Source organism: Prosopis cineraria, unplaced genomic scaffold (genome assembly GCF_029017545.1).
Source record: "Prosopis cineraria cultivar Desert tree isolate PC_DT_omini unplaced genomic scaffold, ASM2901754v1 PC1, whole genome shotgun sequence".
NCBI lineage: Eukaryota > Viridiplantae > Streptophyta > Magnoliopsida > Fabales > Fabaceae > Prosopis > Prosopis cineraria.
In genome coordinates, this window is record NW_026555332.1 from 55,939,148 (window position 1) to 56,008,468 (window position 69,321).

A 69,321-nucleotide genomic window follows, 5' to 3' on the forward strand; every position below is an offset into this window, starting at 1 on the left:
CATTATTTAAAAATTAAGCAGATCTGCTTGAGAATTAAGTGTGAGGGCATACTCATGAAATGAAAGGATCCATAGGAGAATGGAAATGGAATTTACCATCAAAACTGATAAATGGGTGGGCCATACTTATAAATTTAAGTTCAAAAACTCGATTATCGTAATTTTTAAATCTGACTCTTATTGTCAAATTTAAGGTCAAGTTTGTAAGCTCTCCTTTTATTTTTAACATTTTTTTAATTTTTAAAATATTTGTTTCATATTATAATGTTACATATTCTTTCTCTAAAACATAAAATATAATGTTAAAAATTTAAAATAAATAATATAGATTACAATTTTAAAATATAAACATATAGTCTAAAATTTAAATTTAATTTAAGAATTGAAAATATGTACTTTTTTAGGGATAAAATAAAAGAAGATCTAAATAGGCTATTCGAGCTCAAGCCAGTTTTTACATGATTGGGTTCAGAAGCCCAATTATATTAAAAATTCTTAATTTTTTGTCAAATTTGGCTTGTATTTCCAGCTCAATTTACTATGTCATGAAGATGAACGAATTTTGTGGAATCTGGCTGTGATGTGGATGGAATGGAAAAAGTTCGCCTTCATCAACCAAGAGCATGCATGCATGCCACTAAGTAATTCCATTTCTTGACGGAAGGTTTATATGCCAATAACTGCGAGGATTGGTTTGTTCATTTTATCCACGACATGGAAAGTACCTTACACTATGAGCGAGCCTCCTGTCGATGAACGCAGAAACTCGCTCCACCTTAACTACCTATTCTATCTTTTCTAGGCTCCTCTTCTTAAGTTTTTTAAGAAAAGAAGTCCCCTTCCGGTCAAACAAAAAAAAAAAACAAAAGAAAAGAAGTCCCCTAGGGGGAATTCCCCTTGAACGGCTTGTTATATGTACTTGCAAGAGAGTGTCATATCACTAAATCTCTCTCTCTCTCTCTCTCTCTCTCTCTCTCTCTCTCTCTCTCGGCGGTGGGTGTGTTGAAAAGGGAAGAAAATAGCTAGGCTGGGCCAAGTGCCAACTATTATGGGAAGCTGTGGCTAATGTTATTCGCGTTAGGCCCTCCCAAAGCCTCAGATAAATTCATAAATCATGGCCTTCAGATTATTTTAGCCAACCATAATATTACGGAAAGAATAGCAATATTACAGGCCATGTCACGCAAGTAGCAGCAAAGCTAGCTAAGTGAGCAACAATTTGTCTCACCAAAATTAAAGAGGAAAAAAAAAAAGATAAGTTGCCAACATACTAACCCGGTGACTGCTAATTATTTAGCAATTAGTCGCTTCATGCGTTGGCTTCAACATGTTTTGTCGTCGTCCTTATTCCTTAACAATTTAGTTCCAAGATGCTCAGATCTCGTGATTTCATCAACCACGCCGTTGATGTCCATAACGAAGATCACCTTAAATCACCAAATGGGACTTTGAAGGGATCAGATCTCTTCAATCTGTTCATCACCATCAAACTAATCCCCGCTATAATCCTCAAGCAAAACTCGATTAACTGAAACTTTGAAGTCCAACACTGGAGGCACCAGGAAAAAAGGGGCTCTCTTTGCTCTGTTGTGGGCTTCATGCGAAGAGAAAAATGAGAGAAAATAACGGACGAAGGACAATACAGAAAGGAAGAAAGAAGAAAAATCCAAAATGTCGCAGACAGAAACTGCGGCAAAGTATTGGATTAAAGGGACCAAAGATATCGTTTTTCAAGGCGTGCGTGATTCAAATGGTGACTAGCGGAACTCATATTACTGCGTTAGGAGCAGAAGAGACAAGACTCCCGTTAAACTAGAATGAAATTACAAAGGGGGAAGGGGAAGGGAGGTTATTTACAAATCTTGAAGAAGAATGTACGGCAAGCACGAGATCAACATTCGATTTGTTCCTAAAGTTTGAGGTCGAGGCATCAACAGTGATTGAGCGAGTGAGGGAGCTGAAGAATTTCGGTATTGCAGCTAAATTTAAAAGAGAAAGAAAAGGGGCCAGACGCATCGATCGTACAAAAGGCAAATAAAGGAAGTCAGTTTCTGAGTTCTGAGGCCACACAAGATCCGAGGAGGCGGCGGCGTCATATATAGCTCGAAAGCTGAAAGCAGTGAAGATGTTTCAACTTTTGGGAGAGCAGGCGGCGAGAACAGAGGAGATTCTGGGGGCGTCGCCAGGCACCAAGTGAGCCTGCCTCAGCATCAACGACTTGTACATCTGAATGATCATCTTCTCGTCGTACTCCTTCAGAGGTCCCCTCCCGAAGCCCAAGGCGGGCGTTCCTCCGCCGAAGCCCACCACCGGGCAGCCCATGTTGAAGCTCATGGCTCGCGAGTTGGCCACTCTCATCATCATTCTCACGTAGGCGTCCCTCAGCCACAGCAGCATCTTCTTGGGCGACGGGATCCTCGTGAATCGGATCCTGGGGGCCATTTTGATCCTCCAGAAGCGCCTCCTCCGGCCGCTCCCGAGCTTCACCCTGCAAGTCCTCCTCCTCCTCCGACCCGACCCATTTAATCTCTGGTATCCTCTCCTCTTCCAGTACTCCTTCAATCCCTTCAAGACGCTCACCGAAACGCCTTCCATCCCCTCGTTTTCTTGTTGCAGGGAGAAAGAGGACGGGAAGCAGCAGAAAAAAACGGTTTAGGGTGGGTGAGGGAGTGAAGAGGGCAGATAATCAACTTAAACAATGCACTGACACGTCCACCTATATATTCCCCCGCTTTTTCTTATTCACGTCGCTATTATTATGTCAATATTGAATAGAGCAGATGATCACGAATCCACCGTTCTTATATTCACATCCAACATATATTTAAAATATATTTCGGCTGAAATCCGAATTATTTGGCCATATTAAAGTAGTAGATAATTTTCATGAAATATATTAAGTGGAAAATAAATAATGGTATAGAAAATGGGTGAGGATATTTAATGAGAGGGGAGGTGGCATGTGCCCTGTTCGTGTCCCAACTCCCAAGATTAGTTGGATTAGCATCTTGTCATGATTTTGGGGCGCTAATTTTATCAATTCGGATCGTAATCTGGTTGAGGCCAATGGGGCAGAGGAGTCCAAATCAAGAACCCCCACAGAACATTATACCAGTACAATACATTCTCTTATTATACCAAAAACAAATTAAATATACTAAACATTAGCTGCCGCATCTCGTTATGTTATACCTATCCTTCCTCTGTCTTTTTATACAATAATTATCATTTTCAAATTGATTCAACGGCTGGGCTCCAAATCTGAGCATATATATATAGAAAACATATACGGTCCTATCGTCAAGTAATCGCTGTTGTGTGATATTTGAAACAATAAGCACAATGTCTGCGTTTGGTTGCGCGCCTATTTAGGAAGGCCAGCTTCATTTCCGATCTAAGATTCCCAATTAATTCCTTGATTAATGAACATCTTCCATGATTTGACGAACCCTGGCGTTGACAACCACCGCCCTCAGTTTCATTTACTGGACGGTGGGGAAGCCTCAACAGAATTTTGAGACGTAATTAATGTCCAGAAAGAACCAAGTAAAAGGTGAATTGTATTCCTAATCTTAACTTTGATTGTTTTGAGGGGAAAAAAATTTATTAGCCCGACTTCACATGAGTTCGGAGTAATTGGAATTTAGGGGATTCATAAGTATATTGTGACGGTGAGGTAGGTGAATATGTACGACTGAGAGACAATGAACGCCTTATTATCCATTAATTTGGTTTACAAAGTTATTCTTTTCATATCCGAGATAATGAAATACCTCCCTCCCCGACCCAACAAAATATACTATTGCGTTGATGCGTGCGTATTCTTTTCTTGGATGTAGGATGAGTATATTCAAAGTCAGGGTCTTGGCAGTGTCAGCCTGTTAGGTGTCGCGTCGTAATATTTGTTATTAGACATGCTTCCACTGGAATTATAATTATAATTTATAATACAGAAAAAGACTTGAAATTATTTCACGTTGAGCGTGACGGTGTTCTGGTCAAGGATCTGAGAAACCGTAGTCGATCTTCATCCATGGGACCATGGCAACGACTGTGAATGAGAGCATATGTAACATCTGATTCTGATGCTGTTCGCGAGAACAGGTCAATGAGCAGCAAATGCATAAACAATAAAAGATTGGCCCCCTTCGTATGTTAATTCGCCAAATGCCAATATGCGATTCTATTGATTTCATCGTCCTAAAAAGGGAGGGAGCGTACAGAGTACGTAGTGTAAAAGAACGACTAGCGAGCTGTGCTTGCAGGGTCAGGTTGCAATGATAAGTGAAACTAACAAGATCAACTGAATTCCAAAGACCAAGCTCAATCGTAACAAGTGTCTTACATGTCAACTAATTGAAAATGAACCTTCTGCATTAAATGGACAACCCACAACATGTGTACAGGTTCAATTTAACAGGAATGAAAGGCCAATCTGGGAATTTCGTGGTAGAGACATATAGCAATTGATCCCAATATTCACCGGTTTTGTTGCCAACTATCAACCCCATGAATTAATTACTGCTTACGGTTACTAATCACAATGAGAAACTGCGCAATGTATGCTTGTCAAATTACTTTCAACATTTTTTTGTTGAATTTGATTGGAAAAATTAATTTTTTAGTTCTTTAATTTTTAATTCACTTATAATTTAATCTCTTAACTATAATTTGATGCGATTCAATTTCTCGACTACGACTCACTGTGACTTAATCCCTGAACTTTTAACTCATTTATAACTCAATTTTGATTTTTTATTTTTTAATTATCCCTATCAAATAAAAGGGATAAAAAAAATACTCATATCTTACTCTAAAATACCCTCATCTTATTCTTAGATGCTGGATTTGAATTAGCATGAAAAAAGAGAGCTAACAAAAGCTGAGGGACTGAGGTTTAGATGAATCTAAAGTTGAGGGACTAAATTACAAACAGGTCAAAAGTTAAAAAACTAAGTTATAAAATTACAAACAGGTCAAAAGTTAAAGAACTGAGTTATAAGTGATCTAAAAGTTAAAGGACTAAAACACTATTTTTTAAAATTGAAAAAAATCTTAAAACTTATTAGTTTTATCTAAAGCTTTACTCATAATAAATATACATAATTTTTCTCAATCTTGCCAACATTTAATGTGACAAAAAGAAAAACTTATGATAAAAATTAAATAGCATAATTTATAAATATGATTAAACAATTATTTCCTCTTCATGTCTTATAAATAGGATTCCAGGAAATATGTTTTCTTTACAAAAATGTGCCGACTCGATGCCGACTCAATGCTTGTTTTGCCCTTATTAAATTTCAAGTTTGCAATGCATTCCTTGTCTCATGGGGCAGAACAACTGAAGTAGATATTTAACCAGACCAGTATTTATTTAAGGATTTACCTTCCGAGCTGTGTTTCTTCCATAGTACCATGCAACATGGCTTCATTGAATCCTGTTTGTGTAGCAGGTAAGCTTTCATAAATATTGTTTAGTTTAACTGTTTGAAATGGTTCTTGGGGATGGAATTAAATAAGCGGCAAATCAGAAAGAAGAGTGCCCAGCATTAATAAGAGCAAGTCAGCAACCTTCATTATGGTCAATTACGAGAAACAGGAGACCAGAAGATATGAGGGCTTATTTAGTAAACTGTTTTAACTTTTAAGAATAGTATTTTATTTTGCAGAACCAAAAAAAAAGTAAAAACATCTGTTTAATAATGTGTTTTTAAAAATTATTTTAAAGAACAATAAAATTAGATATTATTTTAAAGAATAAAAAATGAAAACATATTTTAAATATTATAGGATTATTATTCTGAAAAACAAAAAGAAAAATAAAAAACACACGTTTTTCATCTCTTTTTTTTTGCTTTTGAAAACATGTTCAATAAAATATCAATTCTCAAAATAATGGAACAAAAATAATTTTAAACAAGCCCTTGAAGTTTTATAATTTTTTTTTCAAAAAAAAAAAAAACAGCAATGAATGCAAGGGGGGTTCTCCGCTTCTCTGTACTGATAAATTATAACAGAATTTGGGTCAACCTTATGCTGGAGCGGCCCACATCGCGTTAGTGAGTTCAAAGCTTACAAATGAATACGTTTGGGTAACTTATCCCCAGAAAACAAAAAAAAAAAAAAAACCCCAAGAAGACCTGTGCATAATTGAGTCAACCCAGGAGAAATAGAAGACGTCATCGAAGATCAACATAAGTTTACTACAGTCCGATCGATCAAATTCTTACTTGTCATATTCCATTAATCGGAAACACAGATCAGACTCGCGGGCGAACTATCTAGTTAAATTAACAGACTGGAAAATGTCACAACGGGACAAGCAATGAATTAGATACAACTACTATGAATCTGTGGTCGTCACTAGCCAACAATCGACCCGCACACAATGACATTACACTATATCTAATAGCATCGATATATATACTACTACAGGGAACCAAATCAAAGAAAATCTAGAGCACAACAGCGTTGCAGGATATTTAATTAGCACACTAGGCATTTGAAAATCAGTAGTGGGGCTGAAGTTACTGAACCGACCTATTTCCTAACCTTCTTCGCAGGTCTAGAAGGTTTGATGGGTATGGAAGCAGTCTTCCCCTTCAGAGGGGTAACTTTGGTCTTCTTCTTCTTCATTGCTTCGGGAGTCTTAACCTGACTTAGACGCTTCACTTTCCCGTCTTTCCCAGCCGACGAGACCATCGACTTCTTCTTAGCATCCCTGTGGGCCTTCTTGAGAGCCTCCGGCGTCTTGGCGTGACTCAGCCTCTTGGTCTTCAGCCCCTTCTCTGCGATCTTCTTGGCAGCCTTCTGCGCAGGCGTCGCACCCTTCTTGCTTGGTTTGGCAGTCTTGGTTTTCTCCGAGGAGGAGATCTTGAAGGAATTCTTCACCTTGAACAGCCTCTCCGATTTGACAAACTTCTTGAGTTGAACAGAGAGCAGGGTCCTGAAATTTGGGGGCAGCAGTGGACTGTGTTTGTCCTCGATGAACTTGGTGATTGCTTGCTGACTGGAACCCGTGCGGTCGTTCAATGTAGAAATGGCGTCCGCGATCATCTGCAAAAGAAACGAGAAACAGCGCCGGCTATTAGCAGAGAGAAGATCGTAAAGAATGTTAGCGACGAGGAAGGAAAGAAGAGACAACATGGAAATAGGGAGGGTGGTGAACGGCGGAGGTGAATTTCTCCTTAGCATTGGCTTTGGCCATGTTGGAGGATGAGCGCAAAAAATGGAAGATAACTGAAAAGTTGGTCTGACGTCACAGGGGAAGGACGTTTCGGGAAGAATGGGCAGGGGATGCATAGTAACAAAGAGAGCGTTTTGAATTTCAATTTTTTATTAATGGGTTTTGGCGGTATAACTTTTTGGCATACGTGGATAGTCTTCCTTTTCATTAGATTTTTACTCCCATGAAAAATGTAAATGTGAATTAAATTGTAAGCACTTACTCCCTTATTTCCTTTTTATTGTTAGACATGAATTTTTTTATTAGAAGTAACTTACTTGAGATTTAGTTGGATATTCAATAGAGACATATTTTTTAGTAGAGATTAACCTTTTTTATTATATCTAATCCTTATTAATTACTCCCTTCGATTTTATTCGTTATTCATGTTGTGAGAACTAATCATTTTTATTACATGTAGCTTTAATTGATTGCTCCTTCTGATTTTGTTTATAAAGTGGAGAGATAATATTTTTTTATCCTTATTTTATAAGTTATATCATTGTATTTCTATCACAATTTTTTTATTTTACTCTCTATTAAATATTAGTGAAAGAAAATATGTTATTAAAATGTGTGTATTCAATGGAAATAAAGTTGAAAAATTATTAATTTTTTGAGTTTTAAGATTTTATTGATTGTGATAAAACATGTGAGAAATGCTCTATGAAAGGGATCATAGAAATATATAAACTACTGCAACCCCTCTAATCTCCATGCTACTTAATTATATATACCATCACAAGTTCAATGCCTTTCATGTTTTTAATTTTTTTTTTTGGTCGTTAGCAAGCCTGCGCATCTTTATCCATTGTGTATATGACATAAGACTACCAAGAAGCCGTATAAATATAAACAATGCAACTCACTCAAGGCCCCACCATTCAGTCTCGATTGATGATGTTACATTCTCACAAGTTGGTTGTAAATTTATCCGGTTGAATTTCATGTTTTTTTATTTCATGCTTTAATATTAAATGACAGATAAACATGTTTCTATAAATTTTATTTTAATTTTCAGATTACGATCCGAATTGATAAAATTAGCGCCCTCGGGCCCATGCAATTCACTGTCAATCACTCAATTGACACTGGACGCGAAATGTGAATTAGAGTTGAGAAAACAGACCGAACCCGTCCGACTAACCCGTATAACAGTAGGACCGGACTTAAAAATATAAATCCAAAATGATAAATCAGGCCCGTTCAAGCCCGTTTAATCTAGAACTTAAACGGGCTGACCTTGCAGGGTTCGAGGGCCAGCTCGTTTTAAGCCTGCATATATATTTTTTTAATTAATTCTCATAATTTTTACTCTTTTTAGATTTGAAAAAAAAATTAAACTAAATCTCACTCCACATCACATATCAGCCCACATCTACTGAGGATGAAAGGCAACAAAAAAAGGAAAAATAACAATGGAGAATCATTGATAAAAAATTATATCAGTCAAGGATCACTTGTTGTCAAAATTCGAGTGGATACTTGTGAATTCGGGTTAGCCTTTATCAATAAGTATTTATTTAGGTTTTAATAACAACTCATTTTAAATTAATAATAGTTCATTGTAGTTTGTTTTTCATTCAGATTTTGACAACAACTGATTCTTAATTAATATAAATTTCATACAGAAATCCTTGGCTGCTATTTTCTTAAAAAAATATAATTTTAAATCTCTTAATTCATCTAGATCCACGATAATGATTCATTCAATTTAACACTTACTCTTCTTTCTTCAATATGCCTCTCTATTTTTTGCCGCTACAAGTTGTCTTTGCTCTTCAGCAAGTCATCACATCGTCGTCCCCGTCCCTATCATCATAACCCACAAGTCATCCTTGCTCCTATTTTTGCTCACTCTTTAGTTGTCCCTGTTGCTCACTCCGATAATGCTTCCTCCTAAGAACCAAATCTCAACAGTGCTTAACTAGTTAACGTTCATTGTCATTGATCTTCCAAGTCCTCCTATCACTTATCATGCTTATGCATTTGTGACTCATAAGTTAAGTTCCATCTAATACACATATACTACAACAGAATAAGCTAAATATGACGGATTATATTTGACGGTTATAAGTGAAAAACGACAAATAAAAAAGGCGCTAAATACTTGACAGTTGTTTTAAAAAAACCGTCAAGTATTTAGTATATGTTTGACGATTATATTGGCATAACCGTCAAATATATATGCATCCCAGATTTAATTTTTTTATAAATATATTTGACGCTTTTTTCCAAATAACCGTCAAGTATTTTGGAATACTTGACGGTTATTTGTAAAAAAGCGTCAAATATATGGTTCAAAAGGAAAAATAAAAAAATTAATTACTTGACGCTTGTTTATTAATAACCATCAAGTATGTCTGCATTTAATTTGACGGTTGTTTCATAACAAGCGTCAAGTAATAAATAATTGACGGTTATTACGAAATAACCGTCAAGTATTGTCTTTTTTATGGTTATTTGTAAAAAAGCGTCAAATATATAGTTCAAAAGAAAAAATAAAAAAATTAATTACTTGACGCTTGTTTACTAATAACCGTCAACTATGTCTGAATTTTATTTGACGGTTATTTAATAACAAGCGTCAAGTAATGAATACTTGACGGTTATTATGAAATACCCGTCAAGTATTGCCTTTTAAATTTACACTTCACAACCTTTCATTTTCACATTTCTGCAGCTTGAACATTTTTGAAAACATATCCAAAGTGCTCGAAAATCATTTTCCGTCACTAAAACTGCCCAAAAACACAGATTTAGACTCAATTCTTCTTGGGTTTTGCTTGTGGGTTTTATTTTTTGGGGTTTGTGGGTTGTTCATTCATCCAAATCTTCATTTCAGGCGTTTTGGGTTCGTTTTCCGTCTTCCATATGTAAGTTTAATTTTTTCTTTATCTATTTAATTCGTTTTTAGGTTTAGTGTTTAGGGCAAATCTAACTTCAAATTCCCCTACTTGCTTTTCAACAGTGCAAAACGCGAGTTGTCTTCTTTCCTCCTTCCCCTGCTCTTCTTCTTCGTCCTCGTGCTCTGCCTCTCTTAAGTAAGTTGGCCTATCTTTCTTCCTTGTGATATTGTTGTCAATTGATTATAATTAGGGAGTTGATTGGAATTAGAAATTGGAATATGAATTTTTTGTTCATTATAACTACAATTTATGATTGAATGTATATATGCTTTTGTTTTCAGTTCTTTGTTAGTTCTGAAATTAAATTTAAGATTATATAAAAATTAATTTACTGTTGGGCATTATATGAATTTGTTGAAAATTTGCTTCCCTTGTTGTGGTGATGATGATTAATTCTGTTATTGGATAACTTGATTAGAAATGATTGAGTTATATTGAATTTATAGGACAAAATAGATTATTGGGATAAAATTTTTATATCAATTGTTGCTGGATAACTTGATTAAGTATAATTAAATTATATGAGTTTCTTGTAGGACATTATCACCCATGCCCCTATCACATTACCTAACAAGGTATATATTAAATTTAATGATACTTAAATTATAAATTTTAACAACTTTTGTTATACAGCTATTAACTTGAATTTGTTGTAACTCTTTACATACAGTACTTTGAGGATGCCTACTGTATTCAGTATGCAGCTGCACATATAGAGGAAACCCTTGAAGAGGTAGCTCATGTCGTGTTTAACATGTGGATAGCAGCAGTGGCTATGCCTAATTAATTTTGGTATACACATTTATTTTTTTAGTTAATTTTATGTCTGAGGCCAATTAATTTTAAAATTTAGACTTGTAAAGTAGGTAAAGTTATAGATTTTTTTATGGCATCGGGTTTAGAGTATAAATAGATATAAGATAAATTAAAGATATTTAGATTGTAATTTTAATATAAATAATAATTCAATTATTTTTTATTGTTGGCTGGCTAGTATATATATTTGATTGCTTTGTATTTGCAAGGGGGCTGCTTTCCAACTTTTAAAAAAACCCATCATAAATACTTGACGGTTATTTAGAAAGAAACGTCAAATATAAGTTTAAATAACCGTCAAGTATGTATGAATACTTGACGGTTATTTCGAAATAATCGTCAAGTATTTGGCACACAAAATTTACAAAAACATATTTGACGCTTGTTATAAAATAACTGTCAAATATTACTAAATACTTGACGGTTATTTTAAATAACTGTCAAGTATATTGCTACAGTATATGCAAATGTTTAAGTGATTACTTGACGGTTATTTTAAAATAACCGTCAAGTAATCTCTAAAATATTTGACGGATATATGACGCCTCATTACTTGACGGTTAAAAACTGTCAAATAATTTCTAAAATAACCGTCAAGTAAGAGGGTATTTTGTAATAGTGATATTGTGCTCGTGCTCTTTGTTTTCCTCGATCTCCTAGTCCTATATCTTAGTCCTTCAAGGCTCAATCTCGTCTAATTTTGATTGGGTATTTGTCGGTTTAGCCAATCCATTGCTTTTTGTATTGCTATTATTTTATTTGTGTTTTTAATTCATTTAGATGTTATTTAGTTAGTTTTTTTTCTATCTTTCTTGATTGGATATTATATTAAAATGAAGTAATTTTTTGTTTGATTAAAAAAATTAAAAAAATAAAAATAGTTAAAAGAGCCAAAAGCCCATAGGGCCAACCCTGAGCCTGCTATGTTAAAGGTCAGGTTTCGTATATCAAGATTTTTAAGAAAACTTGGGTTTAAAAAGGTTGGCCCTTTTAGGCTGGAGCCCTTCAAAGGCCGGCCTTACAGGGCCGGACTGACTCCCTTTTTCCCAACTCCAGAAAATATATATATATAGACACACACGTATGTGCACATACGAACATACGCACACGTATGAGTTATTGTGGAAAGCTTGAGAGTTCTGAATCATAAATCTTATACTTTATAATTTAATTTTCATAAAAAGAAATTAAACATTAAAGGCTGTCAAGTTTTATCTGTTTTTTCCTGGCCTTTCACAGTGCACTGTGAATTTATTATTATTATATTATACTTAGACTTGGAACTGTGTGTATTTTTTTTCAACTTATGTCTCCACAATTTTGCATGAACGAGGCTTAATACATGTGAAATGGTAACATTAGGATTTAGGAGTCCTTGAAACGCCTGCGAAAAGGTCACAGAGAACATGCTTGCTCATATTTATCTATCTTCCCAGGCCAGCACGAATCATACTTACCCTCGTTAGAGGTCTTTAGACGTGTTTGGGTGATTTTTTTATTATATTTTAGGAAAGCTAAGAAATACAATGATTAACTTTAATTAATTCCTGGTATAAATATTAATTCTAAGATTCATAAAACGTTCTCTCTCTCTTTTTGACACAAAGTTCATGTCAATTGAGTTTACAGAGGTGACAGTTCAAGCCAAACTTAAATAAATATAAAAAATGTTATAATGAGACTTGAGAGTTTAAAAAGCTTTTTTTATTTTGAGTGTTGGGTTATCTACTCTTAAAAAATTAGGCTAATATATGAGCCTAATTAAGAAATAGAGTTTTATTACAATTATAAGAAATGCTTGAGTTCAATATACAATTTTTTCAAGTCCTCAAACATAATTTTCTTCCTTTTTAGTTTAAATTTTTGAATTAGAGAGGGAAAGGTTAGATACCCGCACGTTCCCATTTCGTGTTTTCATAGAGACTGCCTATTAGTGGATAGATCTCTCAGTTTTGTATTACAAACAGAAGCTTGGAACTTGTTCTCTTATTTTCTTCTATTCTCTTCTTCTTTGCGTGTTATTTGTTGTGAGTATCAAGAACCTAGTTCAGTTTCATAACTTCATTTCCATGTATGATATTCATCTGGCACATCATATAAATTATAAGGTTAGTTTTCTCCTCCAAATACTTATATTGAACTTATTCGAATCATCTGAATAAACTTAAAGAAATTCGAGTCAAACCCAAATCCGAATAAAGGTAGCTTAAATGTCCAAATTTATATTTTATTATTAATAAAGTAATATTAAAATAAAATAAAATTTAAAAATAATTTTTAAAAAATAAAAATTGAATTACATTAATAATAACAATAAAATAAAATAGATATTTAATAATTCAAGTATTTGTGCAAACCCAAAAGCTTAAAAATTTGTAGTTGGGATTGACCATGTAAGTTTTTTAATATGTTTAAATATTTTAAATTTGATTTGAATAAGCTTTCCGTGATCCAATCACTGGCGAGATTACTGGAAAGGGGTGCATAGATGAGTATAATGAATTTTGACTTCTAGATGTATTTTCTCTTGTGTAATTGTATGTTCTCGTCCTTGAAGTGGGGTGGGAGTATGATAAATGGAGGGGACGAACGAAAGGTATCCATGTTGACATAATTTAAAAATGCGTGAATAAAGTCGAAGAAGCCGAGTAAAAGCCAATTGGCCATCCCTTGCCACAAAAAGGCCTTTTCGTCGGAATCTCTCTTTGATCGGCCATTCTTCACTCGCACGCTCTACTACACGCACCCTCTAACCAGAAACAAATAATTAAGTAAATCCAAATCACTCAAAATCAGACGCGTAATGATGGCAAGGCCGAGGGCGAGAACTTGTGCGTTATTTCATATTTGCTATAAAGAATCCCCCTATCCCTTTTGTCCAGACAACGCTTGATCTATCCTCAATCCTCATGGATCATCTGTCCTCCACTTGCTACTCACCTTCAAGAATCCTGCTTTATCTCCCACGCCACAGAGAACAAAGCTATCTATTCTCTCCCCTCTCGGGCATTTAATTAATTCTCCACTTCACCTTCCAGCACGTCCTCTCATACTTTGCAACCGAATAATAACAATAACAACAACAGTAATAATGGCAATGCCAAACGGCCAGTCGAATAGTTAAACACCTGAACAAAACAACATTATTTTCTTCCAACACGAAATCATCAATGACATAATAAATGGCACAAATAAGCAAACAGTCAACAGAGTGCTACGAATTAAACAGCCAAAGGCACAGATTGTGTGCCTCTGTCATCCACTACTATGCGTGGACCTTAATTATTTTGGACTACCATAAGCTACCACCGTCGATCGCTTCTTCCTTTTTTATTTCGGTTATTGCGAGTGTCTGACAATGAAATCCACTTAGACAGAAAGAATATCACATTAATTAAGAATGCACCTAAATGACCAAGTGATAATATAGAAGGAAGAGAGAGGCCGCCGCGATCAACGACTGCAATGAGAGCCCGAATGCTGCAAAAACCTTCACCTTTCCGGCGCTGCTCTCCTCTGGTTGGTATATTGGGAATGCTATTCCGGGCGTGCAATTAGGTCCTTCCGGACACGGCAGTGGCTGTGGCCTGCAATCAGGTCCTCCCGGACATGGTGGTCGCGGCGGCGGCCGTGGACGTGGTTCACATGGACCTGGAGTACATGACGGAGCCGGAGGGGGTGGGCATTCAACGACAGCTGGAGGGGGCGGTGGCGGAGGCAATGGTGGAGAGGGCGGAGGTGGGCACTCGACAACGGGAGGTGGTGGAGGCGGCGGGCATTCAATCACCGGTGGAGGCGGTGGAGGGGGTTGGCAGGGATTTTCACACTCGGTGCACATGGTGCAGGATACTTGATCTTTAGCGACGGCGGAGACGGATGAAACAGTAGCTGCGGAGGAGGTGGACGAGAACAAGAGCACGGAGAGAGCGAGGATGAAGACGAAAGCCATTGAATTGGGCATAGTTTCAGAGTCGGAGGCGGAGAAGAGAATCAAACCGAAAGGAACGATGACAGAAGAAGACGAGAGGGTTCGGGGCTATGGGAGAAGGAGAGTGAAAAATGAAATCACATGGACTCACGAAGCATGTGTATTGGTGACCGCATCATTTGTCGGTGATTTATCTTCCACGGGATAATCCAAAATCATCAAATCCATCAACTCTAGCCATCAACACTCAATTTCATCTTTATTTTATCAACTTACAGCATTGCCATATCTTCATTTCCCGGGGCTGTTTTCTTTTCCCCTTTCATGGGCCTGATATTCCCTGTGTGCTTACACTTTAAGCAACTTATATTTCTTTTAAATTTTAGTTTCTTCCATAGTTAGGTAAGTGCTCTCGCCTCACAATAAGTAAACAGCGGGCTAATTAATCTGTGACGAAGCAAGATACCAGTTAATTAATTAATTTTAGCATAAACTAAGCTGGAAATATTTAAATAACCTAACACTCGAATTTATCTAAACACCCATCAGCGCAGACCGAAAAGTGAGCGTCAGAGTAGGCAAAAGTTGAGCTACGGTAAGCCCAGAGTTATTCGAAGACTTGTACCTGACGCAACAAAATGCAGTTGAAAAGGAAAGCAGTGATCCAGACGAAATTAAAAATGATTAAAGCAGCTAAAATACAGACGTGCATTCACTGCTTATGAACAGCTCATTTACTATATGCTCCTTGTATTTTCTTTATAAGTGATATATACCAACCTTGTTAATAATAATACAAAAAAAATGAATGAAGAATAGAAGTATACAACATCATAAATATACTCTTATATAATAAATTTAAAAAATAATATTATATTTTTTTATTCATGAAAGATAATTTTAGAAATACAGTTTAAATATTATTTAAAAAATTAAACTATAATTTATAAATAAAATTAAATAGACTTTTTTAAAATAGGTGTTGTAAATGAGATCCGAAGGAGTCATGTTCATAGACACTTAGACACGTTGACTGATGATGATACAAATGCCATTTTCATCATGAGAAGGCGCAATAACAAGCACAGTATCATCCACGGAGGCATGTGATGCTGACTGCATAGTAGCAGGAGTTAGATCCGAAGTAAACACAACTAATGAGATGAAATTTTTCATATTTCACAGTTCCAACCCCAGACTGCAGTCAATATATTTTTCTCCTCCATTTTCGTATAAATGTATTTCTCTGGTTTCAATATATTATACGAAATTTGTTAACATAATTTTGCTATCCTACGTGGTTATTAAAATATAATCAAAAATAAAAAAATTCAATTAATTATCAAATCCAAAATCATTAAATGATCATTTTTCATTTTGTTAGGTATTATTTATAGACCTTTGAAGACACCCTAGCTCAGCAGACAGCATAATCATACTAGTATTTATTTAGTATTGACAAGCGGTCTTTGAGAGCAATGCAATTGTACAAAATATTTCCTCGTAAGAAATTGCATAATAAATGAAATAGTTCCTGATGAAGTAACAGGACAAATATATACTTATATACGATTTTACAGTTTATCACCGTAATAAAGTTTAATTATAAATATAATTTGAACTTTCTGTCCTAATGCAGGGGATACATGAATGTTTTTCTCTGTGATCAATCTTAAGAGCCAGAAACCCGGGAAAACGAAGGACCCCAGAAGCATCAAGAAAAACGGACGGTTCAATTTGCCTGGAAATGGAGTGAATGTAATTGATCCAACTATCCAAGGGTTGAGACGGGCAGCAGATAGGAAGAGGAGCAGGGCGTGTGAAGATGTTTTGAGCCTGAGCAAAATTATTGGTAAAGCCTAACATGTGTAATTATCTATAAAAAAAAATGTAGTCTTCAGTTTTTTTACAAAATTATGCATTAAAATTTTATAATATAGTGATTCTAATAAAATATTATATTAATTTGATGGTTAAATGAAAGTCAGTGTTGACAAAGTATTCCTACCCTAGCTCATACATTGAGATAAAATATTAACACTAATATGAGGTAGCAATACATTTTTAACAAAAAAAGATGTAATTAAGACTAATAATATCAGTGATTGATGTAAAAAATTAATAATAATTATATGAATTATAAACAAGATTTTAATAAGGCTTAAAGGTGTCATAGTTTAAAACTACACAACGTCTTAATATTAATATTTGAAAAGAAGAAAATAAAAAGTGACATCATAAGAGAAATTTAAAGCAAGTTAATGCAATGCAAATTAGTATATTATGGATCTTATATTCTTTTATTATGTAGATAATGAACACACATCAATAATTAATGTTATGTTGGGAAAAATTGAATTTTTTTAAAAGAATGAATAATTAATACTTTTTATTCTCTTTCATCTATAATTAAATATATAATAATATAAATATTAATAATACACATATAATAGGAGAATTAATAATTTTTATTTCTTGGAGGGCCAAGGCAATTGCCTCACTTTGCCTCATGGCTTACACGGCCTGAAGAGGAGAGAGAAATAAATGAAGAGATGTCAGGGACTTTTCTTCAAGTGCTGTAATTGCAACGGAGCCGCAAGGAAGAGCCACCGATGACATGGCTGCTAGCTCTTTTCCTGTACGCGCATGTTTATTTTCCTTCCAACCGTTATCTATCCACGCCAAGATTATCAGCATCTTGCTCGTTGCGCGCCTCTTCTTGCCCTTCTCTACTCTTTTTGCGTGTGCATATATCCTACCCTCCCCTTCTTCTCTGCGTGGCTATCCCTGTGCCTTTTCCCTTGTATATTTGCCACTCCATTAAATCCAATCATAAACTGTATGTCATGTACTGATGCTGAGTCCTTTTCATTTGAGTGCACTTGAGATTCCAGTTGGTCTATCCAGCTCCACGTGGAGCCCAAAATCATTCATTCAACATTTTGCTTCTTGCATTTCTCTGCCCCTCTTTTATCCATCCAAGCTAAGAGTAGCCTTTGCGCCTTTTCGCGTATCCCAGCCCACATGCGCCACCCTAGCCTCCTCCCTCCCTTAATTTGTGTAGCTTTTCTCTTGTTGAAGCTCCATTAAATGCAATCATCAACTGTGTCGAAAAAAGATATGCTGAGCTCTTTTCGTTTTAATGCGATCGAGGAGATCAGGAAACATGCATGATATTGAAGCGTCGGACATGATTTCTTAATCTCGGTGTTGTTGAGTACAGGAAAGGGCAGAAATACTAAAGGATTGAATGGCGTCAGCTGAAGCAAGGTGAGTTAACTGAACACAACACGGAAAAGAAGTAAGTTTTCTGCCCCTTGATTACCCTGTTTTCACGAGTTAGATGAACAGACGGGACTGGTGGATAAGTTTGAGGAATGCGAGCGAAAGAGATCTAGAAATAGACGACAGGCTTATTGAAGGGGCGCCGTGCTTCCAGTACGTTGACCATCGGCCAAATAAGTGCTACACTAACAGGGTTGAAGAAATGAAGAAGCAGTACGTTAAGCATCGACCGAATGCAGCGGCTGAACCTCTTTTTTCTTCTGTTTTTTTTTTCCTGGACAATTTTCTTCTGATCCTCGATTGACTTTTTTCCTCTAAAAAAGCATGTATAAATTTTAATTTTTTACGCTGAACTGATCTATCCATATATGTTTTAGTTATTGATGGATTTATATTTGAAATTTTACTTTTCAAATTTTACATGTATTTAAAATTTTTTTGCTTAAATAGTTTAAAAAAAATTGAATGATAAAGAGAAATGAACTCAAATTTAAAACAAAAATAAAAAAATAAAAATGATAATTTTATTTATTTTTAATTGATAAAAGATAAAAAAAGATAGAAGAGATATGAAAATAATAATAGTGAAAATATGAAAAGAATAATATATTTAAAATGATTAAAATGTAGAGAGGATTTGAAATTACAAAAAAATTATAATTTCAAATGGATTTAGATTTAAATTGAATGCTTATTACTCCAAACATGTCATTAAATTTTTTATAATCCTTAACTATTGGTTCAAATTAAAAAAAAAATAGGTAGGAAATAATATTAAAAAAATAAATTAGAAAGATAGAATCAAAGAATACTAAGTTTTAATTAAAATTGTCAATTAAGGCCGATCCAACTCTAAAGGGCCAAGGTCTAAACAAGCTAATCCTATTATGTCATATTATACTTTAAGACTTCATTTTGGTTAGTGTTAACTTCTAGAAGTTCATGTTATTTTATCACATTTTCCTTAGATTCTAATTCATTTTGGTTCAATTGTATATGTTTTTATTGCCCAAATTAGGAAAATATGCATTTTGTTTTGGGCTTGTGTTTTTTGCTTTAATTTGATATTTTTCGCCTAATTTCATGTTATTTTGATTAGAAGCATTTCTGGAGCTTTGTGGATGTTTTTGGAAGGCTTTTGGATGAAGAAATCAAGAGCAAAATGAATGATTTTTGTTAGCTGTAAAAACAATGCAAAACTGCCAAAGTCGTCTCAAAGTCGTGACTTTCGTTCGCGACTTTCACCGCTGTCAGAAAAACGCTGCGTTTCATTTATCAGAAATTAGTTGGCTAGGATACATATAAGCTGAGAGCTCGACTCAAAACGCATTCTTCAGACTTTTAGACACATTTGGAGCTTGGTTGTGCTAGGGTTTGGTCATTGGAAGAGTTGGGATCAAGAGATTGAAGCTTTGAAGACATTTGGAGCTCATTTTCTTCGGTTTTTCTATTCCTCTTCCCTTTCCTCTCTTGTAATCTGAAATGGGTCCACTTATTTTGTATATTTGTAGCTTGTGGATGATTATGAGTAGCTAAACCCTTTGTTCTAGAATTATTTGGAACCCTTGTATGGATTAACACCATATTTCTCCTCTCTTTTTGTGATTAATGATATATATGTGTTTATTTTACTCTTTCCTTAATACTTCTACTTGATTGGCCACCATTTAGATGTTGGGTTCACTTAATTGATGCTTGAGAGGGCTAGGTTGAGTGTAGAACTTGGGTAAAATTGTGTAAGAACTTGATATTTGCATGTTGAATGAATGGTTTTGCTAGTAAGATAGAGATATACTTGCTAACCTTGCATAGCCACATTAGGGTTGGTGTTTAAAATTAAGTTTTATTAATTGTAATAAGAGATTGGGCAATTAATTTAACCAAACACTTGTTCATGACTTGAGAGAGCTTGTCCAAGTATTTTTAGAACCCTAGGTTAGCACTTATTTTCATTAAAAACATTTATGAGAGGAGGTAATTTTGGTGTTATGAAATGCAAGGGGCACAATTAATCCTAGGTCCTAAATTGTGTTAGAAGTTTGTGAATCACTCACTTTTCTTTATTTTCTAGTATTAGCTTCATAAGCAAAATCATTTTCACCTAAATTTGTGTAGCTCAACTTGATCGAATTTACTTAGTCTTTTGCTTGATTATAGTTTTTAAACAAATCTTCGAGGGAACGATACTTTACTCATTTTATATTACTTGCTACGACCCGTGCACTTACGGTGAGCAACAGTTAGCCCAATCTCTGTAATATACCAATTTTTTTTTTAAATAATTTAACTCAACCATAATTGGGTTACAGCCACCCAACACGTTTTATATCAATAATTTCAATATAAAAATATTTTATAATTGGCTTCAACTTGCACAATACAACATTTCAGCTAAATTTTTACCTCCTACATGCTATTAGGTTAAATCACATTTGTCCATCCTTATATTCCCAACAAATAAACTAAATCACATTTGTCCATCCTTATACTCTCAACAAGTAAAATAACTAATTTAGTCAATTTTCAAAACAAGCCAGTTATTTGGCCTCATAATCATACCATTTTAAACAATTCAAAATAAACTAAATATTAAAATTACAGTCATTCAAAGTGTACCAAAAATAGAAATAGTTTGAAAGGCATGATTACATTTATATATTTATATAATTGTCAATAAATAAAAAACCCTAATATTGGCAATATAAAACATTATAAATCATACATCAAATACCCAAAAGAAACAGTGGATCTATGCCACTAAGCCTCTGGGACTCCTTCACGTGTCACTCGTGGCTCTCCTCCTGAAAATTGTTAACCACATAATGAGACTCAAAAGTCCCAGTAACCAAAGCCAATTTATGATAGTGTATATAAACAGTTAAGTGTTTGCTTACTGAGTGAAAATTAAAAATAATATAATTCCAACAAATATAAGAAATATTACAATACACACAAACAACCATCCTTATATCCCTCCATTAATCTAGAGCCGTAACCCTCACTCGATGCTAAATTACCTGACCAAAGGTAGATTAGCTCGAGCCCTTACAAGCCACTTATTGAGCTCCAATAGGGGCGTACCACGTGGCACATAAATAGAACAACAATAGCAAGTCTCCCAACACCTCCCATAATAATTAAACAAATTTATAATAATATTGCACAATTATACAATATTATAAAATTCATAATTTTCTCAACAATCACCTAATTAACATGAAGTAACACTAATCACAAATTAAAAGCATAGTTACCTCATGGCTTTTTTAATAAATTATTCTTTACAAATTTCTCTCCCACCACAATTTTCACCAACAACACAATCTACAAATAACATATTATTTATAAATATTAGTTTCAATTATTGAAACTAATAAAATAATTTTAATAATAGAATTAAAAATATAACATAATTTTTAATCTCAATCTTAATACAAATCTAGAGTTAATACTATTAAGTAAAATTTTTAACTCCTCTTTTACTCATCAATAAACATTAATAATCTAAAAATTAACTTCTAAACTAATTTTTATTATCAAATTTTTTTTATTTTATAAATTCACACATAAAATACCAAAAAAATTAAAAATTGAATCTCTAGCTTAGAATCATAATCCTATAACCATAATAATTCATTTCTCATCTCAAATAATTATTTAAACCTCAATAAATCAACATATATTTTCAGATTTAATAAAAATCTAGTCTAGAATTTGATCCATAAGTCACAAATTCAAAGATCATCAACAAATTTATACTCTAGAATATTTATTATACTACTAACAACCTCAAAAACTATGTTTATTCAACATATATTCATTCCTCTTCCAAATCCTAAATTTTCTACCACCATAAAATCAAAAACCAAAGAAGAAGGATGATTAAGAACATTTTTTAAAACACATACTTAGTCTTAAAAAGCTTAAAATCACACCCTAAATATCTTATTAAAAACTCTTACCTTAAAACCCAACACTGACGAACTTGGCTTACAGACGCTCTCTCTGCTCGCACATAAAAGAGAAAGGAAATGAAGAAAAATGAGAAAAGAATGGTGATTTTTTAAAAAAAATGAATGTGGGTCCCACGTCTTTTTTTATTACTTTCTTTTTTCCTCTCTCTTCTTTCCTTTTTTTTTATTTTATATGTAATCATGCACTGAAAGCCACCGTTCCTCGTCCTCCTTTTCTTTTCTTTTTTTATTAATCTCCCTCTCTTCCTCTCTCTCATACATTTTTATTTTCTTTTTTTTTTACCTACACCTACACAGTACACATAGCCATGAAAAATTCGCTCCCCACCCTTCATATATATATATATATATATATTAATTTCTATATATATATATATATATTACATTTCTTAATCTCTCTTTCTATTATATTTCTCTCTTTTTTTTCCTAATAATAATAATAATAACAATTTTTTTAAAAAAATCTTAACTTAAAATTATATCTTAAGTTAGATTTAATAATCATCTCCTACTAATTTGCTTACTTCTAAATATTTTTTTAAAAATTTTTATTAACCCAAATTAACTATTAAAATTTAAATTGGGATGTTACAATCCCAACTCTCAAGGCTTTTTTTTTGTATTTCTCAATTTACAAATTTTAAAAAATATATTTAAAATCTCAAAAAAGTCATCACACATAATATTAAGTGAAAAAAACAACATCGATAATAATTATACTTTACTAGCATTATTAACTAAATATTGATAATTTTCATTATTATCAACATTAATATAATTTCATCATTCTTTTTGTGTAGTCTCATCAGTGGCAAAGATATTATACTCTTGATATAACCTCATTTTTCATTTTTGTAAAATGAGGTTAGGATTTTAGAATTAATGTAATGTAATATTTAATTGTTTTAATATTAAAATTTTAAAAAGGTTAAAAGGATTTAAAATGGTTGGTTCTAACCCTAAATGGCTGGCTCTTTTATTTTAAAGATCAAAAATACTAATCCTTTTAATTTTAAATTATCATTTTACATTTTAAAATAGTAACTCGATTCTAAATTTTTTAAACTAAAGAGCCCTAGTTAGTAGCTCTAATTTTGATAGTTTTTCCTCATCTCTTTTCACAAATTTATTTTATTATTTATCTAAGAGTTTTCACTTTTAATATGTTTTATAAATATATTTTTTTATTTTTTATTTTTCTTTCCATTGTTGACCTGTTTATTTTTCTATAAGCAAATTTTTCCATAATTTTAAAAAATTAAAATTATTTATTCTTTTAAAATATTTAAAAATATAAAATATTTTTAATTTTTTTAAATATAATCATTATTTTTTAATTACTTTATTGATTAAATTATTTTATATTTATTATAAAATAAAATATCATATTAAACAAGAATAGATGTAGAAAAAATAAAATTAATTTAAAAATAAAAAATTATTTTATTTGTGAATAAAATTTAATTAAAAATATTTTATAGTTTTAAATGTAAGAAATATGTTGTAATGGTTTTTTAACTTTTTGCCTATTAAATATTAAATATTAAATATTCATGCTAAAGCAGCCTCGCCCTTCCGCGACTGCGACTAACAAGAAGAGGCCTCTTGAGCTGCTGATTTTCTTACACACCGGTCTTCTCTTTGATCTGTTCATAGTCGAGAAAAGTGCAGGAGCCGTGCCGAAGCAAGCTTAAATGTCAACGTTCGTCGATGTTACAGAGGAGCAACGGGCACCTCTTCTCCCTTCCTATAGCAACTCCATTGATCAAACTGAAGACGGTATCGTTCCTTTTGCATCAGCTAAACCAACGGCAACAGTCGCTGCTCCCAATCAACGCCTTGCTTCTCTCGACGTCTTCCGGGGCCTAACTATTGCGGTTGGTCATCCGTTTCGAAATCATTTCCTCTTTTATCTGTATCGTTGGCTGTTAATTGCGCGAATTTCTTTCCTGTCCGAATTAATGGAGGTGATATTATAAGTTTGTATATCTGTATGGATTTGGCAAACATCTTATACCTTGTATTGCTCGATAGCTGAAGGGGAACCCAAAGCAATTCCCCCCACTCCCGGGTGGGACTGCCAGCAAGCAACAGGGCAACTAGCGATTTTACTGTATTAGTAAAGAAACTGCGGGAGCAGCGTTGTTACAATCGCATTTTATTGTCTTTATCGATTCGCAAAATTTCGCAATTTGATTAGCTGTTTTTTTTTTTAAAAAAAAATTGGGGTTATGTGTTATCCTCTAATATACTTCAATTATGCAGTTGATGATTTTAGTTGATGACGCGGGAAAAGCCTTCCCATCCATCAACCATTCTCCATGGTTTGGAGTGACACTCGCGGATTTCGTAATGCCGTTTTTCCTCTTTGTGGTCGGCGTCTCAGCCGGCCTTGTATTCAAGGTAGGAATTTCCTTGTTTCTTCTGGCTCCTCTGTCCTCAAACGTGTCTTCTTTATTCCTCTTTCTCTTTTCGCCTTGTTTTAAATGCAAAATGCGGAAAGACTACGAGTTCTTTCCTTCTCCTAATTGCTTAAGTGAAGAACATAAAGAGTGGAACTGCTCCCAAGCCAATAGGTCAACGTAAATTGGTAGTGAACCACGTGTTTGAACTTTGAAGTTATAAGGGGTCATTGATTAAAGGCTCCTTGCCCGTCACTAGCTATCCAAATGCCATATTGATGTTATACTGTCGTCCATTAGCTTGCTCCCCTCCTGCCCTTAGCTCAGTTAATTGGATTGTTTAAGAGATAGCATAAAGCCCGCGGGGGCACCGAAGGAAAGGTACAAAACTGCTAGTCTGAACCCCACCTCACTCGTCACTGTCGGTCTTTCCCTAACGCGCCATGATTTCATCAGGTGGTTTATCTCCAAAACTCGCTTCTGCTTAAAAATCAAAATGATGAAAAAAGGGTGATTGATTGGGCATGCTTGCATTGCTTGCCTGGCCTGCCTCTAATTAAGTAAACAGAATGGTGGTACAACAACAACAAGCGGCTAACTGAATGGTATAAATGAAGGCATACTGAATGGTATAAATGAAGATAAAAGGGCAGATATCAGTATTTATAAGTTATTGGCAAAACGGGGGGAAGCTTTTATAGATTTCATTTCATTTCATTTCATTTCTCTTTCTTGTTTTCCCCCTGAATTTGGCTATAGACTATAGGTATTCTTTCCTCTTAAGTATTTCACCATGGACTTTTCAGGAGGGCATATGGTTGGTTAAGCAAGCATGAAGTCCCTTCTGTTACTTTTTTCCTCCGTAAAACTCTTTGTTCAAAACACTGGTACTTAAGGCTTGACAAGCTTAAATGTTTTGATTTATAATAGTTGTAGGTGATCGTTTGGACATTGTACAGTGGCTTTCTTATATTAATGCAGATTATCAGACAGTTCGAATCTGAATTTTAAATAATAAACCATTCTCTTGACCTTTTGTGCAATCTTTCAGAAAGTCTCTAGCAAACCTGATGCTACTAAAAAAGTGATACTGAGGACAATTAAGCTTTTCCTTTTGGGGTTGTTGCTACAAGGTTTGCTTTCTTGCCCTCTTACTTTTCCATTGGTTTTTGCAAACTGCTGAAATCTGAGAAACTCAAAGTTCCTTGCATTATTTTGATCTTCTTTGCGTTCATATAAATTAAATCCTTGTTTTGTTAGCTTTTCATTATTTAACCGGTGCTTGATTGGCCAAAAAGAAAAGAACCTTTACCTTGTGCTATAGGCAAGTGGATGATGTGGCTATACTTGGAATTGATGCTTGTTATGGTGATGTTTGTTTCTGAATCTTATTCATAGGTGGATATTTCCATGGGCGTGGCAGTCTAACATATGGAGTCGACATGGGCAAGATACGCTGGCTTGGTGTACTTCAGGTAGCTGTGTGCCTGTGGCTAATGAAGTAGTTATTCTTCATTGTTTTCCAATTTATTAATTTTTTTCTTCATGTATAACTTAATAGGTCTAGTGTTGCTATTGTTCACAGTAACTTCCTTATGTTGTGCCTTAGACTTCAGTGATTACTGTTTGCTAGTTTTGCTTGATGAAATCTGATAAGACCCCATCACTTGTCACTGTCAAAGCTCACAAAAGGAAACATAAAAGAATGGCAAAAGGGCAGAAAAGATGGGACTATTGGTTTGAAAGAAAATACTATGGGTAAGGACCAATTGAGGCAGAAAAGTAGGGGAGTGAAAATAGGTAGTGTTTTGGTAGGGACAATCCACTTTTTGGCTCTTTAAATCTGTATGTTTGTGCAGAAGGAAGGTGTGGAGTATTTTGGAAAATGGTGGTCAAGTGAGGAGAGTTTTGGCCTCTCGAAAGCTAGATTGGGGGTGGAGAAGAATATCTTTGTTCATCATTTTATCTTTCTATTTTTGTATCTTGCTGAGTGGCTTGTGTTTGCTTCATCCTTCGATCTTTCTGCTTGGTGGGTGTTGTGAGTGAGTGAGTGGCTTATGTCTTGTGATTCTGTTCTGTGGGTGCATTTTGTTCTGTTTCTTTGTAGCTGTAATTTAAGTGTATGAGCTTGTGAGAGAGATGAGATTAGCTTGAATCATTATTTCTCTTGTAATCCAATTTAGATATCCAGTAACAGTATTTTCAGTCACATTTGAAGTGCATTTTCTGGTTTTTGCTTGTTTTAAGCTTGTTAGAATAGAGGGTCCTATCAAAATCTTTTAATTTCTGGACCAATTGGCACATTATGGTCGTTATCAATGATGCTACAGCCAATTCATGGTGCTTTGTGATGAAGAAGCGTTGCACTGATAGTTCACTATTTCAGGATGATTGATGCAATTAGTAGAACTCATTATAATTTATTATTTTCTTACAAGTTACCTGTCGACCTACTGATGGATCGCCTGCTGCTTAAGCTTTATACATACATATCTTTTTTCTCCTTTTTATGCGTTACTGACCTGTGAATTTCTGAATTTGTTTTCATAATACTCAGAGGATATCGATTGGATACTTCTTGGTCTCGATATCAGAGATATGGTTAGTAAACCATAACATCTTGGTTGACTCACCAGCAGCTTTTATGAGGAAATACTCCATCCAGTGGTTAGTTAACTTTCCTGCTATTTAATACTTCAATTTGACTGAACATGCAATTTGAAAAAATGTCAGTTGAAGGGAATTAATTTAAATTTTGTGTTGATTATTACTTGAAAAATGTCTATCATGTTTTGCTGTCATTTTTCATGGTTTAAAAGCTTACATTGTTGTGGACAGGGGTTGTTTTGAATCAATTCTGATGATTTGACATATAACTATGATGCAGAATCTATCTTAAGTTGTTGGTCCTGAATTGCAAATTGAAACATATTTTGTGTTATTTGGTTAAATGAACATGTGAATGGTGAAACGTATTTTTAGATAAAACTTGCTAAATTAAGATATGTATGGATGCCAAACAGGTGCTGATTTATCATGAACTCTTACTGTGGATGCTAAACATATTCTTGGATAATGGATACTAAACTTCTGTAGGCAACAAATTTTTTTTCATTGACAATATTGCTGGTTCTAACTTTCTGTTTCTTTGTGCAGGATGTTTTCTATTTTACTGTGCTCTGTTTACCTATGCTTGCTATACCTCCTCTATGTTCCAAATTGGACGTCTGAACTCTCTGACATGCATTTGCCTGATCATATATTAGTTACTCAAACTGTGAGTTGGCTTGAATTTCTCATTCTGTGCCATTAAACGCTGAGAAAAATGTTCATAGTTAACTAATTCACTATTTATGAATGATGTTAGTTGAAACCTTAAATTCTTAAAAATATTCATATCTTTCCATTTATACCCTCATTAAATACCCTATATAAGAGCCTTGATAATAGTGATTAAAATTTCAATGCTTGAGTTTTTCAAAGAGAGTAATAAATAAAGTAGGGGTATAATTGGAAAAATAAATATAAAAGTTATCCAATGCCTTCTATTTTAGACCAAGTAAGGTTTCTAAAAGATACCTTATATTGTGATTTGGAGGGAGTATGAGTTTATATATTGATTTTCAAGTGGAACTGACTTTACTCACAATACTCTTTGCCAGGTTCACTGTGGTGTGAGGGGCAGTCTTGAACCTCCTTGCAATGCAGCAGGCTACATCGATAGATTAATTCTTGGTGAACATCACATGTATCAACGTCCAGTGTATAGAAGAACAAAGGTTATTCTTATGAAAATTGCTTTCTGGAATGCACTAGCTATCTGACTTCATTAGCTCCTTTACTCATTTCATCAACTAATTGGCATACTTTTTATTTCAGGAGTGCAGTGTTAATTCGCCTGACTATGGACCACTGCCACATGATTCACCTGGTTGGTGCCTAGCTCCATTTGACCCAGAGGGTATTTTGAGGTTGAATAACTTATTTGGTTATTTTTTGCTCTTTTGCCATCCAGAAAGCGACAGTCTGAACTGTATGAAGTGATAATATAAAGGTTGTAATCATCATTCAGTATGAAGGTTGTAAAAAGTATTACTGATTTTAAAAAAATTTTGTTAATTACTCCAGCTCATTGATGGCTGCCATTACATGTTTTGTGGGATTACATTTTGGGCACATACTGGTACTTTTTCAGGTGCGAATTTATAAATCTTTTAGGATGTCTCAGTACCCTGTCTTGATACCTGTCTAATAGTATGGTAGTAGATATGATATCTGCCTTGTATTTATCTTGATGATATCAACTACTTTTTTTTTTTGTCTCTAGGGTCACAGAGAGAGAGTATTTCTTTGGTCCACATTTTTCTTCCCTCTATTACTAACAGGATACATTATGGAGATTTTAGGTACTCTCAAAAGTTTCCTTCCTAAAGATGCATCTTATCCTCTAATTAACGGCTGTAAGACTTTTTCAGGAATTCCTTTATCTAAAGCACTGTACACATTAAGCTACATGTGTGTCACCGCAGGAGCATCAGGCTTGATCTTAACAATTGTTTATTACATTGTAAGTTCATCATTCTGTTTGGTACATAGTGATAATTTACGAGTAACCAAAACAAATAATCAATTACTGATAATAACTTCATGTCGAGCAAGATCTCCCTGGGGCTCAGTCGAAGCCTGAGCACGATTGCAAAAATAGTAAATTAGATTTTGGATATAGTGTAATGGAAGAATTAGAGCTGCATATTTAACTATCTGTTAATAGTTTATATTAGGGTTGCATATTGAATCACGAGGGAGGCCTTAAAATTGTCTGACGATATCCTTGAATAACTTTATACATCCTTTGAGTGATGTGATGAGAAAATATTGGGTTTGAATCTGGCAAAAAGAAGCTGATTTTCTGTCTAGTTACTATGAAATATTTTTTTGCTCTGTAGCACAAGTTTACATGACATATATAGCATGTTGATTTTGCTGTTTATTATTATATGAGTGAAGCGCTGAAATTGCTGCCAAATATTAATTTCTCTGCAACTCTGCCGAGGCACATTTTTTTGGCAGGTTGACATGAAACGATTTAGAAAGCCTACAGTTGTACTTCAATGGATGGGTATGAATGCTCTTATTGTATATGCATTAGCTGCTTGTGACATTTTCCCGGCAGCTATCCAGGGTTTCTATTGGCGTACTCCAGAAAATAATTTGGTATTGTTGCTTTCTGTTCCTATAAGCTAGTAGTTCTTTTGGTGTTAATTTTAATTAAATTTTATCTCCGGGAAGCTTTGTCGTTCTTTAACTGTACCATTGAAATATAGAACTGCAAATGATACAAAGTTAAGACCAATGTCCTATGGGGTGTTTATCAGAGATAAAAGTGGAATTTTTTTTTTTTTCAAAAAAAATGAAAGCTGCAAATTGGGAAGGGAAATATTTAGTTGTCGCAGGACAGGTGCATTTCCGTTTCCATTATTTTTCAAGGTTTTTCGTTTGGGGTTGGGGTGGCATTGTTACTTTGAAGAGTTTCACATGAATGATTGTTAGCTTCTCTTTAACTCGGTTTATTTGTTATGCAGGTTGACGGCACGGAAGCTTTTTTACAGATCATATTCCATTCCGAAAAGTGGGGTACGCTGGTCTTTGTAGTGGTTGAGATATTATTCTGGGGTCTATGTTCCGGTTTGCTTCACAAGAAAGGCATATATATAAAATTGTAAAGATGATGGCATGTATATATATACTTTCTTGTAGATATCTTACTAGGAATTAACATTATATTTCAATATCCACGCTACAATCGTGTATGATCTGAGTCTGAGCTGTACATAATCTTGGTGACATTCGTGGATCCTCTTTAGGCCTTTCGATCCTCCTGGGAGTTGTCTTTGTCAACTTTCTTGACGAATCTAGTATGTGTTAAAGATTTAACGATTACAAAAAGTGTGTTAATTAGAATAAGATTCTCTCGTTTTTCTAAAGTCAAGATGGTTCATTACAGTTGTTATAAGGGAGCTTGGGCAGATGAATCGCACGTCTTTTACTGGCAATGGCAATGCTGATGCCATTCCATTCTTCACGGTGAGGACGCGAGTAACCAAACTTGGTTATAGAGCTCGTTTGGTTCATCCGTTCACGGAATATTTTTATGGGAAAGAGAATCGAGAATTGATGGAATGAGGTCAGTATGTGAAGTAAGAGGAAGGAAGGAATATTTGTATTTGGTTGGATTATAATACCTTTTGATATAACAAATATATTAAAACACTTGCTATTAATTATTGCAAGTATTAACAGGATTCCTTTGCGCGGAGATGAAACTAAAAGGGGTGATTCCGGTGCGCGTCCGTCCCCGAGGGCTGTGGCTGCAATTGAAAGGTCATACGAACGAAGATGAAGGGTGGAACTGTACCAGTTTGAACTTTATTTGAAGGCAGAAAGAAAGACAAGGGGCCCGCCCTATAAGTAATTCATAATGAGCGTACGATTGTCTTGAGCCTTCTTACAAATCACATGAATTCCGGATTGGGTCTTCTCAACCTCCACGCTTCCCCACCATCCCTCTCCAAATCCATTCCCAAGATTTGTAACCTCCATTGCCTCGGCCCTCCCTCTATTTCTAACAACGAGCACAAACACATCACCAGAGTTTTTCAACTTGTGCATCACATCATTCATTGTCTTAGTAAGAAGGCCAGCAACAGTACTGCGAAGCTAAATAAAAGCATTAAAGCACCCAACAGCTAGCGTATTATATTGACCTCGAGCCCTCTTTCTTTTCTTTCCAATTAAAATGGAAGCTTATCTCTTCGCATAGAATGATAGGTCTAGCTGCTTCATCATTTGCGTGCGTTATTATGGTACAACTTCCCTACTTTGAAGGTCCATCAAGGCTTCGTGTGGGCCATCCTTGGGGATTTTGCAATCTTTCTAATCCTTGCGCCTTCAATGATTCAATTTTGTGTTTGACCACACTCGCGTGCAAATGCAATTTGAAATGAATCATAGTTTGCACGTATTAATGTGTGTTTGGAAATCAAGATGTTTACGAACAATGTGAGAGCAGCTTTGCCTTGAAGGTTGCGAAATCACGCTCTCAACCAGGAATCAAACACACGATTAAACTAGATTATCAAGCAAAAGAACATGATCAGAATTAGAATACGAACTGCTTTATCAATTAATTTATACAAGTGAAATAAGTTAATTATAATTAATAGATGATCATCAGTTATGCAATGAGTTACATTCCCTCTGACGAATATAATCTGTATTTTGGCAGAACCTTGATACCAATATATGACCATATCCCTCGCGAGATACGAGTCATGCGACCCTGGCTTTGTTGGTCAGAATTTCAATAGAGCAAAAGAAGCACGATGGTAATTATGACTCTAAGCCAGATGATAAGAATAAGAACAAAACAAGAACTGTCATATTCGTGGGCAGACAAGAGATTCGGCTGCTGCCTTATTGTTGAGAAGCTTGACAACTCCACACACACACACACACACACAACGCACAAACAAAACTACGTAAAGTTTCCGGAAAATTACCATCATTTTTCATTAGATTTTTAACAGTGACCAAAACGTCAAAGTAAGTTATAAATCATGTCAGTGCCCCTGAATTATGTTGAAACCATAAAGAAAATAAAGCATTGTTTTGGAGGATGAGGTGGAATGGGGTTGGAGAGAAGAGTTCAATGAAGGAAGCTTTTGAAAAGTAAAATGCGTAAGAAAAGACGGAGCTCAGGAAACAAGATGGGGGTGGGACATTTGCTGTACTTGGATGTCCCGAGCATTCATGAACAAAGCAAAATACAAAATTCAAGATAACTTATGATATCTGGGAGATTTCATATATACTACTAGATCTAGGGTAGCACTTTTGAATGATACCACCCTGTGGAAAAAGAAAAGAGCAGATACACGCATGAAATTGAAGATGCACTCTATATATAGCGGGGCCAATGCTCCACCATACGCTACTGCTACACCATACTAGTTAGTAGTAAACTCAACTGACCTAAGATTTGACACCATTTCAGAGGTGGGGGCTCATTATATTTCTCCAAATTCCCAAAGTACGTACAATCCCACATGGCCTCAAATCATTCACCTACGGTTTGACGCCATTTGAACCCCTTCCCCCAAACAAAACGCCATCACTTCCAGTACAAGCACACCTAATTATTAATTCTGTCCAAGATATCGGATACCCCTGATGATCACTTTTATAAACTAAACAAGGTATATATGTTGTTGGAGACAACTAGTGACTGCAGAAAGATATGGAGAAAGAGTAGCAATGTTAAGATTTATTATTACACATTCTGGAGAAAAGCAAGCGTCGATGAAGATAGGTAGGGTACGGAGACACAGTCATCATCGTCCAAACCTCGTTGAAGGGCTGAGAATGCGAGCTGAACATGCGTGTCTTAGTGGCTGACACCCATCTTATCTCGTCCTTGTTTACTTAATTAATATATACCTTTACATTCCCACGTACAACCACGTGTCGCCCTTTCCACAACACTTCCTTTCGTTGCTCTATGCCCTTTCCTATAACTGGCCCTCCATTTGCGTGTGCTATACTTATGTTTCTGTTAGCGCCTTTTTCATCTCCTCACCGTTTCTTTATTCTTGTTGCTATAAGCTTTCACGTGCTTCTTTTGCTCTCATTATCTAGACATTCCATGTTGGCGAGTGCGCGCGCCAAAAGGTCATTCTCGTCACAGTGATTCTATATCAAAACCCACAAGACGACGGAAAAGAATATATGCCTGTATCTTATCTATTTATATAGCTTATATTGAATAAAGCTGCACCAATTGATACTTCTCAACTAGTAGTTCGGCTATCGTAGTCGCATATTATTATATATACGCTGAACTGAGGCAATTTATATGGTGTAGTGCTTACAATTCGCTTGACCACTAGTGAGAGCTGTTCAATCAAGCTTTCTACCACCGTTTATCACATGCTGTCTCTACCAGACTACCACTCTATCAATTCTTAACCAGACCAAACTTCATACATGCATTGACATATATGTTCTCCACCTCATCCTCTGCAGCTGCAAATACAGCTCCTGTGATATATGTCTCTCATGGAGGAGCTGGACCCGCCGGAACTGGGAATTGAAGTCTGTAACCTTTGCCTCAATCCACCGAGAACAAACCAGCTTGATTAATGTTCTAAAGTCTATCCCGAGTAATTTGGTCCAAGCATGTGATTATAGCAAGGACTGGTAGAGAAATTGATGAGTTCAATGAATGCGCCCGCGACAGAGCGACCCCATCGATATGGACGCAGAGATGAATCCTACTGAAACAAGAACAGGACAAAGTTAAGCACATCTATAGGTCTTGTTTTACTGTCAATGATTTAGAAATAAAGCTATTCCATTTAAAAAAAAAAATCAACGACTAGAAGGCACTCCACCCCTTGATTAATTGTATCACTGTAGGTTCAGTGGCTGTGTGTCAGTGTGTGGCTGGCTCGGTTGGCTACTGTGGGTCAGGGTATGATCCCTTCTACTTCTATATATACTTAAAATAATCAACACAATATAGTCCCAAGTAGTAATAGTAATTAGATCTAGCAAAAAAGACTTAATGCTTAAATAAAAGGAAAACAATCAATTAGACCCCAATTTACTCAAATTTAGTCCAATGATATAGGATACCATATAGTTTTATAAAAAAATAAACAGAGACAGTACAGGTACTGTAACAACTAAAACACCCGTGAGGTTGCTTGGTACATCCTGGTCAGCATGGTTGGTGTTTCTGTCATCTGACACCTTCGCCAATCCAGTTTCTTTAGTTCAGCGATTAATAATAACCATTATAATTATTGTTATTATTATTGTTTTTTTACCAAAAGTGTTGGGATTAATTAACTCCATGGCACATGATTACATAGATGATAGACATGCGAGCATATTCATGTATTGTACGTGATAACCGTATTGGACACAAAAGTCATTCACGTGTTTGGTTCAAAATTCAAAGGAAAAATGTATCGTTCTCTGACGCCAGCCAGCAAGCAACTTTATCTCACTTGTTGATCGTTGATTGGTTACCCGATCCAAGGTATATAGCAAAAGAATAAAACAAAGTAAATGGAGACAGCTTTTGAGGTCCCGACCTTCAATATATCTCCAGCTTTGCAATTCCAATTCTCGCCAATCACATCGCATTATGTATTATATTTATTTTGTTACCGTTAACAAAAACAAGTGAGAACTCAAGTCACCAAAAACGAAAAAGGCCAGAGCTTCCAACTACGAGAGTCACGTTAACGTTTGACCTCACTTGTATGGGCACACAAAGTGACAGGGCAAAGTATTGCAGAGTAATTACATGTGTGCGTGGTGACTGTGTCTTATCTCCGTAGAGATAAATAATCCCAAACTGGTCTATAAAAGGGCATCATCTTGGGCTTTCCAAGTGCATGTGCAGCGGCAGCCAGGTACAGAATCATGTCTGATCATAATCGCCGTGCAGCAGAAGCACCAAAACTATTCGGTTTCCCACTGACAGAACAGGAAGAATCTGGAGAAAGGAGAGATCATGAAGTGGAAGATGACAGGAAATTCAGGTGCCATTATTGCCGGAAAGCATTCACAAACTCTCAGGCATTAGGAGGTCACCAGAACGCTCACAAGAGAGAGCGGCAGCGAGCCAGGCGTTTCCACGGCCACTCCGATCACCGGCGCTTCTTCACACCCTCCAAGCATCAACCTCCACGCCTGTTCTTCCCATCCACTCCCATTTTGATTCCTTCGCCTTATACCACTTCTTCCACCACTAGGTTTCCTTTTCAACTCCAATCATCGCCTTCTCATCATGTTGCTACGCTGCCACAGAGGGATGTGGGTGTTAATGTTGACGTCCATCTGAAGTTGTCTCTCTCGGATTAGCAATTCCTCCTCGTTTTCATTCTGAATGCGCAATTCTGTTTTCCAGCAGTAAGATACACTGCCAATGTATGCCGCATCTCTATCTTTATATAACCGTTTAGTTTCAAGGATTACGCATTGGTGATGAATATGTGGAGTTTATGAATCAATTGCGAGATCCGACTCTGTCTCTCGCGTCATGCAAATGCATAATGCATCCCCTTGTTCCCCTCGTTGACGCCGTATAAAAGGGTCACATATTTCAACAGGTAGAATGCCAGTGTTTTGCGTGTCATCATGGGTCATAGCCAAAAAGTGTAGGAACAATAATCTCTCGTACTTTTTTGCTCCACTTTTAGATTTTTACGCCCGGTACCTTCCAGCGCGGTCTCTTCACAATTGATAAAAGCTTTCTACTCACACATGAACTTCAGATCGCAAAACAAGCATTCATAACACTGTGACTCTGTGAGTTACAAGTTTGAACCGGCTTTCAGCTTTAGATCTAACGAACTTAAAATATCACAACACACTCCTTTGCAAAGGCCAAAATTTTGTTTCTTTAATCATAGTTAAAAAGAATCTAGCTCGTATAGCTCCTTCTTCCTCCTCCAAGCAGTGAGTCCCTTGATCTTAATTAGTTCAATTAATTATATTTCAAGTGACTCTTAGGTGGCTGCTCAAGTCTCGTTCCTTTATTTGATATCTGTTTTTTGTTTTGAATGAAAACTGGATCAAATATAGTCACACAGATAAGTCCAAATACAAACTAAGTAAAACAAATAAAACCTATAACCTTTCAGCATTCAATACCTCCCAATTGGAGAGGCATTGGATGATCAAGGGACCCAGTTTGGCAAAAAGTGTATAAGATTGACTAAGACTGAGACTGAGCTTAAATATCAGCAGAAACAATAGCAATGTTGTAGATTGACGAAAAAGATCTCGATTCCGTTTCCAGCTCAGGTGTGGTGGCCAAGTAGTCGAGCTTCAACGCTGTGGAGGGGAAGGCTCATCAGTACAAGGTCAAGTCGTAGCTACCTTCAACGAAATACCAAAACGAATCTAGCCTGCAGCCATATCATTCGCCAGTCAGGATTGTGCCACGTCGCACATTTTTCTCATTCTCTGTATTTGGCTATTTGATCATGCTCACGTGGTCACATTTGCAACAAAGTAGACTGTTGTACGTGTTTACAGCTAGCAGTCCGTGATGTAGCATAAAATGACATTTGAGGACGTTTAAAGTCCTCAATTACACTTCAATTATACAGTATTGTCGGCGAGCATTTCTTTACTTACACTTAAAAATTGAAAATTCTGATATTTTTAAAAAGGACTGAGGTGTTTCAATTTTTTAGTTGTTCTTGGCTTCTTGCACACTGTGACCGCTAAACAAAAAAAATCAAATGTTGGTTGGAAATTTTAGAGATTTAGTCGAAAAACGTAATCAGATGTAAATTCTGAAGACATGATGGAAGAAAAGCTAGAATGGAACGCTTGTGTTGGACTGAGATGGTTGTATTAATTTATGCGCAGGGAAGCTAATCAATCTGCGGGTTCTTTAGCTAGGAATGGAATTCTCATTCTTTGAAGTTTGAACTCGTCACCTTGTATCTTCAACTCTCATCCACTGTTCTGTTCTGTCTGTGTGTGGAAGGGTGATAGAGCATGAATGTGCCCTACACTATTGTAGCCTCTCTCTTGTTACACGGATCAACGTCAATATATAAATGCAAGATAACGAAAATGATAATACTCTGTAAACAAGTAATTTAAATTGAAGTTTCAATTCTTATATACTTTCATTAAAAAATATAAGATATTTTTTGAGAAGTTAGATATTAAAAAATATAAGACATTTTGTTTTTCGAGGTGTAATTATTATTATTTTTTAAAATATTCCTATTAATAATAAATTTATGTTTATTATAGGATGTTTAATAAAAATAAATATAAAAATATATTGTTAATTTTAAAAGTAAATAACTATCTTATTACAGAAGTAAATAACTATCTTATTACAGGGCAAAATTTAATTAATTTTTTTTATATTTTTTAAGGGAGTATATAATAACTTAAGTAAGATATTCCTATTCCTTTTCTTTGCCACCAATGTCTCAAGAGAGAGAACAATGTACATTTGTTGTTTGCACGCCTACTCTGCTCTTCCTACTGAAAAAAAGAGTGACCAAAGATAATAGAAAATAACAGAGACATTTACGCGTACCCGAAGAGGCGGTTCATGTTATGGGCCTCCATGCGTTTAGTGCCAAGGTTTGAACCAACGATATCTGATGTTTACATAACCCACTTGTTCGTTTTTCCCTTGGCCCACCACTTAGAAACATGTTCTCAATTTGCAGCGTTAAAAAGAAATTTCAGCATTTAATTAGTATTTTCGCGCGCATCACTTTTTTTTTGGTAGAAACAAGGTTACTTCAATAACAAGATTTAATCCCACAATTTTATAAGTTACGAACTTATAACGGGTCATATCATCACCAACTAAATTAACTTTTGTTGGTTTCCAATTTTTTTTGCTACTCATATCTTATTATAAGTAATAATGTTTAAGATATTATTAAACATTAAATATTGACTTATGTAAGAATTTGAACTTTTTGTATTATGATAGGCTAGCATCCTCTATTAAATTTAACCCAATTGATTAATTCATGTTTTCACGGGCATAACCTAATTCTTAAATCGAGCTAAATTCCAATTGAGCAGGACAAATACGATATTAATTAACTGATAAGTGAAAATGAACTAGATTCGAGATGACAGATTACGAGACTGTATGGTTGACACCTTAACTGTATCGTTGACACCTAAACCCCGGTGACTTCAGCGTGACATCATATCATAGCTGCGACTTAGAACTTACACCGAATCAAATCGAATCCAGAAAATAAGAGCAGAAAAGACACACTACAGAGCCCGTTCTGCTTCACGGGCCACGCCTGCGACACTATCTCCCTTCCGACATCAGTGTTTTGTTCCATATTAAAGAAACAATGAGTTAAAACAAAAAAGAAAAAGAAAACAGATATTTAATCTCTCCATTCCAGATTCAATACAGAGATATATATCATTCTTACAACTCCACGCTGCCGCCCACATCTCCATTATTTCTTCAGTAACACAACGTAGATCGATCACGCAGATATTTAAAATATACGACCGAAAACTGTATCCATGAGGAACCCGCGCCGACCAGAAAAAAACGAAACAAGGAAAAGACAGATCAACGCTATGACTATAAATAAGTGCGCATATATAATTAGGTGCGGAATATGAAATAATAATATAGTTTAGAAGACAGATCCTCTGGAACCCTGCATGCATGCGGTGTAGGTAATTTGAGGAGGTTAATACGGAGGCATGCATACATGCATGGACGCACATGGTCCGTCAGCGTAGAGATCTCTAGTTTACGGAATGTTTGCCCTGTAACCTCATTTCGTTGTAGAAATTAGCAATGAACTCCTCAGCCTTGGCATCAATCATTCGATCTCCGTCCCCATCTTCAGACACAGCATCGCTCTCTTCCGGCGCCTCCTTCTCCTGCTCGCCTTGCACCATCTCATCCAGGCCCACCGCCGACGAGTACGGTGTTCCGGAGTTAGACTGAGAGCTCCCGGCCGTCGGAGAGAACAAGGCTTCCTCGCTGAACTCGGTGCGAGCCGGGGACGGGTGGGTGAGCGGGGCCGGCAGGGGCCGCTTTGCCTCCGGTTCCGCCACCTGCTGAAGCTGCAAGTGCAAAGGTCTGACGGAACCCACCAGTTTCCTCCACAGGCTCTTGGAATCGGAGGGAGTGGAGCCTTTGGATTTACCGGAACCGCTGGTCATCAAAAAGAGGGCGACCTTGATGAAATACAAGGGGCCACGCCTCTTCTTGGGAGGCTTGGGGCAGGGCTTGGGCTCGTCGTGATGATGATGAGGCCGGTCCAGGGCGGTGACGGGGACGGAAGCTTCGGAAGGCTTGCTCTGCTCCATTAATAATGGACGGGGGAGCGAGCGATCGGAGGTGAGATATCGATATCCCACCCTGCAAGGGGCAGGGCAGAATCGAGAGGGATGACTCTCGAAACAATGTCAGGCGAGCAAATATAACTTTGTGGCTCCTTGCTTCATTATTAAAATTATGTATTTATACGGAGGGAGCCAGGTCAGCAAACTATGGGTGGTTCCCATTGGGAGTGGTGGATTGTATTAAAAATGGGAGGCAGTTATCACTGGAATTACCGAATTAATGCCCTAGCAATGGATGTGCATAGTCATGAAATGGTTTGAGGCAGAGGATTCGGAAAAGATTCACGTTTCATTTGCCGCGTCTCTCTCTCTCTCTCTCTCTCTCTCTGAATTGGTCTTCTGTTACGTTGACTCCAAATCCAATATACGATAAAGATTCCTTGCGCTTATTAGATTAATTAGGAGGCTACGTTGAGGGATGTTATTCTTAGCATTCAAATTGATCAGTGTACGTGTCGAGTCTGGCGTCAAAACATGCGTCAACCTTCCTCTATGCACGCTGGCTTCGATTTGGATCTATCAGCCCCCTACCCCAATTTCCATTATGATTTCCAGGAATGACCACACATCGGATAGATACAGCCCACCAAGAATTTTAATATGCATGGAAACACCTCAAGATGGTCGTGAATCGGATGGATCAGGAATATACATGTAGCTATATATGGGTGCGGAAAAAGTTCGTTGCTTGGTGCTCCATATATCCGCGCGCGAAGCAGATGTATTCTCTCCACGCAATTACACGCAAAGAAGTTGACCCTGCTTCTTCATTGCACATTCAACACTTTTCTCCCATATGTGTAAACTGGCCACGCGAATGGAGACACAGAGCAGAGTGTACCCCCGGTGGCCTTCTAATGGAGCATATATATGAAACCAATTTACATAAACATTTGTCTGAGTCCTATATTATTCTCGGGGTGGTACACTTCTTGCTCTTGCATGCGCAGGCTGTGGGTAATTCCAACTCTACGGAACTTGCACATGCACCCACGTTATCACTTAGATATAATGCAGATCTGGAGGAGGTTTTTTAAGCTTGGAGTATTTACTTATATATTTTTGCATTAACATTGAATGGTTTTAATTATAACCAATTAAACTCACGGTGGGTAGGTGAAAATAGTACTGGGGGATTGTACGAATATCAATATAAACATCATATTTAAAATTTATGCATGGAAATTAGATTGTGTGCAGAGAAATTAATATAAAGTTCTACGTACTTTTTTATTATTTAAAAATTAAAAATCTTCAACTATTTAATTACGTTTTGCATTATTTTAATTTTTTAAAATGATATTTGTTCACATGCTTTAATAAAATTCGGTAAGCAGATAAATGGTAGTATATGATTTGAGAAATATCTACGCACTGGGAAAATTATCAAACATTCTATGCAAACAAAATTTCTTTGGGTTAAAAAAAAAAAAAGTACAAACAAAAAACCCAGTACTAAAGGATCCGCCGTTTTCTCTTATGGGCCATCATCGAATCAGCTGGCCCAGACCAGGAACGCGTTCATGATAGGTAAAGGAGTAATTAATCGTACCAAAAAAAAAAAAAGGGGTGAAATGCATTGTTGTCCCATCTAGTTTTTATTAATTTCAGGAATCTTACTTCTATTTTTAAAACCAGTACAAATTTCTTCTAAAATAAAAAATTGTATAACACAGGCTTTCTGTTATTTTAAAAATTCTATTTACATCTACTCAACCATTAAATTATATATGTTGGATTAAAATACTCTCTTTTTATATAAATGTTTAAATATCATTATATGTTAGAATTTTTAATCATGTAAATCTGTTAATCATGTAAATTTATGTAGAAATTTTCTTAAATTTCAAATACATAATATTTCTAACACAGATTAAAGTGTGTGTGTGTGTAAATATAATATAATATAACTATATTAGTGGCGGTGATTAATATAATTTCCTAACGCATACAATTTTTTTGGGGGCCGAAATAACGCATAGAATTAAAAACTTTACGAACCGGGAATAAAATATATAATTTAATTGTATCAGTGCCGGTTCGATGCATGGGACGTTTATTATTGGTTGGCAAATAAATTAGTGCTATTTATGATCAGGGTCTGCTAAATATGCATGGATTGTAAATCGTGAGGAGCTACGGCTGAAATGGAGTTACTGAGATCGTGACAAATTCCATCCATCCATCCATATATGATTAATAAAGTGCTAAATTATAAAGCAGGCGATAAAAATATAAAATGGTCATGCACTAGTTTCATGAATTAGCGGTCCAACATGAACCATCACTGTCCTGCCAAACGTTGAATTTGATCACCATATACGCTACCCGTTGCCCCTTCCGCCTGTCATAGCTTATATATATATATATATATATATATAGAGGGAGTGTGAGAGAATTAGAATTAATAACTAACAATAATAGATAGATTGATAGTTTTATTTAAAAAAAAAAGATAGATTAATAGATAAGGATTAAATTAGACAACATGATTTTATGTTTATTATTATTATATACTCTGAGTTTTAATAATTTTAATTTATTTTTTTTAAAAAATTAATCTTTTCACTTTTAATTTACTTATAATTTAATCTTTCAACGATGACTCGTTACAGTTCCGTCTCTTAACTTTTGACTTGCCTATAACTCTCTCTCTTAACTTTTGACTTGTTTATGCCTCAGTCCTTTAATTTTTTAATGTCAATAAAATTTGCCTTTCTCCATTAGTTCTCTTAATTTGGATCTCACATTAAAGAGTAAGATGATGGTATTTTAGAGCAGGAAGGTATTTTAAAATAAGATGAGAATATTTTTAAAAAATATTAAAAAATAAAGATCAAATTATAAGTAAGAAAAGTTAAGAGACTGAATTATAACAAGTCATCATTGAAGAATTGAGTTATAATAAGTCATGGTTAAAGAATTGAGTTGTAAATAAGTTAAAAATTAAAAAATTAAAAAATAAATTTTTCTTAATTTTTAAAATTAGAGAGAGAAGGTAGTCAACTACATTATGAGTGAAAATTAATCATTGTAAATCCTTTAACGCAATTTCAATTAATAAATCTAAATATTCTAGAGTGTTTAACTAAGTATTTTTAAGAGAAAATCACCTGAAAAGAATCTTTATTGCAAATAAGGACCAAACAATTATGAATTACTCCAGACTTAAGTGTTATTAAAATTTATTGTTAAAAGACAAAACTATTTGTTTGTTTGTTTGTTGTGATGGATAATTGATCATTTTTTAAATGAAAATAATACTTATTTTTATCATAGCACTTTCTTCTTATTATTAAATTAATATTTTAGAGTTATTAATGAAAAAATTAATAATTATTAAAATAAAAAATGAGACCTTTTTTTGTAAAAACTTATTTATTAAATCATAATACTTGTTTATTTTCACTATCAAGTTAATTTTTTAAAATTATTAATAAAAAAATTAATTGTTATTAAAATAAAACAGGACTTATTTTTTTAAAATGATAAATTGTTGTTGAAAGAGACAGTGTGTTGAGGGGTAATTTTATTTTTTTATTATAAATTTTAATTATATTTAAGTTCTTTAATATTGTATAATAATTTAATAATTGTTTGGTCCTCTTGTAATAAAAGTTCTTCCCATGTCCTCTACTATGAGTTTCCCTTTAAAATGATTGAAAACTAGTTTAAATGGTAGATTTTATAAAGAAAAAATAACAATTAAGAACCTTTTAAATAAATTTATAAATTAAGGATCACTTACTGTTAAAATAAAAATAAATGCTTATTAATTTATATTATTTTTTATTAATAAATATTTATTTAAATTTTAACAATAACTCATTATAAATTAATAATAATTTATTTAATATTTTTTAAATTTTTAATATAAAATAACCATTAATTGATATAAATTTGTTCTAACTTAATTGTTATTTTTTTTATAAAAAAAATAAATAATATTCAAGTAATTTTAGCAAAGGTGATAGGACATAATTGCATTTTATTCAAATAAAAAGCAGAAAACGTGCAATTAAAAAACAGAAAACATAATTATGACGTCACGAGCCAGGGAACGATATCCGCATATCGCCTATCGCCTCTCGCCTCAACCAACGAAATCATGGGCATCTCCCAGGCTCCCACTTCTCTGCTTCTTCTCGACAAGCTCCAATGCTTCGATGTCTTCCGCTGTCGGTTATCTGTTTTCCCAGAACATTGGGCAAATGCTTGTCTTGGGCATAGATTGACCTTGCAATTCCTTGGACAACGTCTCAGCCATTGAGTCCCAGACGAAATCTTAAATTAAACGTCATTTCTGAGTTATTTGTTTGAACGAGATAGGCGCAACGATGGGTCCTGAATCAAATTTGGCTGGATCATCTTCAACATCATCGCCTAGTAGCAAGCGTACCCGAGATCCTGAAGAGGAGGTTTACCTCGACAATTTTCACTCTCACAAGCGTTACCTCAGTGAGGTTAGGTCTTGTTTGGTTTCGCAGCACATGTCGCTTCATCAATTTTGTCCCATTATCGTATCTTTATATGACTGATATACAGATTATTATATAAAATGTACACTAGGTTTATTTATATTTTATTACCTGCAGTCATTTTTATTTCTAATTAAAATAACTTCAAATTGTTGGCTGTTTCATAATTTGGCGATTGTATGTTTGATTCAAAGCTTATATCTTTTGAATCGAGGTTGCCCTTTCCAGTTTTAAAACTATTTTGCTTTTCGCCACAATGAATGAGCTAGAATTTGAGACTTGAAGTCGCTGCATTGTTTCTCTTTTTCTTGTACAGATAATGGCATCTAGTTTAAATGGATTGACAGTTGGCGACTCGCTTCCTGATAATCTCCTGGAATCTCCAGCCAGGTCTGATAGCATGCTCTCTGTCAGGTAATTATCAGTATTGGTTTTATATCGTTCTCTAGTTTGCATTTCGGCTGCCGTTTTTGAATACTAACGAGATTCATTAATGTTTTGACTATTGTTCATGTGGTAATTAAAGCAGTACTACCATTTGCTGCCATTATCGGTATTCTTGATATCTTCTTGGCGTCTCTAGGGGTGAATTCTGTCTGTCTGTAGAAACATCATGCATTATTATAGATTTTAGGGTTAAGGGTCATTTTTGTCCTTAACTGTATACAAAAGTTCACAAATTTCTAAATTCAATCATGGGTTAATTCTGTCTCTTAATTTTAAAGATTCCATTTCTCATCATAGTTTTCTCACCCTCAGTGAGTCCTCACATTATATTTTTAATGTATTTTTATTATAAAATATTTGAGTTAAGGGACAAAAATGACCCTTAATTTGATAAAAAATATTAAAAAAATAGTGGGACTCATTGATGACCAATGAACATTAAGTGTTTTTAACGCTAGGGTAACAGAGGGAATATTTAAAGTCAAGAAATAGAATTGATGCATAGTTCAGTGTAGGAGCATTCGTGACTCTTTATATATAGTTTAAGAATAAAAATGACTTTTAACCCTAGATTTTAATATTTTTCATCTGGATCTCATCTAGTATACTTTTATCCGATTTGCATTTCATAAATGTCAGCAGCATTTATTCGTTAGTCATTCATGTATAATCACTTTCGGTATTGCATAAAAATCTTACATTCTAGTCTGTTTTCAAGTATGTTTTCTATTTTTATAAATTGTGTGCATTGCTAAATGGTTTGCATGTTGCATTAACCGAGGCAGCAGAAGGTTTGTGGAAAAATTACATCATGGAAACCTAGATTTTCACCCAGGCACAACCACTCACTTCCTTTCTCCTGAAAAAACCTAACCTTGTAGGCTTATGTGCCATAGAAATCTATTTAACACTGCCTTGGGTCTGGGGCTTATGTTGGCATAACATCCTGTTAATATTAGTGGCCAGAAACTCTGATACAATCATTCAGATCATGAGAATTCCCTTGATTTTAAGGTCAAACACTTCCTCTTGTGTGCTTAATATTTTCCCTTCTGTGGGTTTGAGGTAAAAACGGGGACAATTACGACTTGAACTTATGACATGTTGCATCTCAAACATAGTTACAACCTTCAAAAGGATTTGTGAAGCACTTAGTAAGTTGTATTCTGAAATGGCCTCTTATTAATGATGGATAGATAAATACAGTATGCTAATTGATGATGCAGTTTGTGTTTGTCTTTTCAACAACTTTTCAACTATGGTGAGTGAGACTTTGGCTCAGACTCAGCTCACATGCAAATAGATTTGAGAATTAATTACAATTATATATAATCTATGAACTCTTTGAATTTCTAATATTTCTATAGAGGGCATGACGAAAACAGGCTGAGAGTGGGAGGGTAAGTGATGAATATGTTGAGTTTATGGATTTCCAATTTCTCGGTAGCACAGTGTAAGATCAGACGGGCATAAGGCGAGAGCACAGTGTAAGATCAGACGGGCATAAGGCGAGATAGAAAAGATATCAACAATCATTGTTTAATAAGTGAGCTTAAGAAGTGTCAGGGAACAGGGTGGATTGTTGGAACGTGGAGGATCTGAACAAGCTGAATTTGCTTGGTGTTGAGTAACGTTCTTTTTCTTTTAAGCCCATACTTCAGGCAGCATGTCATGCAGAGTGGCTTTAATCTTTAGGCATGTTCGTTGGTGTGAAAACATTATATGGTCATATTTGTCACATGCATCTGTGTTTCACAATAAACACTTGAACATTTATCTATACTTGTAAATGTTTACATTTAAGAAAAACAAGCATTATTATCTCTCTTTTTTTCCTTCTTAAAGTTGATGTGTCCTATCCTATATAATCCTAATTATGTCCCCATATATGCTGCAAAAAAACTTTTTGACTATTTTTGGTTAATAGTTGAGGTCGATAAAGCTTTCCAGTAAACATAACTTGGTTTATCTAGATTTCTGGCATCAGCATGTAAAAAAGGAATCACTTTATCTTTCTTCTATATATATGTCTAGCTATTTTCCGACGGTGGAAGTTAATAATGGGTTCATGAAGTGGTGATTCTTTCTCACGTTGTCTTCTTCTAAGTGATAAGCTAGTCCAGCGGACACCTTGTATGGAAAATGAGAAGTTAGCAGCGCCAACTGTGAACGGCCAAATCTTTTTGCTTAAAATGACTGTGTTACTTTGCAGTACTCAGCAACTTTTTACTTTCCCCGACTCTACCTTTTGTTCTTTAAATTCATTGGCAGAGATGAGATGTCTTCACAATATTCACCTATGTCAGAGGACTCAGATGAATCAAGGTATTGTGAGACTACTACAAACAGCTGCTCATCCCAACCTGAGAGTCGTCCCACGAGTCCTGTTTCACCATACCGTTACCAAAGGCCTCTCAGTGCATTCTCTTCAGCACCTTCCTCTAGTTCAAATGCTTCACATGGCTCTACTGTGCCGCAGCCTCGTCAACGGGGCTCAGATTCTGAGGGTCGGTTCCCATCATCTCCAAGTGATATATGCCACTCGGCTGATTTAAGGAGAGCTGCATTGCTGCGATCCGTGCAGATGAGAGCACAGCCTCCTGGTGATCCTGAGGATCGGCCATGTTCGTTTATGAAGTCTCTGGATGACTATAGAGAGTGTCAAATTGACGAGTGCCCTTCAATGGGTATGTTGGAGCCTGAGTTTAACCAAGAGAAACCAAGCAGTGTGTTAAATATGAATGTCAAATCGGCTGATTCGGGGGGTTAGGTGATGGCCGTTGATTGTTGGATCTTACCCAACATTTTTTATGGTTTCACGACGGCCTGCCCTGTTGAGCATGTTTTGTTAATTTGCCGCGTTGATGTTGAGATTAGCATGCCCATAGGTTATCATCTCACCTCGATGTCCCCGACTCCATTCTTAAAATGAAAGTGGCTGAAACAAAAATTACATCTTGAATCCATTGCTTCTGTTTCAATTGTGCTTTGGCTGCTGTGCGAGATATGAGTAGGTACTGACGTATCAATCGCCAACGGGTTCGGCTTCATGACTTTCTAAACTAGTCTCTTCATTGAACGTAGAGAGAAAATATACGAGAAAAGTAATTATTTGTTAATTTTGAATATTCCTAAGTACAAAAATTTACATCTATTATGTAAAATATGACGAGCAAAAAGCTAAATGTTGGATGGATCAGTCTGGGAAAATGTTTTATTGCTCCAAAGAAGCATTAATATTACTAAGCGCAGCTAGCTTTCTTAAAAATAAAATAACGTAATTTTAAATGTAAAGTCCATTTAAAAATATTTCGCATAAATAATAAATATAAAAATGCAATAAAATTATGTATTTCATTTTTTTTGCAATATAGATGTGTTGTCTTTTCAAAAATAGCCCCTTGTTTTTATTTTTTGGCCAAAAAATAGCTTCGTGTAATCAAAGGGAAGATTAAACACCTGCCATTATGATTAATATTATAATTTATCTGACGTTTTCCAAATTCTATATCTCCCCACGAATTGCATAAATGATTTTACCATCACCCAACTTCATGTAATTATTCAAACCTTCATCCAATTCCAATAGCATCCTCAATTTCTAAGTAGGGCAGCATCTTTTCAATCTGAAATATATCAGATTTATCCAGTAGACGAGCCAATAAACTGTATGTTCATAACAAAACATGAAATATAAAAAAGAAAATAACTAAGCAGCAAAAATAAGTACCGAATTTTAAAAATAAGGCAAATGGTTTTCTAATACATTAAAGGCCGAGAGACTATTCTACTTAAATTTTAGGGGGAGAAATAACTAAGATCAGTGACCCGCAAAATTTTGAGTTGTCAGAAAGGATGCGGGAGGTGAGGCACTCAATCTCCAACAAAAAACAAAGTTGATATTTGATAATTGCGCAACAACGTCATGCGAATGTTGACAAGATGTTCTTCTTGAGAGTGAACTCATCAGCCTTCGCCGGGTTGATAGACTGCAACAACGAGAACAAGAGATTAAGATCTTACAAGGGTAACCATATTTTGGCAGTACATTAACCTAAAACCACCTCAAGAATATTTGGCCCAGAAACGACAGTTGTGCTCTCTTCTCACATTTTTTTCACGCGAGTAATTAACATATAGCAACAAAATAGATAATCTTAATATTTACTGTGATTGAATAAATGAGATAAAACAATAACTAAATGAACGAAGCAACTGATCTAAAACTGAAGCATGTTTATGCAAAAGATGCTTTGATGTCCCTAATACTGCCAACTTCCCTTAAAAAACAGAATATTACCTTTTCAAGTAAGCGCTGTAAGCGCTGGACTTCATTTTTAGCATAATCAGAACCTTTCTCCAAAGTATTTTTAGCAGCTTTCCAGTAAATCTTCCCATACCTAATTGAAGATATGGAAGGGATATTGTCACATTATTATTACTTAGTAAAAGGGGTAAAGTAGTCAACATATGCAGAAGTTCAGGCTTAAGAACTAAGTATTATTGAAGAAGACAGGTGACGCGAGAAATATTCTAGAAGAAGAATAGAGCAGCTGTAACATTGAGAAGGTACCTTGCAGCAGAACCCTTGAGTGTGTTAACCTCCTGTTGAATTTGAGTAAATACAACTTTCTTCTCTTCATCAGTCGCGGCCACAAACTCCTTTACCAAGGAATCCAAGCTCTCAACTATGCCAGCCTAAGCAGAACATCAAATTTATCAGTAAGACATCAAATGCAACCTCATTTGTCATCCCCCTTTTCATTTTCAGAATAATAAATAAAAATATAAACCCTTGCTTTTTCTTGGCTTATATGAATAACTAACTTTAGAAGTAAGATGTCCTTTTGCATCTCGATGTGTGCCACTTTTTTCATTAATGAAAGACACAAAGTCATCCAAGTCTCTGCCACTCTCGTACTCTTGCCCAGCTTTGTTGCCCTTAGGGAAGAATTTTAGCGTAGGGAACCCGCTAACACCATATCTGTAAAGACACAATTAAGCGTTGAACTAAAATAGCACTTCTAGTTTTTGGCCTCCATCAACTCACTTAAACTCACTTTTCAGCAAGATCCCTGTATTTATCAGCATCCAGATTTGCAATCGCTACATCTTCTTCCAGTTTAAATGCTGTGGCCACCTTTTCATACGTCTGAAGAGTAAAGGACATAAACAAGTTTCCTGTTAGTGCTCTAGCAGAAGATAAAAGATACAGCATAATAATAAGGCAACAATGATATGCACTTACAGGAGCAAGGCTTTTGCAATGTCCACACCTAATAAAATCACAAAAATTCAGAAGGTCTAGTATTAGTTGAAATTGAAAGATTTCAAATAAATAAACCAAAATGATACAAGAAGACTAACTAAATCTTCCAGGATTTTTAGCCCAATTCCAAAGTTGTGAAATAAAAATAGGAAATAAAGCAAAAAATAATGACAAGAAAATTGCTCAAGAATACCATGGTGCATAAAACTCAACCAGGACATCTTTGGTTTCATCCAGGACGACCTCATCAAAATTGTCAGGTGTCAGAACAACTACGTCGGATGGAGGCGTGGCAATCTTCACATTGGTTCCTGTAAATCAATTTCCTGATCAGGAAATTCTGCTACTTCTAATAAGCACATGGTGAAAGCAAACCTAACTTGTGCTAATAGATAATCTGAACAGCTGTAAAAGATAATAGCTCAAAAAATAATGTGCAGTCTGCAATATTATGATGACATGAAACCTAAACCTTTTTATGTCTTGGGAGAGCCTCCCATACTAGAAATCTAAAAGAATAATGTTGTAAGAAGACTGATCAACATTATGTCTAATGTCAAAATACTAGATTTCCTCAAAAGTTACTCAAACACATTAATATCGTCTAGTGTTTGCCTTCACAAAAGTATTCAGCACAACAATCAACAGAAACAACCTCCTTCAGTATTAACAAACTCAGCAAGGGATTCTGCAGTCCGTGGCCCATCATACCTGCATATACAAACCAAAACTAAATTCTAATTCAAAAGGAGGGATGAAAATGAGGCAACAGATAAAACATATTAAGATATAAAAGTTAATCGTGTTTTTGTTTTCAATGAGCAAACTTTTCCTTACTTTTTGGGTTCCAGAGATCCTTTTGGGAACCACTGAATAGTTGGGTATCCAGAAACCCCATATTTGCTGCACAAACTTTTCTGCTCATCACAATCCACCTACAAAAATAAAACCTGTGTTTAGTCAAGTGAAGTCAATGAATTTCCAATTTGAAATGTAAAAAGAGAAACAGAAAATTTGTACAGACAGCAACCATTGCCCGCTGCTTCATTTTGAGGGGGGTGGGGATCCCATATCTTGTCCAGATATTCATGCAAATTTAGATGAACGGATCTCTTTAACTATCACATTTGTAAAAGAAAACCAGGAAAAGGAAAGGAAATATCAAGTTGGGAACTTTGAAGACATAAGAATCCTGATGTCACTATTGGAAAGCACGATACATTAAAAAGGGGGCGCATATGCGCAACATCAGTTTTTTTTTTTTTTTTAAATAAGTCGCAGCTTAGACTACTTGATTAGAAAGGTATACAACCACTAAGAAATTCCGAGATAAGAAGAGGATTACCATAAACAGTCAATAATTTTAGATGGTTGGCAAACGAACCATAAACTAAAGCGTGCAAGTGCCAGCAATAAAAAGGTATGAATAAGGAGAAACACCAGGGTGCTGACCTTTCCTATCAAAACAGATTTGGCTTTCTTGAAGCTGGTACCCAGCTTTTCATAATCTGGTGCAAGCTTTTTACAATGTCCACACCTATCAAGACAAAAGTGGGGGAAACATATAAGAATGCGTCCAACGTCACGGAACTTCTCATTTATCTAGATACGTCGCCTCAAATACTTAAGAGTATATGACTTGTATCGGTTATATAGCTTCATGGTAACCAAGAGAACTTCAAGGGTGGATATTAGCCATTTAGATACCCGAAAGTTCAGGGTCCCATCAGTAAAACTGTTATTTCGCTCCCAACTTCTTTGAAAGCTTTTTTTGTCCCTTTTGTGTTCAAATCCTTAAACCCGTGACATTTAGACAAACTCTTAAACTTATGATGTCTTCTATGAAAAAAAGAAGAACAATCCCAAAATCAAATAGGAAAGGTAAATGAGTCGTTGAAAGGGATGCGATCGAAGCAACGTCAACATGGAAACGAATATACAAACCCTAACACTTGCATGTTATGATTTCTGATCAACGAAGAAAAGTGGATTAATAATGCGTTACCAGGGGGCGTAGAACTCAACAAGAGCTCCTCTGTCCTGCCCGACTTCCTTCTCGAAGTTTTCTTCGGTTAGTACGACGACATCATCTGCTGAGGCAGTTAGGACCAGCAAAGCGAAGGCTCCGAGGCTTAGCCAGATCTGATACTTGTCCATCAACCTCTGGTTTTTGTGTAACAGAGCTGCTATCCCGAAATTAACTCTCGCAATTGCAGTTTTATATCAAGGTCCACGTGCGGGAGGAACCCTCGATCCAGTAGTGTAACGGAGTATCGGTTTCGGCCTAGAGTTTTGGTGAAGTGGCAGGATTTGATTCATTCAGCAGTCTGGAGACTTCAGATGCGAGTTCTGGATTCACGATTACCGATAGTAGACTCGCAACCGTGACCGGCTACTGTCGATGTGGCACCGAATGATTGGCCCGGTGGCAACGTTCGACGTGTCACTTGCGAACACCTGGCGGCTGGCACCATGTCGCTCACAGTAACACGCTTGCCAGAAGACGACGGGTCAAAGCAAGTACTGATGTCTTCCTCTTGACACTATGTATGAGCATACGACAACGAATCTAATTATGTGATTTTCCATGAGTTTAAATTTGGAAGTATCATTATATGAATTAATGACAATCAAGATGAGAGATACCACACTACGGAGCATGTGGTGTGTGATTAGGGGCATAATTCTACTACATTATATGAATCATATCATAATGCGCTCAAGAAGAAGTAGAGGAAGAAGACAGGGGGTTGGGCAAGAAAGAAAGAATAATTAATCACAGTGGGCTGTGGTTCTAATTCATGAGCGGTAATAAAAAGTGGATGTGAAAAAAGATCACGTCACAACCTTGCATTGCGTATATATAAGGATCAAGTACCTTCAGACCTGTTTAAAAATTCAAATTCAAGTAAACATCTATTTACCCGGCTTATAAATAAATTGCCTCATAAGTAAAAGTATGATAATGTTTATAGAGTGTGACTCATGAACTAGGAAGGAAGTAAACTTAAAAATACTAGCCGAATGCCTTAGCCGTGAGATTGGTTAAAGCCCGTTTATTCCCATCCAAAGGAAGAGAGCGATTTATATTAGTAGTCGGGTCAGATTTCAAGGATCCAAGTCTCATGGCTTTTGTTTTTCTGACCACCCAATGATCCGAATATATGGGCCCCCCCAAAACGCGCTCCTGTGCGTCAAGTCGTTGGACCCCACAAGTTGTTATTTTTCCCAATAAAATATATAAAAAAAAAAAGATTGTTATGGCGCATCAAACTATTAAAGGGAACAATGTTTTAAAAAAACACAAAAAGGAAACAACGGCAATACGCCACGCGGAGTCATATGATTGGTTCAAACAGCGAAACGCTCACAGTCATTGGTCAGGTTGGGAATGAACACGTTGTCACGCTCTTGCAAGGCGGAGGGGATCGTTTCCGTTCCATTGGTGGAATCACTTCCATCCTGACTTCGTGGAAGCTGGACTTGGAGACTGTAAAGTAAAATCAACGACACAGACAGGGATAAAGGAAGAGAATTTGGGGCGCAAGGGAAACATATTCGCCATTTAATTTTCATCGGAAAACCTGAATTTCGCGATCTGATACGAGAGTCCTAACCCAAACTCTCTTTGATCTCTCTACTTACCTAAACGTTCATGGCGCATCGAAGTGCCAAGCTGTTGTTCTTTTTATGCGCTTTCTGCTATTTCCTCAATGCCATTGCGGGGTATATCACTCTTTTATCCACCTGTTCTCCTCCAAAATGCTCCAATCTTTAATAATGCAAACTATCGGGCTTCTATCTTACTTTTCGACCTTTTGCAGAAAGACCTATTACGATATACTTCAAGTGCCGAAGGGCGCGTCGGACGAGCAGATAAAGAGGGCGTATAGGAAGCTGGCGTTGAAGTATCATCCCGATAAAAATCAGGGAAATGAAGAAGCTAATAAGAGATTTGCTGAGATCAACAATGGTATATCTGATTATTTAGTTGATTTGTATGGGTTTGTTGAACATTTATCTTCTTTGGTTTTAGCGGATTATTATTATTTTTTTCTCTTTTGGTAAACATGATTTTAACGGATTTTGCTGTCGGTTTGGGGTTGCATGGTTCTTGATGGTTGATAGCTTATGAAGTATTGTCGGATAGCGAGAAGCGAAAAATCTATGACAGGTATGGCGAAGAGGGTCTGAAACAGCATGCTGCTAGTGGAGGCAGAGGAGGCGGAATGGGAATGAACATTCAAGACATATTTAGCTCGTAAGTCCAAGACAAGTTCTTATTTACCTTGACTACAAGGAGAGTCATTTTTCCCAGGGGTTGGGGGTGGGCGTTTTTAAAAATAGTTCTTATCACGTAGTACTCGAATTCTTCCTTGACAATTTTTTTAATGGCCAGGAATGTCATTATGTGTTTTATTCGTGAACTTTATAGTGACTAACTCGCTAGATCGTCCATAGAGGGATACTATTACGAGTATCCTACTTATTGTAGTGCCTTCGTTGTCTTTATGATGGCCTGGCATATTTAACTTTATCCAATGAGATATAGTTGTCGATCTTTTGTTTGCAAAGTAAAACTGCTATTTATTGAAATTTTGCAACCATGGCCACTTAGGGCAACTCTGACTGCTTCTTTCAGTTTCTTTGGTGGAGGTTCAACGGAGGAGGAGGAAGAGAAAATTCCTAAAGGTGATGATGTCATCATCGAATTGGATGCATCTCTTGAAGATTTGTACATGGGAGGCTCGTTGAAAGTAAGTTTATTTCTATCTGTTGCTTTTACGTACATGGACTAAAACTATATATGTACTGTGAAGTTTTATTTATCCGTTGGGCAGAATTAGACTATTTAGCATGTCATACCTGATTTAAATTCTGTAACATTTTATGCCCGGGATTTGGGTGCTATTAAATTTTAAAATTGGAATTATCTGATTGGTTTTTATATGACAAAAGGGTAACAGCAAGGCTAGATTCACTGGCAGAATCAGATGAAAGGAACTAACAGAACTAATTTGGAACTTCTCAATTTTAATATATTATATGCATCTATGTGCGTGTACATGCTAGTTCTGGTATCTTGATACATGTGTTTCACACCTGACTAAACATCTGATTTGCCTGGAGCATATTCTGCATCGGCCGTTTGCCCCTATGCTTATCCATCTTAGACACTGTATTATATAACCAAATACTGTTACTGATCAATGCTTTGGCAATAACCGGGCATGGTTAGGAAATATTGCAGTTATTACACTGCAGTAATTATCAAGCTCTAAGGTATATTGGTATCGTGTTTGCCAAAGAATTGACTAGGCATTTAGTGGTTTTATTCTGTGTATGATATTCACATTTTAAATGATAGGTTTGGAGGGAGAAGAATGTTTTAAAACCGGCACCTGGGAAGAGACGCTGTAACTGCAGAAACGAGGTTTATCACAGACAAATTGGTCCTGGGATGTTTCAACAGATGACAGAGCAGGTAGTCATCATTGCTAAGAGTGTTGAAGGAATGCAAGTTTGTGTTTGTTATTTTATCCTTGTGGTTGTGAATGTATATTTTATGCAATATTACCACAGAAATGGGTAAGGTATCGTGCAGGTTTGTCTGATTTCTGCTGTTTATGTACCTGGAGGTTTTTCAGTCAATATTATGTTTTTTCTTGTCCAGGTCTGTGAGCAATGTCCTAATGTCAAATATGAAAGGGAGGGGTATTTCATCACTGTTGATATTGAGAAAGGCATGCAGGATGGGCAGGTAAGCGTTCATTGTTTCCAAATATGGGCTCAATTAATCAATCATTCACAATATTATGTTTCTCATTGTCTGTTGGGGCTCAACCCCCCCCCCCCACCAAAAAAATGGAAAAAAAAACGCACAAAAAATGCAGCCAAAACAGATTGTAGGAGACTAAGGGGAGTGAAAGAGAGTTGGAAAGGCTGCAATTATAAAGGTGGGAGAAATAATGACGTCAAAAGGAGTAGTTAATAACTGGTTGTCACGGGTGTAAAGAAAAGCTGAGAAAATAATTTGGATCTGGTTTAGAGTAGAGAGAACCTCTCTCTGTTGGCATTGTTTGTGCATCGCCTTGTTATTGTGTCTGTGTGGGAAGTTTCAGTTCCTGTGATTTTGGTGAAGTCTGTATTGCTATGATTTGTAGAGCGTTAGTGTAGATTGTTTGTAACTAATATATTCTCTCATAATAACTAATAGATTGTCCGTAAAATGGATCTGAACTCTGAATACAATGACAGCTATGATCCAATTCTATGTCATGGCTTGTGGAATATGGAATTTCTCTCCCTCCTCCTGTGGGCTTCTATTAATTTAAAGAAAATTCTGATTTGATGTATATAGAAGTTAAGGGAATTTGATGATAACATGTTTCGGGTTTTAGATTGCATTGACTATTAGTCAGGCATGGTAACAAATTCCTTACTTTTCGCAGGAGGTTCTGTTTTATGAAGATGGTGAGCCCAAAGTGGATGGTGAAGCTGGAGATTTAAGGGTTAGTGACTGAGTGATTTTGTATTTATTTTGGCAATTGTTATATCAATGTTATGCTTGCTGATGATGTGTACTTTATTCTGATCAGTTTCGCATCCGGACAGCACCCCATGACCTCTTCAGAAGGGAGGGCAATGACTTGCACACCACTGTCACTATAACACTGGTAAACATTACGCATTCATTTATATGGGTATCGAATTATGAACGTGTAGTTAATGTACCTTGAATGTACTGGCCACAGCTGAGGCGTGTATTTGGTAGTAGTAATCTTCGGCTTTATTACCTTTCTTTTCTTTTCTCTTCGTTCTTTCTTTTCGTTTTTTTTTTTTTCGGGGCCAAACCCATGCTTTATTTCCTTCAGGTTCAAGCACTAGTTGGTTTTGAGAAGACCATTAAACACCTGGATGAACATCTGGTGGACATCAGTTCAAAGGTGAGCATGTCGTCATTGCATATCTTCATTGGTGTTGAAAAGGATTAACAAGCACACATCTGACGGACTATTTCTTGACTCGTCAGGGAATTACGAAGCCAAAGGATGTCAAGAAGTTCAAAGGGGAGGGCATGCCGTTGCATATGAGCACTAAGAAAGGAGATCTGTACGTAACTTTTGAGGTTCTTTTCCCCAGGACTCTAACGGAGGAGCAGAAAACACAGATAAAATCAGTTCTTGGTTAGGGTCCAGAGCACAAGTTACTTAGTCCAACATGTCCTCAACCTAACATTATTAGGTTCTCGTTGAGAAGGAAAGCCACGGGGGTTCCCCTTTTTTGTTAGTTGAAAAATAGGTGTATACTTACCATTCTAATCATTGCGCATGTTGTAACCTGCCTTCCTGAGTTATGGTGTATTTTTTGTCATCTTCTCTTTACCAGTGGGCAAGGAAAATGTGACACAGTAAAATATCTCATCCTTGATTGTCGTCCCTGAAGTCTGAAATCGTTTCCCAGTGAATTACACGTTCTTGTCAGACTCTTTAATTTTTATTTTGAGGGGCACCTCACATATTTCAATTTCCCCCCTAATGTATGGCCACTGGCCAGAGCTCGCGTCGTAGCAAGATGACGATGGAATAGTGGTAAGTTAGTAAAAAGCCACGGGATTTTTCTTTTTCTTTTTTTTTTTAAACATGAAGAGGTGTCATTAATCAAGACAAAGGATGCAAGATAAATCAGTTTACAGATTAAGATTTATTCTTTCTATCATCCACCACCTCCTGACAAAATGGTTGTGGTTGATCAAATTCAAAGACGCAAGTCAACGATTAAACAAGTACTCCCTCGCATATTCCATGGTGTCTCTAGATTGGTGTCGGCTCGCATTGTTTCTTGTAAGTGGATTAATCGTCTCCGCATATATATAGTCAATTAAAACTTGAACTCATAAATTCAAATGGTAGCACATGTTGTGGCCTTGAATAGTTCCAATAATCTCAATAATTACAGGAGAAAATTGACCAACATTAGATTGAAATCTAGCCATTCATTCAACATGACTGTTTCAAATCACACCTCCATATTTGGAAATGTCATCCTTATAGGATATATTAATGTCAGGATGTGGATCATTTCCCTTTAGCCTGTACCATTGCCTAGAGGTTTGTCATAAAATAATAGAGGTATTCAATACACACTAATTAGTCTTAGCATTGTGTAGAATTGCCTCGTTCAAAAAAACTCTGTCTGCATCTACATAAGAGAAAGCGGTTACAGGAGGATAGATAGTAAATGATCCTGTTGCTTCTATTTGAAAAATAATATAAATTATTAAATAACAATTATAAATATATAAAAGAAAATTACAAAGAACTAATCGACAAAAAATGAATTACTAATATATTCCTGTAATTAAGTTTTACATTGGCAAAAAAAAAAATTACGTCTAAATTGGCAAAAAAAATTATCACAAGATTTTTTTTAGGACAAAATAGACAAAATTACCTTAAAATTTTTTCTAATGAAATCTTAAACTTTTATTTAAAACAATTGCCCCCTACCATCAATGACATCATTTGTTGACCATTATTTTTGACTTTATTGGCCACGTGGCACTCTACTCTCTCTAACTCACGGTCCACGTGCTGTCTTCTCCTTCCCTTTACTCTCTCCTTCTTTAATCCACCTTCCCCACTGTTCTTCCTTTGCTTTCATCAGTGAGTATGTGCGGAATGCTCATCGTAGCGCCGCCCACAATCTCCATTCAATATGCCGGAATCCTCTTCTTCCTTCTCCATTCTTTCCATACGTCAACGCTACGATGATTGTTGATTCGTTGCCATTGGGGGGTTCAATTAGTGATCTCTTCCTTCTATCGTTTGCAATTACAAGATCAAGCTAACCAGTACCTAGAAGGATGCTCCGATTTGTTCAAATTAAGCACACCACAACAAGTGGAGGAGGGATACAATGTCGTTCCATACAGGTTTCAAGATCGCGGTTTTCCGAGTGGGATTTTGTGATCAAATGTTGGTTTCCCTAGGTGAAAATCCAATATCATCGAGCTATGGTATTTCTTCTTTTTGGTTTTTGTTTTTTGTTTTCTGCCAAGAGCTATGGTGTTTCACTTATGCTTGTCTACGTTTACTTTGGCTACGAAGTTGCTAAATTGCTTGCTCTATTCAATCTTGGTAGGTTGTGTTGTCTATGCCTTTGTTTTAGTTTATGTGGCTATTTGTGGGTCACTCTTCAGGCGGAGGTGTGGCTGGAGAATCTAAGTGGGTTCCAAATTTTCAATGCTACCGAATGAGTTGTTCAGACAAGGTGGTCCCACCAGACCTAAGTTGACTCTCAAGCCATTAAGGTCACGAGTCTTCACAAGAATGGAAATGTGGGTACTAAACATGTGTATGGATTGAAATTTGAGTTCTTGTTGAATTTAATATTCTTCATTTAGGAAGGGAATGCCAGTAATATGTGTAACTCTGAGCATAATGTTTGCTTTTTAGCTTTTACGTTTTTGTTCAATCCAAATCTCATTCATGTTTATGAATTTAGTAAAAAAGAATTACTGATGAGTGAGCATCATTGCCGCTATGATTGGCATTTGGAAGTAAATAATACCGCCAGAGACCTCTACAGTGTGAAAAGTGTTCCGTGGCCAAGGCTAGTGTTGATATGCGAGTAAGAAACAAAAGGGGAGGGGGGGAGGGTGAGAAAGGAAATCTAGTTAGCATGCCATGTCTTTTTTTCCTCTCCTCAAAATCTCATTTAATTTAATGGTCAATTAACCTAACATTTAACTATGGGGAGAAATTTCTCCATTCTTTTAAGTTTCGGAACAATATTATTTAAAAAAAAAATTAAAACATCAAACCCTGAAAGAAAAGTTTCAATAAATTTTTACTCCTTTTTAATCCGAACACGCCCTTAATTTCCTTCACTAAAATTTCTCTATAATTTTCCCAAGCATGATGCATTTAACATTATAAAGGGGGGAAATATTTAAATTACACAAGGGCAATGTGACAATTCTAGATTTACAAAATACAGAATTTCAACTCCCCATTTTCACTCCACATAAAATGACTTCTCGTGATGCATTTCAAAAGTTCTGGCCTAGCCAAGAAAAGGAAAGTAATCGCTTTGGTCCAAACATATAAACCCCCTTCCAGAAAGAATTAATAGTCTTTTCTATAAGTAATTTTGAATAAACTAGATAATCAATTACTTTCTTCTAATTTTATCCTTTCACAATTTTCTACAAATAGAATAAAAGATTACAAATGAGATAATTGTTTATGAAGATAATACATTTAATAAGGACAAATTGAAAATAAAAATTTCTTTTCATATAACATCAACAATTTAATTACCTCGTTGGTTCGATGAGGAAATTAAAAGTGACTTGTATAAAAGATTGAAGGGAGCATGCGGCATGCTTTAAACAAATCTTATCATTCAGGTTCGTCTGCCTCGAAAACCTTCCTCAGCTTCTCTTCATCTGATTCAAAAACCTTTCTCGCTTGTTTCAGTTCTTCATTCATAGACAGCAGTTCCGTACAGCGGTTAAGTTTTGGCAAGTCCTGCGGCGGAAAAGAATTTGATACCTCAGGACAACAAAAATACCATGAACTGGCAGAGAGCACCATACATCTTCACATGATAGGGGAGAAAATGAATCAAAAGAAGTTGAACTTGAGATGGCTGGGGCTTCGTTGTGCTGAGAAGGAGCTTGGTGCATTGTTTAGGTGAAGTCAATCAGTTCATGGAAGTTCACACCAACAATGATAATAACCTTCAGTGGGTCGGTCTAAGACTCTAGAAGTTTCATTTTGTAGTGACTTGGTGTCAAGTTAATACTCGAATAGTTGTACCTCGTGCTAACTGCATGAGATTTTAATATGACGCTATCATGCCCTGGGTTTTAGATACCTTCAATGAATTGTCTGAACCTGATAGGATTTATTTTTACATGATATTAGGCTTATTATGTTACTTGCATATCAGCGTATCTATATCAGTTACTTCTTCATTACAAGCAAAATCTCAGTTTTTATCTGATCTTTCGAATCCACTGATCAATTTCTAGGAAGATCTGGGTCAGCTTCTAGTCCATTGATCAACGATGATCAGCTTCTTTGTAACAGAGAAGAAATTAATTAATACAAGGAGAATTCACAATTCCCAAGCTCAAGTTTGATTGCTATCTGAGGCAATCAGCAAACTTAAACAAGACAAGCCACTTAGGATGACACTTTATTACTGTTTTAAGATAAGTACAATTTATATCAAATTTGGTTATACAGAAGGCATCGTTTTGTCAAGATATGCTAGAGTTTAACTATATATGCAGACCCAAAAAAAAAAAATACCTATATATGAATACTAGGTCAAAAGTTACTGTTACTTTATTATTCCCAAACCATGTGCAAATAAATGTTCCTAACCATTTTATGTATCCCCTGTAACTTCTGCAAAGGATTAATCTAGTTTGATACATATTTATTGATGCTTCTAAGTTCTAACGACTTTATTAGCCTCAATTATTGACAGCAGGCCTTTGCAAGATGTAGCAAAGAAGCCATAGATTTCTGCTGATGAAAAAATATCAGAATAGCAGATTCCCGGCAGTACTTTGAAAGAGTCAGATTTAAATTTAAACTTGTTTTTTGCCTAACAAGAAGTTTCAGTTAACATGAACTTAGGCAAAATATTATAACTCAGCAGTAATCTCGGTGCATAAGGGATTATGGAAGATTTCTCATTTGTGTTAAATTCTTCCTTTTAACTCCCTACATGGTACATCTAGGTGAAGGATTCTGTTTGTTAGCTGGTGCTTCTACAAATGACTCTGTCATGGATAAGATATGTTATAAAATATTGCTCAAGAATTTTATGCTCCAAGTAAAAGTTTCCTATGTTAAACTTGAAGCAATAAAAAACGATACCTTGCGAATCAAATACAGGAAATCCTCAACTGACAACTTTCCTCTCTGCGATCCAATATCCTGGGCTTTGTGTACCTCAAGAAATGGAAAAGGGGAAGAAGAGGAATAAGGAAACAAGCCAACTTATCTGTGGCATTCATTGAGCAATCAAAGAAAAATACACAAAGCCTGAGCCAATGCTTACCAGTTCTGTAACATATTCCACAACGATATCCTCCATAAGTGCTACACTTTCAGGCAGTGGCTAGTTGTGCAATGGACAAAAACAAATAAATAATATATAGTAGTTCTGGCATATTCTTTTTGCTACAACACAAAGGTTCAGAACTCAATCTACTCTCCCACACAGCCTTATCCTCTCAGATGGCTTAATTCTTACATTTTCAATTTAACATAAATATGCACTCAAAATTATCAATATTAACACTTACATTCGGATCATCTCCAAAACCATACATCATGTGCTGCACTGTAGCAACCAATAAAAGGTTAAAATAAAGTACAGATAAGTTAAAATGTTTCAAGAACTTACAAAATGATTCTTACATTCCTTTTGGAAAACTCCTCTTTTGCGTTTAGACGAAGTTTCTGAGGGTTGTGAGGATCCAGCTCTTGGTTTTGATGAGGGTCCGGCAGAACTACTCATTTTTGCCCAAGTTCTGCCACGTAAGAATCTAAAACCAAAAACATGCATTTCAATAAGTTTAATTCGTGAGAGGATGAATTTCATTAAACGGCAGATCAAAAAATAGTTCAGTCAGGGAGAAGGAAAAACGAATAAAAAGACGGGGAGTGGGGACTCGAGTCCAGAGTAGGGGGAATAGTAGAACTCCAAAACAGACCATGAGATTGGGTGCTATATAGGCAAAGAGAGAGCATGGAAATACTTAAGTTTATGGACGAGATGGCTCTGAGATAAAGTTGCGGAAGTGAAATACGACCTTGAGGCAGTAGGGCAAAAGAAAATGAACTTGTATTGCAACAAAAACAGTAACAAAGAGAGAGAGAGGGTTATTTCTCCAAGCAGCAATAGGTGAAGGGGTGGACATGGACAAGGTTGAGCAAGACAGGGCCCTTGCCCAATGCCCAACCCAAAGGATCAACAGGCTGTAAAAAGCAACCCGCTGCCCAACCCTGCCTGCAAAAAGCCCTAAAGTTTTGGGTTGGGCAGAACGGGCTGGGCACCTTCAGGCTGCCCAGCCCTATAATTTCACCCTGCCCATAAAAGACCCCAAATGAATTCACATGATAAAAACCTAGCAAGATATCCAGAAAATCATCAGACATAATCTGCCACACACTGACACAAGTACTAGGACAAACACCACAATATCTAGAAATATCCATTAATATCCAGAATCCATAAATCCAAAATATAACACGATTAACACCCATGCTCAATAAATTCACATAATTCTTAGGACAGCACAATATCCAGAATCCATAACTCAACCCAAAACAACATTCAACATCCAGAATTCCTAAAAAACATTAAAACAACATATTTCAAAAATTCTAGCTCCAACAAGGCAACATACTGTAATTAAATCCTCCAAGTCCAAATGGCCTGTGATGAATCTCCTTGAAGTTCACAAAAGGTTGAAGCATCTGGGAAAAAGAAATACACAAAAAAAAAAAAGAATTAACATATCAAAAACACAGTAAAAAAAAAACAAGAAATAAATGCGCAAGAAATCTACTTGTAAAGAAAAGTACAAAACCCTTCAATCAGCACCAGCAGTTACTAACAGATCGCAACATCGAAGAAATTCCATTATGGCCTTATTATTACTGGACCCAATTAAACAAATAGGTTATCGCACAGAATTTTGTCCACATTAACACAGGATCAAACGTTATAATCTGCAAATATCACATCTGGACACACAACTAAGGAAAATGGAAAAGCATACACAACAAATAACTCATTCAGATCGCAACATTGCAACAAAAATAGAGAATGAAGAAGAACAAAGTAATGCCTCTCTAGCTCCAGCAACATTGCAACAACGTGCAGAGGCAAACACGAACTGATAAATTAAAAAAAAAAACTGAAGAACAAACTCAGAAAGCACACAGGTGACTGAGACACAGACGAAACCAAGCATACACGCACACGCGAACGGAGAACAAACGACCGAGACAGAGACAAGCGACCAATCGAACACGGCCAAGTAAGAGCACAACACGCTGACTAAAATCTGGAGACGAGCTATAGACGAGCAACACAGCCGAGAGCAAGAAGTGAAGAAGGGAGAGTGGAGGAGTCTGGAGACAGGACTGGCCGAGTGATCGACAAAAGTGGGAGAGAACCGATTGGGCTATGACTTATAAGGGTGTAAACAGTAAACACAGATAAAATGACTAAAATCTCCCTCTTGGTCCTTGCTTGTTACTTCATACCCTTGAAAAAATTAAATATATGTATATGTAATCAAAAATCAGAGTGACATCTTGCCGTGCGCTATGTCTACCGCTATTGCTAAAGGAATGACGGGATGTAAGGTTCGCTTCTCCTCGGCCTATTTGATCGGGTATTGCCCACCCGATCAAATGTCAGGCAATTCCGGTTGTTCCGTTCGGCCTGAATGATAAAAGTAATTTTATAATTATAATAATGTATCTGTATAAATAATATATAAACATAACAATGATATAATATAAGTCTTATCTATTTAATGTTTTTAAGTAAGTAGGTCTTCAAAAATTCTTAAGCGTGATTTATTTATTATTAAATATGTTAAAACAGAGACTGCTTGATAGATTTTCACTCTGTTTTTATTCTTGATTTGAAAACTATAATAATATATTAAAGTTCATCCATTTGAATTCGGAGGAGGCCTTGAAACCCTGAGATCTATAATTTTTAGCGTGGCTCTTGCTGGGGAATATTATCTAAGGTTTGGTTTGGAATGCTAACAGAATCCAATTTGTTATAAGAAAACATAATATCTATTATATGCTCGTTTGATTATTCCTTGATACTAATAATTTTATAAGCCAAAAAATCATAATTATTTTTATTATTAATTGACTTTTATCTTTACAGGTCAAAGAAAATTTTTGTCTAAAAAACACGAGCAATGTTTTATATTTAAAAAATTGCCAAATTGCTTCCTTTTTTTGGGGGGGGGGGGGGCTCCAAAAGAACCCAAAGCCCAAGCATGCCTGAGGTTTGTACAACATTGCAAATATAGGTTTTCTGGACCAAAAAACGCTGCGAACATTTTTGACCACTTGGAAATGCCATCAGTCACTAAATCTAAAAATTTGGATACTAGAGGTAGTGCTAATTAGTTGAGTTCACCGGGGCTAAAAATATCCAGGAGGCAAAGCTCACCGTCACTGAAGACCAAAAAAGTATTCGTTGAGAAAAGTATGACTCCTTGGATTTCAAACAAATTCTAAGCTTATTTGTTGCTCGACCTCTCTTTTAAAGGCTCCCTCCATTTCATTTCATCTCTCTCTCTCTCTCTCTCTCTCTCGTTTATACAAAATAAGCAGAATACCAGAACCTGGTTAATTTTTTCGGAACCTGGACGCCATTAGAACTCTGGCTACAGCATTATTCACAGCGATTGCTCTCCTGCATTATATAAAGAGCACAAACAAGTCACTCGTTATTACAGCGAGACTTCAAGAATGGATACTGTGTGTTTGAAAAGTGGAATATCTAGGATAGTTCCGTCCATGTCAATAGGTGGTTCATTGAATGCAAATTCGAATCCATCTCAATTAAGCGCGATTGGCCGGTCTACCAAAGAAAAATCACCCCACGCGTCTGTGTTGCCCATATTCTCGTTTAAATACCCTCTGAAATCTCTCTGGCCAGGGGGAAATGGGAATTGCAGGGGCAGTAGGCTGGCCTTCGACAAGGCTGTTTCAGCGGACGACATGGAAAAGAAAGCCATTGACGAGGACAGCGATCGGAGGGAAAGAAAGCCGTTGACTGTTCTTTTTTTTTATTGAAAAGTTTTAATTACTTTCATTATAACATTAATTATTAAGCAAAGTTCTTTGTTTACATTAAAAAAAATAGTGAAATTTATAAGATAATAATTCACATTACATTAGCTTGTGTTAAATTCTTTCCATGGTCTTACTTTTTATTTTCTTCTTTTTTTATTCTAAAGCCTAAAACTTTGAAAAATATTAGCATCAAAACCTTGTGTAGTCTTAAACCATCAATATGATACCTTTAAGCTTTATTAAAGATATTTTTTATAATTTGTATAATTATTATTTATTTTTCACATTAATCATTAATGCTATTAGTCTTAATTACATCTTTTCTGTTAAAAATATATTGTCATTTCATGTCCTTGTTGATATTCTATCCTAATATATAAGATAGGGTAAGAGCACTTTGTTAACACTAATTTTTACTATTGAATTAATTTAGTATTTTATTAGAATTACTATATTATGAAATTTTACTATATAATTTTGTAAAAAATGATGAGTGCGTTTTTTTTTAAGAGACAATTACACATGCTAAGTTTTATTTATAATTTTGTCTCAGGCCTTGAATATCTTCACACGGCCTGATTCAAGTTGGTATCTTTCGGCAGAGGATGAAGGTTTACAGGGATGTTGATGCCCGAAGGAAGCAACAGATATGGCGCAATAGATACCAACTAAAGAAAAATATGCAGGAAACATCTTGCCTTTGCAGGTCACCAAACTGATTCCTTGGCAGATTCCTATATAAAAACTTCAAACAAACTTTGCACTTTTATTTATTCTCACATGCGATGTCACTGGGTTAGTAGACCAAAGAAGACTACTCACGGGGCCGGCCATAATAAGTTCATAATATGATTTAAAAAAAAAAAAGTTGTTTCATAATCTAGTTGGTCGTAAAATTAGCTAGCCTCCCTGGCAAAGACCCTAAAATATCGGCAAAAATATGTAAATTGGTATTTGTTGACTATGAACTGAGAATTCACTGATGGATAGGCTAAGTAGACATAAAGATGCCTTTCGTTTGAGTTGGAAAGCGCCTTTCGTCATTTTAGACTCTCAATCTTCATAAATATACTTTTCTACCATCACTCTCCTTTTTCAAATTATAAAATAATTTAATAATAACACTTTATAAATTTATTTTATAAAAAATATAAACTTTTAAAGATATTTTTTATTCAATATAACTTCAAATCTAAAATAATTATAAATCTCTCTCCATCTGAAGGATAATATTAAAAAAATTATTAATAAATTTTTTTTTATTAAAATATCTTATAATTTTAAATAATAAAATACCTTTGATATCATATTATAATTTGATATGGAAGCAGTGCCATGTACACATCTGTGTATGTGCGAGCGGAAAAAAGGGAGAAGGATGTGAAAAGTGACATTTTTTTCACACGTTTGACCAAATAGAAGGCCATGAAACTAAAATAAATACTCAGGAAAATGACAAATAGGAACCTTAAAAAAATATCAAGGATGTTTTATAGCTGAAATATTAAAAATTTACTATTAAAATATCAGGATTTACAATCAATGGTCTTTCTTTTGTATTAATTTTCTTTCCACGTCTATTATTGTCATTCTCCCCAAACACTCCGGTCAAACTCGAAACCGAATCCTCTCAACAGCCAAACTCTAAGTATCCAAATTTGGTCCATTCAAATGGTTAAAATTTGATCAATACATGACTATTAAAAGTATATATGAATAATTTATTTTTTAAATAGTAAAAAATTTATTTTGAAATATCATGTTTGGATAAAAATAAATCAGGCTTGAGTTAAATTTTGAGTAAACAAGCTTAACCTATTTATGAAAATAACCTAGTTATAAATTTAAACATGATTTGTTTGTTAAACAGATTAGATCAAAATTTAAACAGGACAGATTATATGTCTCTACAGACTTGTTTGTTTGTTTTAATATAATCAATTTTTTTGTTAAATAGGGTTGACCTTGCTTGCAGAACCATACAAGCTGTCCAGTTTAAATTTTGGTCTAGTTAATTTAACAAAAAGACTATACTTAAATTTATAATTAGGCTTGATTATGTAAACAGCCTGCCTATGCAAATCTGGTTTAGGCCTTACTTATTTTTATCCAGACATAATATTTTAAAGTATATTTTTTTACTATTTAAAAATAAATTATTTATATGTATTTTTAATAATCATGTGATGTAATCAGATTTTCACCATATGAATGGAATAAATTTGGATGCTGAGCGCTTGGCCGCTTAGGAAATCCGGTTCCGTCAATTTCATACTCTAGGAAATTGTTCAATGACGTGGTGGCACGTGGCAGCGAAGAAATGAAAGCTGAGGGCAGAGAGAAATGATAGGATAACGCGGTACAGCTGGCCCCGTCAGATGTGGCCACCACTTTTGTATGTTCCGGACATTCGAACACCACGTGCTCTTTTTTCCACCTCCTCTCAATTGATTCCCCTCTGTACTCTCCAGCCTCTGTTTCAATCTAATCCCAGTCCCTCACCATCCTGGCCCCCACGTCATGTGTTTATGCGTACTAACCACTCTCCATCAATTATGAACCGTTTGAATTTTAGTTAAATGTAATTAATTATAAAAATATTTTATTAATATAATTAATTTTTATTATAATTGATTATTTCATAACATACTTTGTTTGAATATTTTTTTTAGATTGATTTTAATAGAATTAAAAATATTTGAATAATTTTATCAAATTAATTTTAAATGTGTAAGTTACCATAAAAATATTATTTTTTAAAATTAAATTATTGACAAATTTATATCTAATATTATTAATTTTTTAAAATTTTATTTAATAATTAAAATAAAATATTTAAATTATATCTCTAATTATTTATAAAAATTTAAATTATATTAATACTAACATTTTAATCCATGTAAAGAAATAACTCAATATATTTTAGTTCAAATAAATTTAATAAGAGAGAAAATTTTAATTCTTAAATATCACACATTAATTTTACAGTGATTAATGAAGATGATAATATACAAGTTGATTTCTAATGATATCACAAATATGAGTCATATCTAATAAAAATGTTATTAATGATGGTAAGGACAAGTTTTCATCAATGTAATGATATTTCTCGTGCTTTATTTGATCTTTTCTTTCATGAAGTATAAAATCAAAATCTAACAGGTGAAAGACTTTGATAAATAATTAATATTCTAATGATATAATTGAATTCCTAAGTTGTTACCCACAGCTTGTTTGAATAATCGATTAGCACAATGTTTTGGTGCTTGGGTGATTTTCATTTCAATGGTGATGGAATTATTTCATTATCTGGCCTTTTGCGTTAAAACTTCAGAAGCAGTTGTTTAAAATGTAATTTTTATTTTATTGATAAACCACTTTTCATCTGTTTTTATTGTATATAAAAAATTAGAATTCATCAACTTTATCTAACAATTTAACGCAATTTTCATTTTACTTCTACTAAATATGCATGTTTTAATGTCATACTTTATCTCACCAATACTTAATGAAAGTAAAAGAAAAAAATCATGATCAGTCGAAGTCTTTGCCATCGGGCTCCTCTGTTTGGGATTTAGAATTTTGCTCGAAGTCTTTCTCATCATCGGTCGAATATGGGAGCTTTGCATGTTTTGGCACAGCAGGTGAATTTGCTCCTGCTCAGCATGAAGTTGCCTTTTTGATCACATCTTTAGGCTTTTAAAAGACTTTAATGGTTGTAGAATTTAAAAGGATAGTTCTGATAATTTTGTTTTCCTCACCTTTAC

The 69,321-nt window shown here is 35.3% G+C and overlaps 10 protein-coding genes across 14 annotated transcripts; 4 read left to right on the forward strand and 6 right to left on the reverse strand.

Moving 5' to 3' along the window:
• Positions 1-1,104: 1,104 nt before the first annotated feature.
• Positions 1,105-2,736, reverse strand: LOC129287768 (uncharacterized). Its single transcript, XM_054924004.1, has one exon. It carries the CDS (start codon positions 2,593-2,595, stop codon positions 2,131-2,133), a length of 465 nt encoding a protein of 154 aa, XP_054779979.1. The 5' UTR covers positions 2,596-2,736; the 3' UTR covers positions 1,105-2,130.
• A 3,433-nt stretch (positions 2,737-6,169) lies between these two features.
• Positions 6,170-7,293, reverse strand: LOC129291905 (histone H1-like). The gene is made up of 2 exons (XM_054929447.1): positions 7,148-7,293; positions 6,170-7,059 (listed from the first exon to the last, which is right to left on the reverse strand). Exons 1-2 carry the CDS (start codon positions 7,208-7,210, stop codon positions 6,544-6,546), a joined length of 579 nt encoding a protein of 192 aa, XP_054785422.1. The 5' UTR covers positions 7,211-7,293; the 3' UTR covers positions 6,170-6,543.
• A 6,749-nt stretch (positions 7,294-14,042) lies between these two features.
• LOC129286411 (leucine-rich repeat extensin-like protein 3) lies at positions 14,043-15,217 on the reverse strand. Its single transcript, XM_054922374.1, has one exon. The coding sequence runs from the start codon at positions 14,912-14,914 to the stop codon at positions 14,360-14,362; it is 555 nt and encodes a 184-aa protein (XP_054778349.1). The 5' UTR covers positions 14,915-15,217; the 3' UTR covers positions 14,043-14,359.
• Positions 15,218-23,722: 8,505 nt separating this feature from the next.
• LOC129285295 (uncharacterized) lies at positions 23,723-30,506 on the forward strand. Its single transcript, XM_054920924.1, has 13 exons — positions 23,723-24,017; positions 24,406-24,543; positions 25,594-25,675; positions 25,941-26,017; positions 27,100-27,209; positions 27,699-27,819; positions 28,205-28,321; positions 28,422-28,513; positions 28,671-28,737; positions 28,870-28,948; positions 29,018-29,109; positions 29,613-29,756; positions 30,125-30,506. Exons 1-13 carry the CDS (start codon positions 23,835-23,837, stop codon positions 30,263-30,265), a joined length of 1,443 nt encoding a protein of 480 aa, XP_054776899.1. The 5' UTR covers positions 23,723-23,834; the 3' UTR covers positions 30,266-30,506.
• Positions 30,507-34,820: 4,314 nt separating this feature from the next.
• On the forward strand, positions 34,821-35,587 carry LOC129309051 (zinc finger protein GIS-like). The gene has a single exon (XM_054950779.1). The coding sequence runs from the start codon at positions 35,034-35,036 to the stop codon at positions 35,472-35,474; it is 441 nt and encodes a 146-aa protein (XP_054806754.1). The 5' UTR covers positions 34,821-35,033; the 3' UTR covers positions 35,475-35,587.
• Positions 35,588-38,494: 2,907 nt separating this feature from the next.
• On the reverse strand, positions 38,495-39,567 carry LOC129305724 (uncharacterized). The gene has a single exon (XM_054945753.1). The coding sequence runs from the start codon at positions 39,453-39,455 to the stop codon at positions 38,886-38,888; it is 570 nt and encodes a 189-aa protein (XP_054801728.1). The 5' UTR covers positions 39,456-39,567; the 3' UTR covers positions 38,495-38,885.
• A 3,994-nt stretch (positions 39,568-43,561) lies between these two features.
• On the forward strand, positions 43,562-47,378 carry LOC129310690 (uncharacterized). Its single transcript, XM_054952607.1, has 3 exons — positions 43,562-43,954; positions 44,286-44,383; positions 46,688-47,378. The coding sequence occupies exons 1-3, from the start codon at positions 43,829-43,831 to the stop codon at positions 47,184-47,186; spliced, it is 723 nt and encodes a 240-aa protein (XP_054808582.1). The 5' UTR covers positions 43,562-43,828; the 3' UTR covers positions 47,187-47,378.
• Positions 47,379-47,976: 598 nt separating this feature from the next.
• On the reverse strand, positions 47,977-52,023 carry LOC129310678 (probable protein disulfide-isomerase A6). 2 transcript variants are annotated; one of them, XM_054952592.1, is made up of 11 exons: positions 51,691-52,023; positions 51,138-51,222; positions 50,523-50,620; positions 50,341-50,396; positions 49,879-49,996; positions 49,665-49,692; positions 49,477-49,568; positions 49,244-49,400; positions 48,990-49,114; positions 48,717-48,816; positions 47,977-48,405 (listed from the first exon to the last, which is right to left on the reverse strand). In XM_054952592.1, the coding sequence occupies exons 1-11, from the start codon at positions 51,840-51,842 to the stop codon at positions 48,340-48,342; spliced, it is 1,077 nt and encodes a 358-aa protein (XP_054808567.1). In that variant the 5' UTR covers positions 51,843-52,023; the 3' UTR covers positions 47,977-48,339. The 2 variants fall into 2 exon arrangements, with proteins under 2 accessions (XP_054808567.1, XP_054808575.1); XM_054952600.1 differs by lacking the exons at positions 51,138-51,222; positions 51,691-52,023 and adding an exon at positions 50,710-50,733.
• Positions 52,024-53,099: 1,076 nt separating this feature from the next.
• On the forward strand, positions 53,100-57,179 carry LOC129292551 (dnaJ protein ERDJ3B-like). Its single transcript, XM_054930119.1, has 10 exons — positions 53,100-53,411; positions 53,510-53,658; positions 53,814-53,946; positions 54,328-54,442; positions 55,054-55,170; positions 55,360-55,446; positions 56,138-56,197; positions 56,285-56,362; positions 56,561-56,632; positions 56,719-57,179. Exons 1-10 carry the CDS (start codon positions 53,341-53,343, stop codon positions 56,875-56,877), a joined length of 1,041 nt encoding a protein of 346 aa, XP_054786094.1. The 5' UTR covers positions 53,100-53,340; the 3' UTR covers positions 56,878-57,179.
• A 2,659-nt stretch (positions 57,180-59,838) lies between these two features.
• Positions 59,839-63,926, reverse strand: LOC129298534 (transcription initiation factor TFIID subunit 13). 4 transcript variants are annotated; one of them, XM_054937046.1, is made up of 7 exons: positions 63,696-63,914; positions 63,124-63,193; positions 62,132-62,259; positions 62,017-62,054; positions 61,770-61,829; positions 61,586-61,660; positions 59,839-60,220 (listed from the first exon to the last, which is right to left on the reverse strand). In XM_054937046.1, the coding sequence occupies exons 3-7, from the start codon at positions 62,229-62,231 to the stop codon at positions 60,092-60,094; spliced, it is 402 nt and encodes a 133-aa protein (XP_054793021.1). In that variant the 5' UTR covers positions 62,232-62,259; positions 63,124-63,193; positions 63,696-63,914; the 3' UTR covers positions 59,839-60,091. The 4 variants fall into 4 exon arrangements, with proteins under 4 accessions (XP_054793021.1, XP_054792960.1, XP_054793080.1 ...); XM_054936985.1 differs by having other exon boundaries at positions 63,702-63,913; XM_054937105.1 differs by lacking the exon at positions 62,017-62,054 and having other exon boundaries at positions 62,118-62,259; positions 63,702-63,926.
• Positions 63,927-69,321: the final 5,395 nt, after the last annotated feature.

What these genes read in the sequence shown, in the direction of transcription:
- LOC129285295 (XM_054920924.1), top strand. Translation starts at nt 23,835, where the DNA reads ATGTCAACGTTCGTCGATGTTACAGAGGAGCAACGGGCACCTCTTCTC. An exon ending in AGGAAATACTCCATCCAGTG is followed by an intron (nt 27,210 to 27,698) that starts GTTAGTTAACTT and finishes TTCTTTGTGCAG; the next exon opens with GATGTTTTCTATTTTACTGT. An exon ending in GTACTCCAGAAAATAATTTG is followed by an intron (nt 29,757 to 30,124) that starts GTATTGTTGCTT and finishes TTTGTTATGCAG; the next exon opens with GTTGACGGCACGGAAGCTTT.
- LOC129310690 (XM_054952607.1), top strand. Translation starts at nt 43,829, where the DNA reads ATGGGTCCTGAATCAAATTTGGCTGGATCATCTTCAACATCATCGCCT. An exon ending in ACAAGCGTTACCTCAGTGAG is followed by an intron (nt 43,955 to 44,285) that starts GTTAGGTCTTGT and finishes TTTCTTGTACAG; the next exon opens with ATAATGGCATCTAGTTTAAA. An exon ending in GATAGCATGCTCTCTGTCAG is followed by an intron (nt 44,384 to 46,687) that starts GTAATTATCAGT and finishes ATTCATTGGCAG; the next exon opens with AGATGAGATGTCTTCACAAT.
- LOC129298534 (XM_054937046.1), bottom strand. Translation starts at nt 62,231, where the DNA reads ATGAGTAGTTCTGCCGGACCCTCATCAAAACCAAGAGCTGGATCCTCA. An exon ending in AGGAGTTTTCCAAAAGGAAT is followed by an intron (nt 62,055 to 62,131) that starts GTAAGAATCATT and finishes TGGTTGCTACAG; the next exon opens with TGCAGCACATGATGTATGGT. An exon ending in GTTTTGGAGATGATCCGAAT is followed by an intron (nt 61,830 to 62,016) that starts GTAAGTGTTAAT and finishes TTGCACAACTAG; the next exon opens with CCACTGCCTGAAAGTGTAGC.
- LOC129309051 (XM_054950779.1), top strand. Translation starts at nt 35,034, where the DNA reads ATGTCTGATCATAATCGCCGTGCAGCAGAAGCACCAAAACTATTCGGT.
- LOC129287768 (XM_054924004.1), bottom strand. Translation starts at nt 2,595, where the DNA reads ATGGAAGGCGTTTCGGTGAGCGTCTTGAAGGGATTGAAGGAGTACTGG.
- LOC129291905 (XM_054929447.1), bottom strand. Translation starts at nt 7,210, where the DNA reads ATGGCCAAAGCCAATGCTAAGGAGAAATTCACCTCCGCCGTTCACCAC. An exon ending in ACCACCCTCCCTATTTCCAT is followed by an intron (nt 7,060 to 7,147) that starts GTTGTCTCTTCT and finishes TTTCTTTTGCAG; the next exon opens with ATGATCGCGGACGCCATTTC.
- LOC129292551 (XM_054930119.1), top strand. Translation starts at nt 53,341, where the DNA reads ATGGCGCATCGAAGTGCCAAGCTGTTGTTCTTTTTATGCGCTTTCTGC. An exon ending in ATTCAAGACATATTTAGCTC is followed by an intron (nt 53,947 to 54,327) that starts GTAAGTCCAAGA and finishes TGCTTCTTTCAG; the next exon opens with TTTCTTTGGTGGAGGTTCAA. An exon ending in CCACTGTCACTATAACACTG is followed by an intron (nt 56,363 to 56,560) that starts GTAAACATTACG and finishes TATTTCCTTCAG; the next exon opens with GTTCAAGCACTAGTTGGTTT.
- LOC129286411 (XM_054922374.1), bottom strand. Translation starts at nt 14,914, where the DNA reads ATGCCCAATTCAATGGCTTTCGTCTTCATCCTCGCTCTCTCCGTGCTC.
- LOC129305724 (XM_054945753.1), bottom strand. Translation starts at nt 39,455, where the DNA reads ATGGAGCAGAGCAAGCCTTCCGAAGCTTCCGTCCCCGTCACCGCCCTG.
- LOC129310678 (XM_054952592.1), bottom strand. Translation starts at nt 51,842, where the DNA reads ATGGACAAGTATCAGATCTGGCTAAGCCTCGGAGCCTTCGCTTTGCTG. An exon ending in GGATCTCTGGAACCCAAAAA is followed by an intron (nt 50,397 to 50,522) that starts GTAAGGAAAAGT and finishes TTGTATATGCAG; the next exon opens with GTATGATGGGCCACGGACTG. An exon ending in TACAGCGCTTACTTGAAAAG is followed by an intron (nt 48,406 to 48,716) that starts GTAATATTCTGT and finishes TCGTTGTTGCAG; the next exon opens with TCTATCAACCCGGCGAAGGC.